General features: G+C 61.2%; 1 protein-coding gene across 1 annotated transcript; it reads left to right on the top strand.

The window, feature by feature from the left end:
* The first annotated feature begins 9183 nt into the window (after nucleotides 1–9183).
* Nucleotides 9184–31919, top strand: RTN4R (reticulon 4 receptor). Its single transcript, XM_045819840.1, has 2 exons — nucleotides 9184–9406; nucleotides 30241–31919. Exons 1-2 carry the CDS (start codon nucleotides 9385–9387, stop codon nucleotides 31656–31658), a joined length of 1440 nt encoding a protein of 479 aa, XP_045675796.1. The 5' UTR covers nucleotides 9184–9384; the 3' UTR covers nucleotides 31659–31919.
* Nucleotides 31920–62461: the final 30542 nt, after the last annotated feature.

The following is a 62461-nucleotide window of genomic DNA, read 5'->3' as shown; positions in this document are numbered from 1 at the left end:
CACAACCTGCTTCCTAGGGGCACACAGGAGGCGCTCCCTGACTTGCGAGGCAGAGTGGTTTTTGGAGGTGCCTCTCCCAGTTCTCACGCCTGTCATCTCTCAGTCCCCAGTACACCCCTCTCCTCCTCCCCCCGGCCCCTCACCCTCCCACCTCCACCTCAGCTTCGACTGAAAGGTGACCTTTTTCCCCAGAAAGCTCTGCCAGGACCAGACAAGCTGGTAGGTTCTGGGGCAGGGGAGACCCAAGGGCTCTGCTGTGGTGACAACGGCGCCTGTCTCGCTGCACTCCCAGACGCTCAGCATGAGGGGCTGCCCCCAGCTCAGGTCTGTCAGGCCCTGCTCAGGGTGGGGAGGTGAGGGGAGGGCAGGCAGAGGCAGGCAGGCGAGTTCCTGCACAGTGCTCCTAGCCGGCCTTGACCACCCCTGCCTGGACTCAGGGACGAGCCGTCAGGCTTCTTCCGGCAGGCAGCCCTCCTGGGTCACCCCCTCTTTTCCATCCCATTGGTGTCTCTGCATCGTCTCCCAGATGATGTCCCCAGGCAATCCCTGCAAACACAAGGACCCCTGACCTGCTCTGGGACCCCCTGGGACGTTGCTCCCTCCATGCCCCACCCTTCCTGCTCTCCCCATTTCTGCTAATTCTCCCTCCTGCGAAGTAGATGTCACCCCCGTTTCACCATCAGAGAAATTGAGGTTGGGAGAGGAGGAGGCACCCCAGGCACACGGGGCCAGTCCGTGGGAGGTCCAGGACTTACTGGCCACCTGTGACGCATCGGGACAGCTGGGGTGTGAAAAGCGAGGTGGGCGGGAGACCGGATCTGATGAGGAGGGCGGGGCTCTGGGTCAGGGCCTGCAGTGAGGGCTTCGGGCCAAGCAGAGCCACCAGGCACCTCTGTTGGATTTGGCTCTGCTCCCGAGAAGCAGGGCAAGAGAGTCATTAACCCGGGTCCCTGCCAGCGCAGCGCCAATGAAGATGCTCATGGGCAGGTGCTCACGGGCTCTTGTTGGCAGCCACTCGCAGGTGGGCAGCCAGGAGCACCTCTGCCCACTGCCTCATGGGGGGGTGTCAGCCAGGAAAGAACAGTGGCATTTGTTTTATTTTAGAAGAATGCTTTATTTATTTATATATATATATTTTTTTGGTTTAGACTGGCTCTCCGAGACTGTGATGTGGAATAAAGGGGCACAAGGAAGTGTCTCCCTCCCACCCATCTCCAGCCACCTGACATTCCCTGCCATACCTGCAGGTACCCCCAGCCCCCAGCCACGCCTGTCAGTGCCCCTCTCCCACCCCCAGCAGTTCCCGCGGCACCCGCCGCTGTCAGCAGCGTGAACCCTCCCTGTTCATAAACCCTGCCATCCCGCCAGCGGTGGGATGCTGCCTCTGCTGTAATTTAAACGTCCATCCTCCTCGTGTTGACTGAAGGTGAGCCTGTTTTGATGGGCTCATTTTATGTCTTGGCTCATCTTTCTCCTGGGTTGTTGGTCTTTCTCTTGCTAATTTGTAACAATTCATCTCTGTAACGAGAAACAGCCCTGTGCAAGAGGAACTGCCGATATTCCCACGGTTTGTCAGCTTTTTATTGGGCTCACCTCCCATGCAGCTGCCTTTTATTTTTATGAGGTTGCATGTATCCATCTTTTATTTAATGGCTTCTGGGTTTGGTATAATTCTTAGAAAAATTCAAGATTATTGATTTTTAAAAACTTTTTAAAGCTTTGGTTCATTTGGTACTTATTTCAGTGCAAAGGAGTCAGGCAGCGGTCCAGAAGTTTTCCCTAAATGTCTGCTTAGTAGTCCTAAGACTGTATTTATTGTACATTTTATTTTTTATTTTTTAATTCTATTTATTTATTTTTAGACAGAGGGGAAGAGAAGGAGAAAGAGAGGGAGAGAAACATCAATGTGTGGTTGCCTCTCACGTGGCCCCCACTGGGGACCTGGCCCACAACCCAGGCATGTGCCCTGACTGGGAATTGAACCAGCAACCCTTTGGTTCACAGCCCGTGCTCAATCCACTGAGCTACAACAGCCAGGTATTTATTGCACGTTTTAAATTATTTAGTGAGTAATTCCATTTCTTCCCGCTGGATTACACTGCCCCCTTCCCACATTTGCACCAGAGTCTCTTCCTGGACTTTCTCTTCCATCCTCTGACTACCCATGGGCAGGGTTAATCATTGCTGTTTTAGAATAGATTTTAGGATCCCACACAGCCAATCTCCCGTAGTACCCTTAGTTTAAAATTTTTCCTTGGTTTCTTTGCTTGCTTAGTCTTTCATGTGAACTTCAGAATTACTAAAGCTAGGTTTCTTAGTTTATCTGGAGAGCAAACAGAACTTCAGAACACGCACCTGGGTCCCAGGGCAGAACTCTCCTCATTGGTGGGTTCCTGGGTCTCACCCTCCAGCCTAGCCACGCCCTGAGGGTGGAGTACGCAGGCGTGGCGCTGTCCAGGGTGCTGCGTTGTGGTTCTGCCCCAGGCGGCATCACTTGCCTAGGGGAAGGAAGATGGTTGCTGCCAAGCTGAGAGGTTCTGAGAGCCCTAGTGTGGGCCTTTCTGCTCACACGCACCTGGGTGGAGCCCGTCTGGTGTTGTAGAATGGGCCAGGGAGGAACAGTAGCCAGAGCAGGTGGGCAGCACTGAGCACAAGAGTTCAGGAGAGGAGATGGGCCCAGGAGGAGCCGCTGTGGTCCCGTTGCTGACCACTCATTCCAGAGGAGGTTTGTAGGCAGGTGGGAGGCAAAAGCCAGTCAGCCTTCAAGCTGAACTTGTGCATGCTCAGCCCGGAGCCTGGAGCCTGGGCATCGATCAAAACCTCCCAGAAACCTGATCCTCGAGCCGGCCAGTCAAGAGCGGCAGCTGAGAGCCCGGAATCTGTGACACAGGCAGCCATGGCTCTGTGCCCAGGTCTTCCCTCGCTTCTTCTCCTCCACTCCCAGAACCCAAGCTCAGCCAGCCTAGTTGGGCCTCACCTGGGAGAAACCAGCCACTTGGTTGAAGGGCAGCTGTGGGCTGGGCTGGTTGAGTAAGGGCACCCAGCCGTGGGGTGGGCAGACCCCAGACTCCTGATAGGCTGGGAGAAGTGCCTTAGAGGCTGGCAGCAAACCTCAGCCAGCCTGGGCTGTCAGTAGGAATCCTGGCTAAAAATACCCCAGTCTCAGAGGCCCCCGAGCCCCCTCCTCACACCAGGAATGACAGATGTGCCCTTCAACCTGCATGCAAAAGGCTGGCAAAAGGGCCCACTGGACAGGTGAGGAAACTCAAGCCCTGAACCCATTGAGTCCCAGCCCAGGGCCCCAATCTCTGGGACCAGCCAAAGAATCTCCTGTCTCACCTCAAGGCCAGGTCTGGACCCTGCCCTTCTCCTTGCCCGACCCTGGGCAGGGGTCAGGGCAAGGCTCAGTCCAGGAGAAGCTCAGCATGGCATGAAGGCTCCGCCAGCCCCCACCCTGCATCCATCTCTGTCCTGTGGCTCTCAGGGTGCAGAGCCACTTGCTGGGGAGCAGAACGCAGAGGGCTTGAGCTGAGCCCATACAGAAAAATCTGGGACAGCAAGAGCATGCCAGGAGGGCTCTAATTGTCTGCCCCACTGGTACATTGGTCCCTGTGGACTTCTGGGTGACTGTGTGGCACAGACACACCCTTTGTTTTGGGCTCATTAGCTGAGTGACTCCAGACAAGGCCATCCTCCCTGAGGCTCACTTTCCCCACCTGCACCCCGCAGAGGGGAGGGAAGTGGAGTCTAGCTGAGAGGTACGAGGGCACCTGGAACCAGTCTCCCGGCATGTTGGCGAGTAACTAAATGACCAAACAAGAGCGCAGATGAAAGCATGGAGGGCACAAAGGCGAGGAGGGACTCCTCCACGGTGCTCTGTGGGTGGGGTCTCCGAGCCCCACAGCCCTGCTCTGCCATCAATGGGATGAGCCCTTGGCCTCTCTCTCAGTGAAATGAGCAAATCTGCAGGACTTGTGGGTCATGGCAGCTCAGCAAGGGGCTCAGGGGCTGAGGAGCCCTGGGGAAAGTGAGGCTGGGCACAGAATCTGAATTAGCCCAGCAAGAGCCCCCTCACTGCGGTTCCAGGAGAGGTATGCAGTTCGTGCCCCGCCCTCCACTCCTGTTCCCTCCAGCTGGCGGCTGTGGCCATGCCTAGGCCTGCATTCCCTGCTCCACTGGGCGCTTGCAGGTGCCCAGCTTTAACTGTCTGCTGGGCCCCTGGTGTGAACGGTGGCTCCCAATTTAGCCATCACTGTCAGGTGGGTGGCTCTGGAAGGACTGCATTTCTTATAGGGATGGGGGAGGGGAATGAATCAAGTGCTGATGCCTTGGATGCAGCCTGGGGACCCCGCTTTCCTGAACTCTGCCCCTGCACAAGACTTGGGGCCCTCAGGGACCAGAAACCTCTGACTTATCCTTGGCCTAGGCTGGTGCCCAGACAGAGGCTACCAGCCTGCTTGCACCCTTTGGGAGAAGACCTTGAGCCCATCTGCTGGTGACCACCAGGGAGACCTGGACACTCACTCCTCTCTCTGGGAGCAAGAAAAAGGGTCAGGTGCCTTAAGAGCCAGGGCCTTGACCTGGTCAAGTGGCTCACCATGCACATCAAAAGGTTGGGTGTTTGATCCTGGGTCAGGATACATACCTGGGTTGTGGGTTCGATCCCTGCTTGGGGCACATATGGGAGGCAACCAACCAATGTTTCTCTCTCTCTCTCTCAAATCAATAAATATATCCTCAGGTGAGAATTTTAAAAAAAATTTAAGAGACAGCTGCTGGCACTGCATGTCCACCCAGCCTGAGTCTCCTCATCCTGGAGACCGCCCGTGGGTGCTCCAAGCCCAGAGGGCAGGCATGGTAAGGGCCACCACTGTGCAATGCACATGCCCCATCAACAATCCCCAGCAGCGTCTCAGAGGCAGGAGGGACACGTGGCTAAGCCAGGAGCTCGCCCAACACAGCAGAATCTAGGATGCGCTCCTCCTTTGGGAGGAGGCCCCTGCTTGGTGTGGAGGTTGGAGGCAAATGGAGATGGACAGGCCCAGTGGGATTCTTGGGGACGCTGCCAGGGGTCGGGCTGTCAGCCCCTTCCTGCCCTGACCCTGAGTTGCTGCTGTGCTTGGCTTTGATGGCTAAGAAATGAGGAAGCAGATCATCTTTATGGCACTGAAGTTGGGCAGAAGGACCCTGGGGGTGCAAGGCTGATGACAGAAGGCCAAGACATCCCCTGCAGCCCCAAAGTTGGGGGGAGGGTGGGGTGGGGTGGGCCTTCTGCAGGAAGCAGTGGGTGTAAGCAAATAAAGTTCTGGGAGGGGCTGACAGGAGGTAGGTCTATCTGAGCACCTTGACCTCAATTTTCTCGTCTGTAAAATGGGTAGTGGTGTGGTGTCTGCACCACCGGACAGAATGGCACAATGCACCTAGCAGGCCTGGCACCGAGTCCTCTCAGGCCTCAGGCAGGCAGCCACCCTCCGTGGTGAGAGCAGATGGCAGCTGGTGCACCCCCAGCTCCCTGGCACTGGGACCGCATTCCCATCTGCCCACTCAGAGTGCTGGGGAGGATTACATTGGAGCAGCACCTGGGCAGCCTGCACAGGTTTGCTGTATGACCTTCGAGCTTCCTTCTGGGTCTCTCCTTGCACTGGCCTGGGGATGGCTCAGAAAGTGGGCATACACCCTGTCTCTCACCTCCCCACCCCTCCCTGGGAGGCCACTGGGAAACCGGATGGCCACAGGCACCCCACCAGGCTGCTGGAGAAAAGCCACCACAGTCCTGTCTCCCCGGGATGGAAACAAGGCGCCTGGAGCCCATGGAAGCAGTGACCTTCTAAGGAAGTCAAACTGTGTCCCTCAGAACTGGCCACAGAGAAGGATCCCTTTGCCCTAGCTGGATTCCATGAGTTTGACTGAAAACCTCAAGCTGTCCCTTTAGGGCCCTGCATGGTCCTCTCAGGGGATAGGGGAGGTGGACCAAAAAGGGACAGTGAGCAGCTGACCTCTCCCAGGGGGTATTAGTGTCTGTCTCATCCAAATGCTGCCCTGAGCTCAGAGAGACCAGGAGACTGGGTGTGCTCATGCAGCTGGGGGTGGGCCTTGAATGCCTGACATGCTGTCATGGAGGCTGGTCCCCAGGACCAGAGGGTGGGAGTGAGGCAGCGCCAGACCTCATTGGAGGGGTGTGACAGACTGGGCAAGCTTCTCAGAGGCTGTGTCCCAGGTGTAATGAGTCTGAGGGGACAATTCAGGCAGAAGCCCAGGCCAGGCAAGGGGTGGCAGGCCTTATCAGCCAGAGAGCAGAGCTGCCCGCAGTCTCCAGCCCATGCCCACTCCTGGTCTTCAGAGACCTGTGTCCAGAAAGCCTGGGGGACACAGATCATTGCAGCCCAAGTGTCCTGCCATGCCTGCCCCCATGCTGGGCCTCCCAGGGACTGACAGGTGTAGCTGGCATTACGGGGACAGAGCTCCACGAGGCTCTTCCCATGGTATTTCTGGCTCCTCCTGCAGGGTGGATCCCTAGGGCTGGCCGTGTCCCTCGCCCGAGGCTGCAGCCTCTGTGGAGCCATCCCCACCGGCTCCTCAGCCGCTGTCATATGCCGTCCCTCCCTCACGCTGTAGGCCTGGGGTGGTGATGGCTCTATAGCTGCCCACCCAGCAAGCACACTGTCCCTCATGCTGTCCTGCACCTGCCCACGCCCTGATGAATGTGCCTCACCAAACCGTCCCCACATCTCCAGCCCAAACAACGAGCTGTGTCCTGCTGATGGCAGACTGACCAGTCACCCAGCCCTGTTCAGCTCCCCGTCTGCCTGCCATGAAGCCCCTCAGGGCAGGCCCACACCCACCTACCCCAGCCAACACCTGGCAGTCAGCCAATAGGCTTCCAGTGAGGAGGGCGCTGGCCAAGGTGCTGACTACAGGGGCAAAGGATGCCCGTCCCATGGCCCACAGCGTCTGGCTTTCATACAAAGACCTGTGGCAGGTGGCAGGCCCAGGCCCCAGCCCAGAACAGCCAAGAACATCCGGGCTTGGCAGCTGGAGAGGGTCTTGGTGCCAGAAGCCTCCACACTGCAAGCAGCACTGGCTCCCCGTTGCCTTCCACGTGCACTTTTGCCCCAAAATGCCTGCTCCCAGCTGCCATGGGGGCTTTGAGCCTACAGGGAGGTGAGCACACAGTTTGCAACCATGGTGGGCCAGCCCTGGGTGCTGTATCATTTTAAGAACCCAGGAGCAGTCAGCAGGCAAATGTCCTCTCCAGGCCCCTCTGCAAGCATGGGCAGCCCTGAGACCTCGATCCACACTAGCCCTGACCTCAGACTGATGGCCAGTGCCACATGGCTTGTCATCTGAGCTGAGGTGGCCCTGCAAGAAGAACTCCTCCTGGTTTGGGAGCTCTTCTGGGGGAAGAGTGCTGGCATAGGGACAAGCACCGATCCCTTTATGGCTCCATGAGCCTCGGTCTCAGCTCCCCCAGCTGTCCGATGGGGGATGCATTTCCCATGTGGCTGTGGGGAGGATTCACTGGTGGCACTCAGCAACCAGCACCCACTGGAGAGGGGCCCAGGGGTTGACATCCTGCCCTTTTAGGGTGACAGGGGCAGGAATAGCCACACAGAAGCTTGGTGTATCTAGGCTCTATTTCACCTACTGTGTGTCTGGGAATTGAATGCACTCCACAGGACCCGGAAAACCAAGGCTGGGATGAGGAGCAATCGGGCAAAAGTGTGCTCAGGACCACAGTGCGGCAGCCGGAGGGGACTAGGCGGTATGGCTCCCACACTAGGGCCAGGATGCTAGCCCGGCAGACAGCTGTGGTTCCACCCCACGGGGCTGCCGGGGCCCTGTGCTTAGATGGGAGCACTGGGCTCACAGAGGGTGCCATGCTCCCTTCGAAGGGCTGGCAGGCCATGAGCTCTGTGCTCTGCTGACCTCTCCAGTGCCGCCGCCAAGGTCAGGAGGTTTGCTTTGATGAGGAGCAGAGTGTACTGGGCTTCCCAGTTACCAGGTCTCTCAGCTTCACGTCACCAGGTGACACACACTAAGGCTCCCACAGGGGCCACCAAGCCCTCAGCCAGGAGCGCCAGCCACGGGGAGGGGTCCAAGTTCTGCCCTGGACCTGGGTCCTGCAGACTGGAACTGACTGTGAACTAGCCAGCCAGCCCCCATTCACACCATCTTCTTACCTGCACAGTGGGCTCCGAGGTGCCTGGGCCCAGGCCCAGACCCAGCTGGTTGCCTCCCAGCACTCTTCCGTGGGCAGCTCAGCCTGCAGGCACACCAGCCAGGCAGCTCCAGGAAACACGCAGGAGCTTATCTGTGAGGCCAGGTAGAGGCAGGCTGGGCCGCCTGCCTGTGCCCTTGTTCATGGAGGAGGGGTGGGATCATTCCATTCCCTAGTCCTAGAGCCCTGGTTGGCTTTGTGGAGGGTGGGGGTACTAAGCAGTTGGGCTTGGAGCCCCCATTCCACAGGAGGGAACAGGTGGCAGGCTACCTTCAGGGGCAAAGGCAGGACTGTGCCTGTGTCCCTTCCCTGGGGTGGTGCAGAAAGGGCCACGAGGACGGGTAAGGGGTTTCAGAAGTCTCTGGAGATTCGAGCCTGTTTTCAAACTGAAAATCAAACAACCCTCCTCCAGCAAGGGGTCGCTGGGCATGGGGGCTATAGAATTTACGAGACGAGGAAGGGAGTGGGCCAGGCAGAGGCGCCCCAACCCCCATCTTCAGGCCTCCAGACAAAGCTCCAATGAGTAGCTGGCTACTTTGGGCACCTGCACACCCCGCTAGCTCGGGCCGCCACGCCCTCCGGCCCGCGCTCCCAGCCTCTCCGTCCCAGGCCGCCATGCCCGCGGCCGCCTGCAGGGGCCGCCGACTCTTCAGAAATGCGCCGCCTTTGTCTGGGGCCGCGCGGCGCCCGTGCACCGGGAGTGCTGAGCGCCTCCTGCGGCTCGGCCTGCGCCCCCCCGGCTTCCAGCCACCAACCCCACCGCCCCGCGCCGCCCGCCCCACAGCCCAGCGCTGCCCGCGCCCCTGCCCACCCGGGGCCCGCGCCCAGGTGAGTGCCCCGCCCGCCGTGAGGCTCCGCCCCGGCCCGCCCCCGCCCCGCCCTGGCCGGGCCAGCGTGGGTACCGGGCGGGTTCCTCGCGCGTCAGACCACATGATCCCATAAAATATTCATCCGCTCCCGACCCACGTCGCCGCCGCCCTCGCCCTCCGCGCCGCGGCCCCGCCAGTTCATCCGACTGGCGGAGCGGAGCGCGCCCAGCCTCGTCCCGCGGCCGGGCCGGGGCCGGGCCGGAGCGGCGGCGCCTGGATGCGGACCCGGCCGCGGGAAGACGGGCGCCGGCCCCGAAGCGACTTTCGATCCCCGACGCGCCCTGCCCGACCCCGACGATGAAGAAGGCGTCCAGCGGAGGTGAGTGCTGCGCCGTGCCCTAGCGGGCCGCTGGGTGGGGCGCTGGGGTGGGGGAGACTCTCGGAGCTGCAGGGCGGGTCCCGCCTGCCCAGGCAGGCGGCAGGGTCACAGGCAGCGGTGAGGGCCACCGCAGTGCCGCGCCGACTGGGGCCGCGGGTGCCCGGCCCCGGGAGGGCGGAGCCCGCGGCTGCAGGAAAAGTTGCCGCTTCCCGGGAAAGTTGGCGGCGGCGGCGGAGCGGGAAGCAGCAGATCGGGATGGCCCCAGACACCGGGCCTGAGCTGGGGTGGGGGCTGCCGACTGGAAGGGCGCGGTCTAGCCTGGAAGCACCCCGGCCGCGAAGGGGTTAATGAGCAGATTTGCACAAACGTGGGTACCGAGCAGGGGTGGAGGCATTGGCCTCCTCCGCGGTTGCCCCGCGGACTCAGCTCAGGACCTCTCCTGTCTCTGGGGTCAGGCTGCAGCGGGCTGAATGGGGGCGTTGGCAACAGCAGAGGGTGTGGGGTGCGGGGTTAGCCTGCGCTGCCCCTTCAGGGGGCCCGCGATGAGAGGAGGCAGCCCAGCACCTAGCATCCGCAGCCTACGGGGCCCCTGCGGGGCTCTGCTGAGAGGCTCACCTGGCAGCCCCCATGGGGCTCCTCCCTCTACCTGGTATGAGGTCCAGAGAGTGGGGGCGGGGGGCCCAACTGCTGCCCTGCCCTGGTTCCCCATGGGCTGCCCTGCTCATGTCCACAATGCCGCAGGCTGCACACACGTTTCCTTGCACGTGCACGAGTCTACAAGGGCTGTACACTTGCACACCCTGTATGCACATGCATGCCAGGCTGCCCCAGTGTGCCATGCATGCTGTGGGTGCACACCCGCATACTCACCCCCCCTTATGCCCCTGGCCATACACATGTACACAGCACGCTTGTGATCGCCATGGTTGGCACATGCTGGGGCCCCTGAGCAGGACCCGCTCCCATGCCTACACGCACATGTGTTGAGGGGGAGGCAATGGGCAGCTGGAGCTCACATACTGAGGAGGTGAGAAACCCGCTACAAGATCCTGGACCCACCTCTGTCCGCCAGCCCCTGTGTCTGGGGAGTCTCCCCTTCACAGCCCCTCAGGCCTCTGTGTGCGAGAGAGAGTGTGTGTGTGTGTGTGTGTAACTCAGCATGCATCTGAACATGTGTGCCTGCATGCATGACCGTGTGTGCCTGTGGACACAACAGCATGTGTCTCATGGCCTCTGGGTGTAGGTGCCCCCGCATGCCCAGGTGGGCTGCGGCCAGGGTCTGCCCAAATCTGTAACAGAGGCCTGGGAATGTGTTGGGGGCCGGCTCAGCACACAGCCCAGGCTGCGGAGTGAATGGCCCCCAGGCACTCCCTTCCCTCCACCATGCTGGGGCAGTGGTGGCCAGTGGGCACTGGGACGCCCCTGAACAGGGAAGGTCCATTTCAAACCTGGAGGTCAGCACAGGGACAAAGTGGCCAGACTCCTTGGTTGCTCAGCAGTGACTGCCGCTCAGCCCAGCAGGGCGCAGGTGTGTGCCCAGCCCTCGGCTGACCCAGGGCGACCTTAGGAGGCTTTGGACCCAGTGCCTCGGTATCTCCATGCTGAGGGCTCCATGGTGCGTCACCTGCCCCAGGAGCTGTGTGGGGCTCTGAGATAAGGGTGTTGGGGACTCGCTCTGGTGGTGGTAAGGAGGACCCCGGCCAGGGCTCAGGGAGGCAGAGGCACACCGCCTGCTCCCTGGCCACCATCAGTGTCCTTGTCTGTAGAATGGGGACAAGCCAGCCATTCTTAAAAGGTGTGTGAGGGTGGGTCCCCTGATAGGGCAGGCAGCGAGGCTAGCCATTGTCCTTTGTCTAAGTCTGTCCTTCCCGCTGTAAATCAGGCGCCCTCCCCACTGCCCCCTCCAGTCATAGTGGGGAAGAAGCAAGCGCCCACTCAAGGACCAGGACAGGTGGTGGTCCCCGGCTCCAGGGTGCGGATTGGCGGGAGGCCAATGGCCTGGATTTGGGTCTTGGCAGTGCCACCCATGGGGGGGTATGACCTTGGTGGGACAGTTCATCACTCTGTGCTTCAGTCTCCTCACGTGTGACATGGGTCAGTAATTAGGATCACCTCAGGAGTTGTTGGGGGTACTTCAAGGCAGAGGCCCCCACTGAGTTCTGGCCCCAGGGCTTCTACCTTCAAAATGCCCAGAAGGACCGCTGTCCCACCCCCGTCAGCCATTCCCACGGAGGGAAGTCCTCCTTGCACTGCCAGCCAGACCCCTCCCTCCTACCCATTGGCAGATGGGAAATAAAGGCCCCTAGAGGTCACAGAGAAGCTGGAGGGGGGGGCACAGGGAGGGGAGCAGGGAGGGAGAGGGAACTATTGAGGTGGGCGGTGGCCACCCCCGCATGTATTTCCCAAGCTAGGGCAGCAGCTCTGCTCTGCCCCTCACCAGCAGGGAGCCTGCAGGACCCAGGGCCTCGCTTCTCTCTGTGTGCAGCTTCGTGGTCAGCTGGGGCCCTGCAGTCGGGTCGGCCTCTCCCTGTGGTCCTGGGTGACGGGGAAGGGAGAGGGCCAGGGGTGGCGGCGCAGGCTGGCCTGGCGGATCTCAACAAGCAAGAGGGCGAGTGGGACGTGCTGAGCCTGTGGAAGGCCTGCAGCCCGAGGAGGCTGAGCCCTCCCCGGCCCTCTGACTCCCCCCAACCCTCTCTTTGCTGCCTCCTGGCCCACAGACGTCAGGGGCCCCGCCTTGCTCCCTGCCCCAGCCTTGAATTCATGGCTCTGTAGCATAGACATTTCTGGCAGCTGGTACAGTGCCAGGAGGGTCCTGGCTGGTGGGGGCAGAACCTCAACCCCAGGGATGAGGTTCCTGCCCTCCTGGGCCTGTGGCCAGGAAGACTCCTTGGAGCCTCAGTCTGTGAACCTGGAAAGGGGTTGGGAGAATGGAGCCCAAGGGGGGAGTTCCACGGTGAAAGAGTGAGTGTGGTGAGGGAGTGAGTGTGTCAGTGAGTGTGGGAAGGCTGAGGGTCCTTGGCTGTGCCTGACCCATGTCATCTATGCTGCCTGACCCCCGGGCGGGTGGGCCCTGGCTGAAGACCCCCACCCCCCACCCAAGGCAGGGCTGCCTGACCCTCTGTGGCCACCCAGCACCTCAGCCTCAAGGTCTGCAGGAGCCTGCCTGGCCGCCCCACCCCAGCTGTACCCAGATGTGTCCTCTCAGGGCCCAGCCTCTGTGTCCTCTGCACCCCTCGGCGTCCCCTGCCCTGTGGCCTGGCTGCTTCTGCGCCCTCGAGCGACCCAACCCCAGACACCCATCCATTCTCTCATTTACTTGTTCATCCATTCATTCATTTATTTTTTCTTGGACTGTGTGACCCTACTCTGAGCCAGGCAGTGAAAGGGGTGTGACCTTTGGCCCCCTGCGTTTATAGGACTAAACCCTGTAAAGGGCAGATGGCCCAGAGCTGCAAGTGGAGCCTCGCCAGAGGACAGGCACACTGTCCACACCCCCTGCATCTCGCTGCACCGTCACTGGAGTGCGTGGGCCCACCAAGTCCCACCATACGGGTGTTCTGTGCGGCAGTTTCTTCTTTTGTCGCTGTATTTTAAACACTTTGCACATCGGGAACTATTCCTGTGCATCATGGGTTCAGTGGTGCGTGCAGAGCCCCTTCCCGAGGATGCGCCATTGTTCCTCCGACTCTGCCCCGGCCTCTCCCGCCGTCCAGGGTTGTGGGGTTGGGCGTGGGGAGACCCGCTCTGCACATGGAGACCCCACAATGTCCCCCGGAGGTGTGGTCACATCCCCCTCTCCTGATCCTGACCCCTCCCAACCTTTTGAGGGTGGGCTCTGCGTTTCTCGCTGGTAGTGAATGAATATGCGTCCCTATTGATCAGGATATTCCAGCTCTGGCACCTCCAGCCACTCCTCTCCTGCCCCCTTCGCACAGCCCCTGCCTCCCCCCTGCAGCTGTCCAACTGCCTGATCTCCATGCAGCCGCAGCCTTGCTCCAGAGGGGGAGGAGGGAGGAGGAGCCATCAGGCACCTCCCACAGCCTTGCGCCCCTACCACCACACGCAGGACAGGGCAGCCAGCCCTGGGAGGTGTGGCCGAAAGGCAGGGCACTGGGCAGACCTGCCAGAGGGGCCACGGGGAGATGCTGCCTGGGCAGAGACCAGGTGGGCCTGGCAGGTGGAGCTGGGCCAATGGTGACTCGGGGAGCCTGGGTGGAGGCGCTGGGATGTCAGGAGCTGACCCGGCTTGGTTCAAGCAGCCCACTCGGCACCCTGGGGTGCTGCTCCACTCTGCTGTCGGCACCAAGCTGCTCCTAACTGGCCGTCACACATCACGCTCCGTGGAATCGAAGTTCCACGGAAAGTTGGTGGGAAGTGAACAAGGGTTTCATAGTCAAGCAGATTTGGGACCAGCCGGGTTAAGCGGTGCTGACAGAGCTCCTTTTGCTACAGGGCATCGGGTTTGCGAGTGGGGTGGGAAGGGGCCCTTGCTGACCCCTCTGCAATACCCCCCAGGGCCTGGCCTGCCCTGGAGTTATTTTGGGAAACAGTGACCGATGTCCTTCTGGGGGACTGTGAAGGGACTTTTGGGCCCCCAGCAAGGGCACTGGGAATGGGTGGGCCACCTTGCCCACACCCTGTAGCCATGCTACCTGGTGGGTGGAGAGACCATGCTTCTCCTGGCAGCGTGAGGCAATGTGCAAATTTAACCTTTGGGTTTATGACTCTATTTCTTTGCAGCAAATGTCACGGGAAATGTCAGGCTGAGGCTGAAGCCGGTAAGGGGCCCGTGGAGGAAGCGGGCGGAGTGCTGAGGGGCTCAGGCCAAGGCGGGGCTCTGGGACCCTCACCTCCTCCCAGGAGCCCTCTTGGATTGCGATCGAGTGCCTAGGCCCACCACCGTGTCCTCAGTCTGTCCCAGCCAAACACTGTGACATTGTTGAGATGTTGCCTTTATTTACCTGCTGCCAGGGCCCAGATGGGGCAGGCTCGGGGACCTGCCAGCAGTCTCCCCTCCAAGTCTAGGCAGCCGCTGGATCGGCCTGTGCCGTGCCAGCTTGCTGTGTGACCTTGGGTAGCACTCGCTCTTCCTGGTCACCGGAGGCCTCATTTGTTATGTTGCTGTTGACCGACTCGGTGCCTTCGTGGGTAGGAAAATGCGCCAAGTCAGAGGCATTCGGGGTACTGGGCTCTGGGGACGGTGGGGGCCGGCTGTGTACAGGGCCAGTGGGGGTGGGGGCTGGGCATATGGCACCCTGTGGTGCCTCCAGGCACACAGTAGGCCCATCCAGCCCAAGGAGAGGCGGCACAAGGAGCCAGGGCTGTGTGGAGACTTCCACCCACGGTTCTCTTTGCACCAGCCTCACACTGCCACGGGAGGGGCGGCCCATTTCCTACCCTGTCCTTGGGCACAGTGGGGTCTGGGCAGCAGGAGGGTGGGCCATCTACCTCTTGGGTGTGGCCTGCAGCCCAGAACCACCTCCTATCCCCAAAGATGTGGCTAGAAGCAGAATTCTAGAGAAGGGCCAAACCTGGCCAACCACCAGGACACTCGGGGTGTCCCGTCAGAGCAACCTCAGGAGAGCTGTGGGGCCCGAGGTCACACAGTAAGCGCTGCGCTCAGCTCTCCCACCTGCTTCCACAGAGCAGCCCAGCCAGGGCCCCGGGAATGGCCCTTGTGCCCACCCACTGTTTCCAGAGCCCCGCCAACGCCCTTCCCCCGTGCTCGCCTCTATCCAAGTCCCCCCACGCCCTGGTGAGGTCTCCCTGCTCTCCCAGCACCCACTCAGCCCCAGCCCTTGCTCCACCCAGCTGCCAGGGCCTCCTGAGGGGTGAGGCCCTGCAAGACCGTGGCCAGTGAGCCTGGTGGGGACCAGGAAGGCAGGTCTCCTTGGGAACCAAGGCCAAGACCCTCAGGCCAACGGAACAGCAGCAGGACTGTCACTGTCCCCTGGTGCAGTGAGCATCCGCTACCCCGGCACATGGGTGGCCTTCCCCACAGGACAGAGACTGAAGGAGGGGCTGAGAAGGGCCATGGGACGTGGTTCCTGAGTGTGGCCTGGCAGGTGACCCCCATCGTTGTCATCTCCCGGGAGGACCCTTTCCACCCTTGGTGGGATTAGCCAGGGTGCACACTCAGGGTGAGGTTGGGTGGAGCCCTAGGCAGGTCCCAGAAGGTCACTGCTTTCTCCCTCCATTCTCTCGTCAAATGCTTTCCAGCATTATGTTCAGGCCAGCCCCATGTTGCACAGCGGAGTCTCCTAGATTCTTGAGACACCTTCCACCCAAGAGGCCTCCAGGACCCAGGAAGATACTCTAAAGCCCATGAGGTCCCCAGAAGAGAGAAGTACTGTGTGGGTGCCAGCAGGGTGGTGAGGACCCTGAGGCCACTCCCCTCCCCCAAGGCCACACTGGCCCTCGGTCATAGGGGCTGGAGCTGCTGTCTGAGTGGAGGGGTCCTGGAGGGTGAAGAAGCTCGGAGAGTCCAGGACAGCCCGCTGTGTGGGGCTGGGCCCGGGGTTGGCCCTGTGCAGGGGGACGAGGGAGATGGGAGGCAGGTGAGGGGCTTGTGGAGGCTGAAAGGGTAGCAGAGAGAGGGGGTGGGCACCTTGGACCAGATGGCTGCCCTATGGAGGCTGCTGCCGCCGGCCCGGCCCAGCAGAGAGGCAGCAGGGGGCCTGCCCACCGTGCTGCCGGCTCCGGGCTGTGGGGCCCGTGGGCCCTGCACCGCAGCCATGTCCAGGCTGTCTTTCATCTCCCTGCCTCGGCCCCAATTTATGTCAGGCAGAGGTTGACACGGGGACAGGTGTGACAAGTGTTTGGCTTCCTGTTTGAAAATTGGCAAAAGAAAAACTCTCCCCATAAAGATATTCTATCTGCACGCCTCCTGGCTGCCACTGAGAGCACCCATCATGCCGGAGACAGACGGCGGCCCTAATGGGCTCCGTCCTTCACCGGCTGCCTGGGCCAGCCTCGGCCTGGCCCCTGGGCCGGCCTGAGGTGGGTGGCGGCCTGTGTGTACCTATGGAGCCCTCCCTGCACTGTGGCTGCCTGCCCCGCCGCCCCCCCCAACTCCAGTCTGAGAGAGGCTGAATCCTCCTCAGTGAGCCGGGCCAGGGGAGGGGGCAGTGTGCCCCTCAGGCAGGCATGGGAATTAGGGAGGGAGGGGCTGCAGACCTTGTGTAGCCGCAGCCCAGGCAGCCAGCAGTGGGCTCACTACACTCAAGTTGCCCTGAGGCCCAGGCAGGGTCAAGACCCACACACCGCCCCCCCCCCCCGGCCTGTCACTCATACGACACCCCTCAGGCCTCACTGATGTCCTTCACTGGCCCGTGGGGGGCCCATGAGCCCATGAGCCCAGCCAAGCTCCACCTGCTCTGCCTGTGGCCCGGCCCCTCCACAGCCCCTTCGGGGCTGAGCCCAGAGCTCGGGCCAGTCTGAGGATGGACACCTCGGGCAGGGCTGTGGTATGGGAGGAGAGCAGGTTGGGAAGGGTCCCGCCTCGGAGGGGTGGTGTGGTGGGGATCTGGGGAGGAGAGCCCTCCCAAGGGGGTGTCTCTGGGAATAGGGTGGGCATTCCCAATGGGGCTCCCTGAGCAAAGGCGAGGCCCAGCGCTCCCACCGGGGGCAGGGCCTGAGGTGAGGCCAGGTCACCAGCATGCCCATTCTAGCTGTGACTTGACCTCACCTCTGTCAGGTGGGACCATGGTCCCTGCTGGGGGCGACGTGAGGCGCTCCTCAGATGCTCCCCCAGGGTGGGCGGGCTGGGCATTTCCTGTGCACCTGCTGTGCGCCCCGCCCACGTGAGCTGAGTGGTCTCTCTGCCCTATGTGCGGCGGGCCTCTGGTCTGCAGCTGAGGAGCCTGTTCCAAGAGGTTGGGAGACCTGCCTGATTCCTCAGCAAGGCAGAGCCCTGGGCAGGGACCGCATGGCCTGGGGCCACCGGAAGGGGGCCCTGCTGCCTGAGCAGAGCCCCACCCACCTTTCCAGGGCAGGGCTGCCTGTCCAGTGTTGTCCACGAGACCAAACAGAACAGACCAAAAGCACTTCTGATTTTACCAGTTTGTGTGCCTTGTCCTGAGAGAAAACCTGGAAAAACACCGGAGTTTTAAGAAAGGAGTTGTGTCGAACAGCAGGCTGTCGTAACAAAAGGCCACAGACTGAACGGTTTATTTTCTGCCCCGTTTTTTTTGCACGTATGTGTCCCCTTGACTGGGCGGCTTAAACAATGGGAGGCACCTCCTCGCGGTTCCGGAGGCTGGAGTCTGAGATGAGGGTGCTGCAGAGGCGGGTTCCGGTGAGGGCTCTCTCACTGGCCGGGTCCTCACGTGGACAGAGCGAAAGCCAGGTCTCGCCGTGGGGCCATACCTCAGGACTTCGTTAAACCCAAGCACCTGACTGGCACCCCATGGGCTCTCCTGGGCCCGGACAGCAGTGGACATCGTCCAGCAATGCTGTCCACCACAGGCGTGAGAAGGCTGCCTGGTGCCCCAGAGGTGGGCGTTTCCTGCATTTGAGTGGCAGACGTTTATGGAATACCCCCTGTGGGCTGGCCCCCTGCTGCAGTCCTGCCCCCTTGGGGCCCACAGCCTAGGGCCACAACAGCTCTTGCACCTGCGAAGTGGATCGTGGAGGTGTGGAGTGAAGTGGGCTCCCTGGCAGTGGACAGAAACAGGGGTGTCAGGAAGCCTGGGGGGTTCACCAAAGTGCTCCCACCCCTGGTGAGGTTCTGAGACCCAAGCTCCCATTTCACAGATGACAAACCCAGGCCTAAGAGGCCAGGGTCACTGGTGGTGTCTGAGCTTAACTGGGCAAAGCGGCTGGGCTGGGCTGGGCTGGGCATGACCCAGCCTTGTGGGCCTGCTACAGCCCTGGTGGGGGTGGGCAGCTGGGGAGGAGCAGAGGGGTGGGCCAGTGGACGGGGCCTGGCTTCCTGTGAGCCCTGCAGGAGAAGGAGGCAGCTGGCCACCTGCAGGGCTTTGCGTATTCCTTAAGGGGAAGAGGGGAAGAGGGGCCCATGGGCCCTGGGCCAAGGGCACAGCTCTGAGCAGGCTGGGACTGCGGGGGGTCCTGGGAGGGGGACCAGGTCTGTCTGGCCTGGGCCTGACCTCATACTGGGGATTCTCCAGTGTCGGGCTAGAGGAGGAAGGAAGGGGGATGGGGACAGGGTGTTGTGAAATCACTGGGAAAATCTTGAGGAAAAAGGCAAATGCCTTTTCAGGCTTAATAAGTCAAGCCATGGTCAGCCTGGGCAGGGAGGTGGGAGGAGCCCGCTGGGTGGTCTGTGAGGTGAAAAATCCAGTGGCTTTGGTGCTCGGGCTCCACGGGGGACTGAGTAGAAGGGCCTGCAGATGGCCGAGCCGTGGCTGCCCACCCCTGCGTGGTCCCCCACAAGGCCTGGGGCTTCAGTTGAGGGGCTTTGGGGGCCCTCCCTCCGGCCTGATCCTTGGCCCCAGGAGCATCTACGCCCTGGGTCTGGGGGGTAGGGGGAGGGCTGGACGTTTCCTGGAGCTTACCTCAGGTGTGTGTGAGGGGAGACCATGCTGGGTTACCCGCACTGACCGCTTCCCCATCCCCGGGGCAAATGCTGAGAAAATGAGGCCATCCTCCTGGCCCTGCCCCCAGGGCAGCCGACCCCCTCCTGCTGCTGGAGCGCCAAGCACAGCGGCCTCAGGAAGTAGCCGAAATACACTGACCTGTTTTCCAGGAGGCAGCGGCGCCTCCCTCTCCCACCCTGGATGGTGAGAAGCCGCCAACGGTTTCCATCCCAAATTGATTTCAAATAAGGAAGAGTAATCACACACAATCATATAGGAATAATTTATCACTTGTTAATAAAAGAGCAATTACTTATTCACGTCGCCCCTGCCTGCGTGCCGTGGGTTCAGTTGCAGAGACGTGACTAGGGCTCTCACAGAAGCCAAAGGAAGCTCGTCTGTGCTCAGCCAAGGCCAGGGCGAACCCTCCCTGGGGCCACAAGTGCAGGAGGCCCCCGCTGGGCTTATCCACCAGATCCCTTGCTCCTGAGGGACCTCAGTGGGGGGCTGGGGGCTCGGACCCAGGGGGCGGGAGCAGGGCGGAGGTGAGGAGGGGTCGGCAGAAGTGTCTGCCTGGTGGCAGCAGAACTGTGGGTGGCCTGAGCACACAGATGGATTTTCAGGCCGGAAGCTGTCCCTTCAAGTGTTTGGGTTTCAGAGGCTTCTGGAACCGGGAGCCTGGAACATCCCTGGGGACTGGGGGCGTCCTGAGCCACCTGTGGCTGAGCAGGGGCCGAGGAGCCTGGTCCCTGCCCCGGACCCCAGGCCGAGCTCTGCTGGCCCTCCCGCAGCCCCACCCTCTCCAGCACCACGAAGACACCTGCTTCTGACCCATGTTCCTCCCCGCCTTCCAGCACGTACACTTTATTGTCTTCTTTTTATCTCTCTCTCTCTCTGAGATGCCAATGCCAACATGCAGGCTTTTTAGGAAGATAACACGCTGGTCCACCGTATCTTGCTCAGAGTTAACACCTGCACGCAGCCCCGGAGGCCAGCCTGGAGAACCGGTCTGCAGTGCTGGGCTGCAGCCACCAGTGCCTTGTTCCTCGTGTTTCCACGTGCTCGGCTTCACATCTCCACGGCTCCAATCCTAGTCCCTCTTCTTCAGCGCCTCCCCCAGCGTCGCGCCACCGTCAGTTCCATTCACAACCAGTGTTGACCAGCTCGGGCCACATAAATAAATTCTCTCTGCCGCCCGGCCACAGAGGGATACCTTAGTGACCTCACCACTCTTGTGTGGCCTTTTGTTTTTCCTGGAGTTTACAGTAGACTTGGTCATTTTTTTCTCTTGTCCCGTCAGCCACCCTTATGTGCGCACTCTTCTCCACGTCAGGCATTCTACCGGTTTTCTTCACCTGGGCCAGGGAGCAACGGCCCCCTGACAGCCGCCCAGGACTTCCCTTCATCCCCCAGTGTTCTCGGACCCTGCGTTTTCCTCCTTCAGGGATTACGTTCTGTTTTATCTGAAACACATCCCCAACAAACTCCTTAAGGCAGACACAGTGAAGAATCATTCCCAGTCCTCGAATGTTAGCAAATCCATTCAAGTTGCATTAGCCTGGTCTGGAACTACGTGCTGGAAATGGGCTCCACTCACAGCTGTGAAGCCACAGCGACGAACAACTGGCTCTTGGTACGCCGTGGCGATGTCTGCCGCCACGTGGCTTTTTCTCCGGCTGCTTCTCGTGACCCTGGAGACCAGAAATCACATGGCAACTTTCATTGGTTGTGCTAGGCTCCTGCCTGGTGGAGGGCCAGGTCTTCTGCTCTGGGAGATTTTCTGGTATTATTTCCTTGACAATTTTTTTCTCCTCTATTTTCTGTTTTCCCTCTCTGAAACTCCCAGTAAGACAGATGCTGGATCTATCTATTTGTCTTCTGGAGATCATCATTTTCCCTCTCTTCCTGTTTTTGTTTTTCTTTTCCCGACTTCCTTGACCTTGCTTTCCAACACTTCTATTGATTTTTTTTTAATTTTAGCAATTCTATTTTTAACTTCCAGGCACTCTTCTTGTTTTCCGATGGCTCCTTGGTCACAGCACCCTGTTCTTGTTTCAAATCCTCCTCCATCCCTGCAAGGACACTGATTAGACTTCCCCCACTCGCATCTGGTCCCCGCACTATCTCTACTTGCTCTACCGCCATTTCCCCTCTCGAGTCCCTGAGTGCCCTTCCCAGACGCCTGGTTTTCTGGTCGCACCTGGGAGGGAAGCACTAAAAGGGACGGGATGCTCCGCTGAGGGTCGGGCTTGTGGACGCAGGATTGGGGCGACCAGGCGAGAGCCGCCATAGGGAGACCTCTCCTCTGGGTGTCCCTTTGGGGCACAGCCCGACACCCTGCTCCTTGCCCCGTGCAGCACAAACACCTTCGCCATCACCGTGGGTCCCAGGGATGCACACGTCTCCCACGCAGCTGGAGGGTGGGCGGGGAAGCGGACCAGCGAGCATGCGGTGCCGTCCGAGCAGCAACGTGACTCAGTGCTGAGTGCGGACAGGGCTGTCTCCTGAGGCCAGGCGGCTGCCCGGGGCTGCGGGCCTGTCTGTGAGCCTGAGAGTCTGCGCTCTGCGGTGAGGCTGTGCTCGGTGGGGGTGGGGTGGGGGTGGGGTGGGGGTGGTGGCAGGAGCGGAGAGAGGCTCTCGGCATGCTTGTAGCGCAGCCTGGCCGAGGTGCCTCCTCCCACCCAGACACAGCCTCTCCTGGGCCAGTGAAGCAGGGCTGTCAGGCCCGGCTGCAGCAGCCTTGGACTGAGGGAAGCGGACCATCAGCGTGGCTCTGGGGTGCCATCTCCAGCCCTGGGTGGGTCTCACTCCCCTGGGCTCCTCACCTGAGACAGGGCTGACCAGACCAGACTAGCAGAGGCCCCACACCAGCCTCTGGGGAGGTAGAACTGGGCTGGGGCCCCAGGTGCGGGTGCTTAGTGGGATCCAGGCTGGAGGCACCATGGGGACCCAGGGAGGCAGATGTTGACCCGCCATCATCCTCGTGTCACTGGCAGGAAACAGACCCGGAGCAGGCCTGCAGCTTTCCCAGCCGCTCAGGGAAGGAGTGCAGAACTCACATCTGAGCCCAAAGCTGCTGGACCCCTGGGCCCGCCTCAGCAGCCTGGGGACAGAAGGTGGGGGCTGAGGACAAGGTGCTGTGGGGGTCAGGGAGCCCAGAGCCCGCTGGCCCGCTGCAGGGTGGGGGCCAGTTGCCCCTTCCTGCTGCATGGGTCCCTGGGACTCAGGGCCTGGTCTGGTCTCCTGGGACAGTGGGGTGGGTTGGGACCCTGTCCTTGGCTTCTCAGGTGCCCTGTGGTCACCTAACGTCTCTCAGCCTTGTGGCCCTGCCTGAGGAGTGGGGTTGACAGCCACCCCTCCCTGAGCTGTGGGATGTGGTGAAACCTCCAGGAAGGGGGGAAGTCTGCACCTGGGGCCATTCCCAGCGAGGCCCAGGCTCCCCTTTCTCCCCTCTTTCCTGCCCCGCCCTGGGGGCAGTGCTGGGTGAGGCCGAGGCCGGGATGTGCGGTAGGCTGACAGGAGGCAGGCTCCTCTAAGAAGCCCCTGGGCAGCATCAAGGTGCTGGCTTTAGAAGGGGGCATCCCCGAGCCCCTTCCCTGCTCAGCCATGTCTGGTGGCCTCCCAGCACCGGCCCACGGCTCGCTCGCCTCTGGGGACCCCTGCCCTCGTGTGAGGTCAGTTGCCTTCCAGGCGGGCCCCAGGTCACCCCAGGTGCCCGTGGCCTGTGATCCCAGGGCCTTGCACGTGGCTGATGTGATGATGACAAGGTCACTTGCCACTCAAGACCCTGGCCGTGGGTCCACAGGTGACTCAGGGGCCTTATTCCACGGGGGTCCCACCCTCCCGTGCCTCCCTTCTTCCCTGGGCTTTGTCGCCCCATCTTTGTACTTACACGGGAAGATCCCATCAACCTGGAAGTGCATCAGGACCAGCCACTTCCCCTCCTCCCAGCCCAAGTGTGCAGGGCGATGCTAGTTAGTCAGCGAGCCCCCTCAGGGCAGCTGGCTGCAGGGCCTCCCAGAGGAGGGCGCATTACCTTGGGTGTGGCTGGATCAGAGTTGAGAGGCTGTGGCCCCAGGGCCCCCCTGCCCACCCAGAACTTCCTCCCTGTAGACACGCCTCCCTGAAGGCCCCCCTCCTCCTCCTCTTCCCAAGCAGGGACTGTGGGGGCCTGTGCCTCCTCCTTGTGCCCAGAGACACCTGCTCCTCACAGCCAGTTTCGTCCCGGGCTTTAAGTTGTCCTCTTCTGTGAGTGTCTGATTGCCAGTCTCCTGACAGCCTCCTTAGCAAAATTGTTTTTCTCTTGACCCGCATGCTGTTCCAGGTCCACTTTCTCTCCTCACTCCCTCTGGCCCCTTGCGAGGCTGCCAGGCGCTGTCTCTTCCAGCTGTATGGCCTCAGCAGCACCTTCGTCACGTGGGGGTTTGACGGACCTCCGTGAGGCCGGGGGGAGGGTGGAGGCAGCAACATCCACAGGCAGCAGGTGCTCAGATGCTCCCGTCACAAGCCAGGTCGGCACACTATTTTTCCAAATGGCCAAATACTGAACAATTTCAGCGCTGTGGGCCCCATGCTGTGTCAGGCCGCCGCACTCCGCCACCCAGGCAGTGACTGGAGAAGCTGGTTTGCTGGATGCCCATGGAACAGGGAGGCCCCAGGGCCCATAGGCTCTGACAAGGGTTTCGGTTTGGCCACCTGAACGTGGCACCCTGGCCCGGGCTGGTGGTGACTCCAATAGGAGACTCTCAGGCTGAGGAGGGTCACTCGCTGTCTCTCGAAACCTCGTCCCCTGAAAAGCACCAGACCCCACAAGGCCTCTCCACAGTCTCTGCAGGCACCCGTCCCGTGCTCCCGCCGCCGCTCAGCTCCACATCTCCCGAGCCCCCTGCAGATGCTCAACCCCTCACAGAAGCCCAAGCCTCCCTAGTCCAGGGTTTGCGGGAGCTGGGCTGCTCTGGGACAGCTTGAGCAGGTCGCAGCCCGCCCACTCCCTGCACACGGGGGGCTGGTCCCGCAGGGCAGATAGACGCGGGCCTCCCAAGGTGTGCACTTGCCTTTTCAGGACAGGTGCATCTGGCTCGCACTGAGGCCGTCTGCCTGCCTGTCGGCAATGCTCGACAAGTGCTGAGAGCACATGGGGATCTGCCCCCGTGCGTCCTCCACCAGCCTCGGCTCCTGGGAGGGGCTCCCCCGTTTGTCCAGCCTCACCCCGGCAACTCCTCTGCTGTTTGATGACTCACCCCTGTGCCCTGACCACCCCCCCACACACCCCACAGCTGAAGGCCCAGGAGTATACTCCTACAACCTGCACCCCCAGTGTGCGTTCCTATAGCGTGCACCCCAAGTACGCATTCCTACTGTGTGCACCCTGATTGTGCGCTCCTGCACTTTGCCCCATCAGCAGCTGGTGCTCAAAAGAATGGTCAGCTTCGCATAAGTGGCAGGAGCAGGGGCCTGGGAAGAGGAGGGCTGTATGGGGAGGGAGGCAGGCCCAGCACTGCCGGGCGCTCAGCCCTGGACGGACGGGAGCAGGTGGTTGGTGGGAAGGAGTTAGGCTGGGCAGATGGGAGTGGGGGCAGGAGTGCCCCTTTCCTGAGCCCCTCCCGCAGGCTGGGGCACGTCAGCCACCGGCCGGTTCCTCATTAGTGTTCTCTGGGAACTCATGCCTGTGATAGCCTTTGGAATCAATCAGCCAAGGGACTGGGCTGAACGGGCTGTGGAGACAGAAGTCTCCAGGTAATTAGGCAGCAGGTGTTTGTTGGTGGCCTAGTGGAAGGGCAGGGAGGCTGGCCAACCCCCTCGGGCTGGAAGGATCTTCAGCTGGACAGAGCCTGCAGGTGCTGGCATTCAGCCCCTGGCACGGGGGTCCCTGGGGTGGGGGCCAAAGGAGGTGGACATGTGGAGGCATGTGGGCTGGACAGGGCGAGGCTCCAGAGTTCCAGGCCAGGAGTCCAGCTTTTCCAAGGCTCCAGGCCAAGGGTCCTGATCACCAGCCCACCGGCCTGGACCCTGACCCTGGCGGGGGCTCCAGGACTCCTCCCCAGGTGTACCCTGACACCCAGAGCCGGCTCAGTGTTCTGGGGCACCTCAAATTCCCCAGGTGGCACATGCCAGCCACACGGCAGGGTGAGCACCTGTGGTCATTCTCCTCCCGGATCACAGCCGTCACAAGCCAAGGCCTGTGTCCTGGTCTCAGGCCTATGGTGCCCAGCGTGTCACCTGACGCAGTTTGCTGAGCAAGCGAGGGCTGGGTGAGAGTGAGGCCCTAGGCACAGGGGCTGCCTCTGGCCTCCAGCTCCTAGGGGGGCCAGCCCCTCTCCTGCAGGCCTGTTTCCTTGACCTGAAAGGGACCAGGGCTGCCCTCCCAGGTGCTGTATGGGCTGGAAATTTTGAGAGGGAACGGAGCCTGGGTTTGGGGGGCTGGCGATGGGTGAGTGGGGGAGGGGGAAGCCCTGACCCTTCACTGCCCAGCCAGGCCTTTTATCGATCTGGCAGCATGACCGTGGGGACCCTACTAGCCCTGGGCTGTGAGCAAGCGGCTTTCCCCCTCTGAAACTCATTTCCTCGGCTGTGAGATGGGTACATAAGCTGAGCCTCTAGGAGAGTTAGCAGGCAGGGGCCCGGCCTGGGCCTGGCCTGCTGGCCCAGGGTCCACCTGTGTGTATTCAGGAGGCTGGTCCTGCCCGCTCTGCCCAGGTCTCGGCATCACATCGGCAGGCCCTGCCCGAGCGGGCCTCGGTTTCCTCCGCTTCGCACCACTTGGCCTGGGTCCAGCACCCTCCCACCAGGGCGATGACTTGGTCCATTTTTGGATCTGGCCCACGCCTGCAGCCACTGCTATGAGAAGATTGTTAGGGCACTGGGGGGACAGCAGGGTGTTGGCCACACCCCTGCAAGAGTGGGCTGCCCCCACCTGGAGCCAGGGAGGGGGCCTGGGAAATGCAGTGAACGTGCACACCACCCCAGGACAAACGGACGGTGACAGTGAGTGTGAGAAGCGAGTGAAGACCAAGAGGGGACAGACAGAAGGCGGGGGATGGGTGGTGAGCCCGTGGTAGGTGGAGGGCTGGCGGGGAAGGGGAGAGCGGGCACAGCACTGCCTGACCCTCCCAGGCAGGTGGACACCGCTGGCTCCACCCCCGCCTGGAGCTATTTCTGGCCTCGGTGTGCTGAGCTCTGGCCTCTGGCTCTCCGTTGTAACTGCGGTCTGTGCCGTGCCCCTGCGAGGGATGTTCTCGGTGTTCGAGAGGATTCCGAGTTGACCGCTGTCGTGGCTACGCTATAGCTGCCCAGCCCTCTACAGCCCACTGACCCCAGTCTCCTGGGGCTGGGGGGTGGCAGGCAGCAGCTCAGAGCCTTCCTAGAAATGTCCCCTCCCAGCCACCAATGGCACAGGAGGGAGCCCTTTGGCCCAGCACCTGTCCACGTCCTCCCAGCCTGGGTCCCTTCCTGCGGAGGTCACATGGTGGCTACTCCTCAGGCTTGGGCAGGAGGCGGTGTGGCTCTTCCCATCTCCCACCTTTCCTCCTGGACCCGCTCCCATGGGGGCAGATCAGGGCCTCACCACTCGCTGTCTCGGTTTCCAAATCTGTAAAATGGGCTCATGGTACTGGGAAGAAAATTGATTCTTATGCAGCTGAGACTCACACCTTTTATACCAGTGGGCATTTCTGCCACCTGATTGCCGAGTGGGAGCACCAAAGCCCCAGGGCGCTGAACCAGTGTTTGCCTTAGGGATGGCGGCAGAGGGCCTGGTGTGGGTGTGTGTGTAGCTCAGGGGGCCTGGCGACCTGGTGTGGGGCCACGACAGTGACAAGGGCCTTGGGGGCATGTTGCGCCCTGGTTTCCTGTGCACACTGTGGTTTCCATGTGTGTGCACCGTGGTTTCCATGTGTGCGAGCCAGAGCCACAGCAGGGCTGTCTTCTCGCCACACGTGCCTGCAGGCAAGCTGGCACTAGTGGTCGCTGAGGACCGGGGCCCAGAGAGGCTGGGCCCAGCTGGGAGATGCGGCTGGGGCAGGCGGGCAGTCAGGCTGCAGCCCGTGGGCAGGCGGGCTGGGGTGCAGCCTGCAGCCTCTAATGAGCAGAGGGAGCCTTAAGGGTGTAGACCTAGAAGCCAGAGAGGCCTGGCTCCGGGGGCTGCAGAGGCCAGGGAGATGGGGGACAGAGTGAAGGGAGAGGCAGAGGGGACAGGTGGGTGGGAGAACGGGATGGGACGGTGAGGAGACGGGACAGGAAGGTGTTTCAGGGCTGGGAGGGGCTGCAGTCCACAGTGGGTGTTGCACAGATCAGGTGGGCGACTGGGCCCGCCCAAGGGGCGGGGTTGGGGGACAGCCTCCCATTGCCTGGCTTGGTCTCTGGTGTCCCCAGGGCCCCTGCGGTGAGTGTGAACCCACACTGCAAAGTTGGGTTTGAATATCTCATATAAAGATGCCCCCTTCTGCTTGCTCAGCAGAGGGGTTGCCATGGAGACCAGCGGGCTGGCCCCAAGCAGGGCGGGACTAGAGCCAATTATTGCGGCTGTGCGAGGCGAGAGCCCACCGCCTGCTCCTGCCCCGGCAGCAGGGCCCTGTGCCCAAGGGCCGTGCCTCTGAAGTTGGTTTCCGAAAAGCAGTTGGCTCAGCGGGAATGGAGCCACGTCTTTGTGCCTGATGCCCGCTTCCCAGCAGGGCTGAGCCGCTCAGCCCCTCTGCCAGCCGCCCCCGCCCTCGGTGGTTCGGCCAAGGCCCAGAACCTTCCTTGGGGCATTCTTAGAGTGGGGGTGGCCCCAGGTGCACCATCTCCCGAGGACCCAGGCTGGGGCGGGCCAGCCATCAGAGCAGCCGGCCCCCATTCCGGTGAAGTCAGCTGAACATGACACCAGCCTAGCTCAGACTGTAGAGCAGGCCTGGGCGCCACGGAGCACTGCGCAACAGCAGTGTCTCTGGGCCAGCGAGGCGGCAGCACGGATACAGTGGTGGCTGGTGACACAGCCGGTCGGGGGTGTGGCCTGGGCTGTGGCATGGTGCAGCTGTGGCATGGCAGAGCCGTGACAGGACCCGCCCTTGGTTCTGCTGAGGTGGGATCAGAGCCTGGCCCGGTGAGTACCTGCGGCCCCGCCCCACCCCACCCTGGGTCTCAAGGACAGGAAGTGCTGTTTTCCTAGCACAGTGACATCCTGTGACAGCAGGTGAGATGCTGGTGGGAGCTGGCTGGCATAATGAGGCCTGACTTCCCGAGGAGGCCCCACGAGGAGGGAGCCGGGGAGGACGTCAGCAGTATAAATAGAACAACTGCCGGAGCGGTGCCCCTTGCCGCCTCCCACTCGAGGCCAGCCAGGAGGGGTGCCCAGAGCTTGGGGGATCCTGGGCCGCGCCTGTCTCTCTGGATCCCCACCCTGGGGCTGCCACATCCCCAGCAGGTGACAGAGGACAGAGGAGGTCCCCAGACTGGGGAGGGGGCAGCTGGGACCTGGGGATCAGAGTTTGGGTGTGCACGCCCCTTGAGATTGCCGCACATGCCAGCTTGCTGGGGCCCTGAGCTTAGGGCGAGCTTCTGGACCAGCCCAGGTGGAGAGGGCCCCGCAGGGGCCCGGAACCCCAAGGTCACAGTTCTGGGTGGAGGAAGTTAGCTCATAGCCCTCTTCTCCCTCCCCGCCCATCCCCAGTGCTTAGCCAGCTCCTGTATGCAGAATCCTGCTCTTAGCTAGCTGCCAAGGAAGGTGTTTGCTATCAGTGCAGGTGTTAGCTGATAACTCAAATGTTAGCTGATAAGCCATAACCCTCCCAGGGGGATTCGCATTTTAATAGACTCACTCCTAAAGGCAGAAAGAACCTTCCGCTTTCAAAGACGGCAGCTCTACCGGTGGGCTGATAGGCACTGAGCTCAGCATCGCGTGGCCCTCCTGCTGAGACCAGGGCTGGATGCACCGCCTCGGAGGGGGTCTGCCGCCTGGTATAGGCCACTGGTGAGGCCCCGAGTGTCTGGCCCCTCAGTGGAGGAGGAAGAATGAGGGTGTAGCCCCTTGGGGCTGGGGCGGAACCCCCGAGAATGGGTCTGATGGGAGGGTTGGAGGCAGCTGGGATTGTGTGAAGGTGGTTGGGCTGGTAAGAAGTTAGCTCCTCGCCTGGGGAAGCGATCAGGCAGCAAATGGGGCTGTGGGGAGGAGGCTGCAGTAGGTGCTTCGGGCCAAGGCAGGAAGCCCTCCAAGAGGCTGTGGTGTGTGCAGAGGAGGGAACGGCCTGCCCCGGGGGTGGGGGACTCACCCTTCTGAGCCTCGGACCCACCTGCCCTCCGACATCCAGCCTCCTGATCCTGTGACAGCGCGTTGCTCGGGGCCAGCTGGTGGGACCCCAGGCCCCAGCAGGAGAGCCACTGGAGGTGGTGGCCCCCGGCTCCACCAAAGTACCTGCAATTTCCTTGTTAAAGCCCAGCTCCCATGGTGCTGAGGCCTCCTCAGAATCAGGGCCGCCCTGGGGCCTCAGCATGTCCTGGAGCCAGGGCAGTGCACAGGGTCTGAGCCACAGCTCCCCTACCCCCTTGGAGCCAGAGGAGGCCCAGCAGCTGACCCACCTGGCAGGCCTGGGCAAGAACCTCCACTTGGGGCGCTTCTGGAGGAGCTCTGCCAGGCTGGCCCTGGAGTGTCTGCCAAGAGCCTCTCCCCCAGCCTGGCTTGTGGGCTGGTGGGGCTGGGGATAGCCCAGGGACAGTGCCGGGCCAACAGGAACTGAGCTCGCGTGGGTCCCAAGAAGGTGTCCACAGGTGCGAGTGTTCACCCCGGGAGGCCCCCGAGGGTCCTGGCTAACTTGAGTGGCAGGGCTGCAAGCGCCAGCTGGTGTGTTGGAGCTCTGGGCAGGACGGCGTGGGCCTCTGCAGGCAGGGCTTCCTGGCGTGGAGCAGCCCGGCCTCTGGACAGGGCCCAGGGTGGGCGGTCCTGGTGGCTCAGAGCCCTCAGCCTCAGCCTCAGCGCAGTCAGAAGGGGCTCTGCCAAGCCAAGCAGGGTCCCGAAGGGGAGTCATCGATGCACCTCTGGCCAGAGCTGTTGTCTGGAGGGCTGTCATTGGATGGCCCAAGTTCCGGGGCTCATTTCTGGTCGAGGTTGGAATACCAGCCCCCAGCACCAAGGCCCCGTCCGATTCCAAGGGAGCGTGTGATTCCCCAGCAGGTTTTGGGGCAGCAGCTTCCACGTGGCAAGGAGAGCAGGGATCACAGCACCTGAGTTTCCATACAGGACAGCCTATCCTGGGGCGGGCTGGTTCCCACACAACCCCCAGCCTCACGGGCCCCCTGCCAGCTAACTGCCCTCTCCTCTACCCACAGGGAGCCGGCTACTGGCCTGGGTGCTGTGGCTGCAGGTGTGGCGGGTGGCAGCTCTGTGCCCGGGAGCTTGCGTGTGCTACGACCAGCCCAAGGTGACCACAAGCTGCCCACAGCAGGGCCTCCTGGCTGTGCCCGCTGACATCCCAGCGGCCAGCCAGCGCATCTTCCTGCACGGCAACCGCATCGCGCACGTGCCAGCAGCTGGCTTCCGTGCCTGCCGCAACCTCACCATCCTGTGGCTGCACTCGAACGCACTGGCCCGCATCGACGCCGCTGCCTTCGCGGGCCTGGCCCTGCTGGAGCAGCTGGACCTCAGCGACAACGCGCAGCTGCGGGCCGTGGACCCCGCCACCTTCCACGGCCTGGGCCGCCTGCACACCCTGCACCTGGACCGCTGCGGCCTGCAGGAGCTGGGTCCCGGCCTGTTCCGCGGCCTGGCTGCCCTGCAGTACCTCTACCTGCAGGACAACGGGCTGCAGGCGCTGCCGGATGACGCCTTCCGAGACCTGGGCAACCTCACACACCTCTTCCTGCACGGCAACCGCATTCCCAGCGTGCCCGAGCGCGCTCTCCGAGGCCTGCACAGCCTCGACCGCCTGCTGCTGCACCAGAACCGTGTGGCCCGCGTGCACCCGCACGCTTTCCGCGACCTTGGCCGCCTCATGACACTCTACCTGTTCGCCAACAACCTCACGGCACTGCCCGCAGAGGCCCTGGCGCCTCTGCGTTCCCTGCAGTACCTGCGGCTCAACGACAACCCCTGGGTGTGCGACTGCCGGGCCCGCCCACTCTGGGCCTGGCTGCAGCAGTTCCGCGGCTCCTCCTCTGAGCTGCCCTGCAGCCTGCCCCGGCGCCTGGCTGGTCAAGACCTCAAGCGCCTGGCGGCCACCGACCTAGAAGGCTGCACCGCGGCTGCTGGGCCTTCCCGTCCCTTCTGGACTGGCGGGCCTGCCGATGAGCAGCTGCTGGGGCTTCCGAAGTGCTGCCAGCCGGAGGCTGCAGACAAAGCCTCAGTGCTGGAGGCCGGCGGTCCGGCCTCGGCCGGCAATGCGCTGAAAGGACGAGCACCACCCGGCGACAGCCCTCCAGGCAATGGCTCTGGCCCAAGGCACATCAACGACTCCCCCTTTGGGGCTCTGCCTGGTTCAGCTGAGCCCCCACTAACCGCCCTTCGTCCCCAGGGCTCTGAGCCACCAGGACCCCCCACCGTGGGGCCTCGCCGGAGGCCAGGCTGTTCCCGGAAGAACCGCACTCGCAGCCAGTGCCGGCTGGGCCAGGCGGGCGGTGCGGGCGGTGCTGGCAGTGCAGGCGGTGGTGCTGGAGACGCAGAGGGCTCAGGAGCCCTTCCTGGCCTCGCCTGCGGCCTCACGCCCCTTGGTCTTGCACTGGTGCTGTGGACCGTGCTGGGGCCCTGCTAACCAGCCCCCGATGGCCAGCAAAGCCTTTCTCAGTGGCTGGGTGTGTGTACATACGGGGTCCCCTCCACACTGCGACTGGCACCGGGGCGCAGGTGCCGTCCCTGAAGGACGCCTTCCACCCCTCACCCCATCTCCACTCCATCATGTTTACAGGGAGCAGTGGCCGTGTTTGTTCCAGAACACCGCCTCCCGCCCGGACTGCGGGGTATAGAAATATGCATTTTATTTTACTGGTGTAAAAATACTGGGCAATGTGGAATAAAGAGCTCTTTTCTAAGCTGTGGCCTCTCCAGCTGTGGGTGCTATGGGCAGTGAGAGGGGAGGTGGGCCCTGGAGGTATGGCCCTGCCCCACTCACAGCCCCACAGGGGACCCGAGACCAAAAGGAGGGCCCATCCCTGCAAGTGGCACCATCAGGGCTGTGGGTAGCTCGGGCTGTCTCAGCCCAGCAGCGCCCCTGCCCACCCCGCAGCCACACTGGGCTGATACCAGCATCCAGGGAGGAGAGTGTGTCCAGCACAGACCACACACCAGCCAGGGGAGCTAGATGTGGCTTTCTTGGTGGGGACAGTTGCTGTGGTGCCATGTGAGGTCCCTGGAGGTCCCAGTGCGCCACCCCAGCCAGCCTTGCCCAAGTGGCCCCCCAGCTCCCATGTGGCTTGGAGTGTTCCCAGAAGGCTCTTGTGCAGATGGGCCGAAGGACTGGGGTGTGAGGCCAGCTCTCTCACTTCAGGGGCCCGGCAGGGGCTGTGTGCACCCCCACACCCCTGCTCATGGTCACACGCCATACCTGTCATCACACCTGCTCAGGCGTGTGCCCGGGGCACCTGCACTTATACCAAGGCACACCCCAGACACAGGCCCACATGGGTCTGCATGACCCTGTCCACACGTGTGCATGCATAACACACAGGCAAGGCAGGGCCTGCACGTGGACACACACGCACACGCATCACAGGCAGAAACATGCACACACACGCTTCCCCCAGGCCTGGGTGGGGAGGACTCAGACAGCAAAGGGAAGGAGGACACGTGGAGGAGGCTTCCCTACCCTCCTCGGGCAGGGGCCCCGGGGAGAGGGAGAGGGAGGAAAACTCGGACTGGGGAGGGAGGAAGGGGGCGTTGCTGGTGGAGCCAGATGGCTATGAGGGCCGCTGGGGCTGCAGAAGCCCACAGGAGGGAGGGAGGACAGGGGAGGACGTGCTCAGCACCCAGGCCCCTTCTCCTCCGTCCCTCGGTGGGGCGCAGACCCTCCCTCCGCTGCCTGGGGCAGTATCAGGGCACTGTCGGGGAGGCGCCCCTACCTTTCCCATCTGGCCTTCACCCCTCCTCATCCGGGTCCTCCCACACACCCCATCTCTTCTTCCAGACCCTTGGGCCCAGGCCCCCTGGAGCTGCCCACCTCTGTGTGGTGCCAGCGGTCTGCCCCTCTGCAGTGGGTACGAGCGCGTCCTACCTCCAAGACCCAGCACCTTGCCCCTGAGCTCAGAAGGGGCAGCTCAGGCGAGCCCTACACAGGCTCTCACCCCAACCCCTCTAAGCCCCGGAAACCCAAGTGTCCCCCTTGAAAGCCTCCTAGGAGGCAGCTCTGTGGACTCTGGTGTCAAGGTGTTGGGCCACCATGGGCCTGGGCATTGGTGGGCAGAGCAAGAGCATGGGCAGGAGTTTCTTTGTCCATTTTTCTCTGAGCAGCCGCACTGCTGGGTGTGAGGAGTGGCAGGGCCCCAGGCGGAGACTGTGGGGCTCTGGCTGGGCATGGCAGCCCCTGGTCTCCCACTGTCTTCCTGGCAGCCGGGAAACTGCAAACGCCCATTCGCAAAAGGCTCTGAGGCCCACCTGAGCTCCTCAGCTTTCGTGCTTCCCAAGGTGGAAGTTCACTACCTCCGTTGAGCCCGCTCCTCACCGACACTTGTGTGCACTCAGGACAGTTTTCAGTCTGACGATGCCTGTCACCAGCAGGTAGAATCCCTGGAGGCTGCAGGGCCCACACTGAGCTACAACATGGCCCTTGGGTGCATCCTCCCCTCCCCCAGGAGGGAGAAACTGAGGCCGTGGTGGAGAATGGGAACCGACCAGTTATGCCGAAGGTGAAGCAGGTGAGTCCAGGTGGACCTGGGGCGTGTGCGCAGGGTCCCTAAGGCTTTGGGGACTGTGTCCCGAGCGGACAAGGGTGGGATCTGATTTCCTGAGAAGCTCCCTCTGGCTGCTTTGCCTGCAGTGGGGGCAGAGGGTGCGCAGTCTGGCCAGAGTGGGGTGGGGGGTCAGGAGGGACATGGCCAGGTTTGAGTTAGACCCAGCGGCGGGCAGGCTTCCTGGTGTCTGCATCCGGCACGGGGTGCCCCCATCCCTGGGGTGGGGACGCCGGGAGAAGCAGCCTCCCGAGTTGTCGAGGCCCAGGAGACATCTGGGCGGGGGTGTTGCGTGGGCTCTGCGGGCTGAGCTCAGGAGAGGGGGCCCGGGCTGGAGGACAATTTGGGAGTCATGAGCATTTGGGTGATATTTACAGCCTAGGAAGAGATGAGATCACCCGCCAGCCCGTGCTGGCGAGCGGCCGCGAGGGGTGGGCGTGCTGGGCCCGAGGCAGCAGGCTCAGCTCCTACCTGTTCCCGCCCCGACACCTACCCCTGGCTGGCCCCGCTGGTTCCTCCAGATCTGGTGGAGGTGTTGGGCCACCAACACCTGATGGACCTGGGCTGGAGGCTGGGCTGGCGAATGGGCGGGCGGCTGACGTTCAGCCTCTGCCTCCCAGACCCCGAGACCCGCGCTACCCGGGTGGAAGCTAATTAAAGCCAGGAGAATCGGTGTTGAGCACGTCAGCCTCCCCCGACACCAGCTACTGGTTTACCGCGGATGCTGCTGGCCCCAGGCCAAGGATGCCAGGCCAGCCACAGGACAGCTTGTGGACAGAACCCTTCACAGCGCAAAGGCCCGTCCTCGTGTCCCAGGCCCTGGCCTGGTGGCGGCTGCTGAACACAGCCGGTGGAGGGTGACGTCTCGAGCCAGGGCCCATACTTGGGTGAATGGGGTAAACGAGTGGCCGTGTCAGGGCACTGGGCCCGGGGCTGGGCTGCTCCCGGGGCCACTTCTCTGCAAGCCCTCTGAGGTTTGCGGGGCCCCAGGGCCACCCTGCGCTGCCCCCCATCTGCCCAGGGATGGCAGGCTTGGCCTAGGCCATCCTATGGGCGTACCTACCCCATTTACCTGGCTGCTGGGGCTTTGCACAGTAATTGAAATAATTAGTCTTTAATCCTTATACCGGTGTGAAATACTGCAAGCAGTAAAATGCTCAGCAGCCGATGGCACACGGATGTCCGGTGAGACTGAGAACAAGCAGGAAACCCGTTGAGGGAAATAAGTGTGTATTTGTTGGATGAGCTGGGGCCGCAGGCAGCCAGGCCGAGGCCTCTGTCACAGCCGGGGCATCTGCCCTGGCCACCAGCCCTGTGCCCGCTCTCAGCCACCCTGGCGTGGGGTGAGCGCCTCCTTCACCGAGTCTCATTCATGTCCTCGCAGGAAGAAGCTGCTGACAGTGTGCAGGCGAGGACCCTGAGCCCCAAGGTGTGAAGGGACATATCTGGGCAGGACTGGACCTGCCTGAGGCCACACTTGTTCAGACACACCAGCACGTGGCTCCCTCGCCCTGCCCCCGTGTCCTCGTCCCAGCTCCGGGATGTCACGTGACCCTGGACATCCATCTCTCTCCAGGTGCCAGTCAGCCTGGGAGTGCCCAGGCCCAGGGATGCCACTCATGCAGCGCGTGGATGCGCTCAGAGCCGTGTGACATGTGGCCACACCGGCACGACTTGTGTTAGTACATCCCAGCCCCTCCAGAGGCCTTGCTCTGGGTCCTGCCTCTCCCATTCCCTCTGTTTTCCCTCCCTGCGCTGGCCTGAGGCTTCCCTAGAGCCCGGTGACAGGCCTGGCTCCCTGCCCCTCACAGCCCAGGGCCGTGGCAGGGTCTCCACTTGAAGCCTGGGCAGCCCCAGGGAAGAGTGTAGGGGCCACTGCCCACCAGCATCCTGGCTTCGGCCCTCTCTGTGTAGTCAGGCTGGGATCCTGGGGAGACCCAGGGCCCTGCTCCCTCCCTCCCGCTACTGCCTACTGAGCTCCCAGACCTAGAAAGCCTCTGGGTTCTCAGGACCCTCCACTTCCACACCCAGCTCTGACATGACACCCTTGTCCAGAAAACCCTCCCTGACGCCCCCAGGCTGGTCCCCACCCAGCTGGGCAGTCAGCTGAGTGATACAAGTCACTCAGGGCTTGGGAAGTCTGGAGCCAGGCTGCGGCTGGGGCACATCGCCACATCTCAGTGGCCCTCAGTTTTCCTGCCTGTCCGAAGGAATGAGTGAACCCTCGTGGAAGGGGTCCCTGCAGCCCCCAAAGCCACTGTGAGGGGGCCAGCTGGGGGTCAGCTCAGGAGGAGCTCAGAGACTCTGAGACAGCCAAGCTCCCGGGAGAGAGGCTGGGCGGGACCTCCTGCTGCACCATCTCAAGGCCCTTCTTCCCTCCAGTCAACCCGCACCAATCACATGAGTCTGTTCGGCCCTCAGACCTAGGCACCAAGCACACACCTGGAATCCCAGGCCCAGCAGGTAGAGGGAGCCCCAAGGCCATGCAGCTTGTAGTGGGACCAGGCTGGGCCTATGAGCACACCCCACCCAGGGGCCACTGGAGCTCACCTCTGAAGTCTCTCTCCCTAAGCATTTCACACAGCATTTCATTCCTGCAGCCCATCGCACAGTGGGGCTGGCGGGGCCCTGCTGACTAAGGGGGAGGATGGGCCTCCATGGCCACTGGCAGGGACTCCCAGCTCCAGGGGTGTCCCGTCCTCTTTGCTGGGGCTTGTACGCTTTGAGCTTTGCAGCTGGGCTTGGTGGGGGAGTCTTCACTCTCTGCACCGAGTCAGGGCGAGAGGGGTTCTGCTCACTCTGGCATCCACCAGCCCGCCATGCACTTATTAGCGTGCTAGGTAAAACTAACGGGCCTCCTTCCTGGGCACTGGCAGAGGTGCTGCTGGGGTTTCGGGCATCACCCCCGGGCCACTGGGCAAGAAAGGGGCCTGCCTGGGACTGAGTGCGGGGAGGCCTGTTATGCAGCCTGGCATGTTGAGTCTGCCCGCGTGCATGCATGAGGGCGGAGCACCCTGGCCACGCTTCCCCCAGACGAAGCGGGCAGGCCTCGCAGGACCCCTTCCCCGGCCTGCTGCTCTGCTGGGAGGGCTAGTTACGCCCACTGCCGACAAACACTGGGAGCAGGAGGCCCCCGACCTGTCCTCACACAGGCTGTGTAGAGATTTATGGGCACTACAGGGACATCCATCTCAGGGTGGCTAAGGCGGGGTTGTGGTGGGTGGGGGGGGGGGGTTGCAGTTCCCTCCCAAGGAGCACAGCAGCCTCATTTTGATGCAGCGAAGAGGGAATGCGAGCGAGCGAGGCTCCAAGGGACGCACATCAGGGAGGGAGGAAAATCAATGTGAGCAATTAGGGGTGACAAAGACCTCGCAGGGAAAACACCCCGACACTCACAGCCCGGCAAGGCCAACCTGGGAGCCGGCCATGGGGGCCGGGCAGCCTGCTGCCACACAGTCATTTTGGGAAAAGGATGGGGCAGAGAGTGCACGGAAGCAGAGGTGTGGGGGTGGGGGGGGGTTGGGGCCGGGGGTGCCGTAGCCTCCGGAGTTCGGGGCTTCTGGGAGGCAGTCACAGAATCAAGTGGACAGGGACAGTCTCTGGGCCTTGGGAGCTTGGGGGCCCAGCCAACGGACCACAGGGCCCCTGAGAACCAACAGGAGAGGTGGGAGAGCACCTCAAGATTGAGCCCTCCCTTTGCCAACCAAGAGCAGCTGCCTACCTCGAAGTCCCCACCCCCCAGGCCTCCCCCCTCACCCCTGGGTCCTTCTCCTCTCTCCCCCTCTGCCCCCGGAGCTCCAGTCAGAATCTGCATGCAGTCCACACATCCTCTCTGACTATCCGTCCATCCCCCTCCACTCGGTCCGCCCAGTAATGCTTCCCATGCTCTTCACCTCGCAGATCCTGGAGGAGGGGGATAGCGGCTTTCCCACCCCAGGTCAGTCTGGCCCAGGACATGCCCCCTCCTAGCCAGGGATGACCTCACGGCCTGCAGAGTAATGAACTGGTCACGAGGCTGAGCCAAGCCCGACTTGGTGTGAATAGAAGGCAGTGGCGCTGTTGCCAGAATTCCTCCCATGCCCAGGGAAGCCTGTGGCCCCCACCCAGCTAGGTCTGGTCTGTTCAGGGGCCCAGGTGGGGGATGTAGACAGCGTCAGCCCTGCCCCCTGTACGGACCCTGGTCTGCCAGGAACAGACGTGCCCAAATAGTGAGGACACTCCCCCTCGAACCCTCTCCCCGCGTGCAGGTTAACTGGCGCACGAAGACTTGCAATTTTCCCACCCCATTAGGCTTGTTCTGTAAAAATCAACCCCAATTAACACAATGAAACAGAAGCATCCAGCGCTGCACTCCGGAGAAAAGATGTGAGCCACGTGTGGTGAAGGGAGGGGGCGCCCACATCCACCGTCCGCACAACGGTGTCCTTTCTGCTGGAGCCTCAGGGTCCTGCCAGCTGCCGTGGGCGTTCCAGGCAGCAAGCAGTGTCTGGCACCAGCATTCTCCACTTTGATGCATCCTATAGCGGTCCTAAGACCTGGGTCTGGGGCCACCACCTCCTGGAAGCTGGCCCTGACTGTACCCATTCAGCCCTGGAGTCTGAGCCCCTACCCAGAGTTCCTCCTCCCCGGCTGGCAGAGTCCTCAACCTCCCCAAATGCGGCCCAGGGTGACAGTGACAGTCATCTGCTGGCCACTCCCCAGAAAGGCTCCCACGGTCCAGAGAGGGGATGTGGGGGAGACCATGACACCTAGAAAAGTGTTCACTGTTCTGGGGTCTTGGAACCAGCCCAAGCCAGAGCCGACAGCCAGGACAGATGGCATAGTCAAGGGGGTCCCCTGGCTCTGCCAGCCCCGAGGCTGCTGCTTCTCCTGGAGCCCCACACTGAGACCGCAGGACACAATCTCCACCATCTGAGTCGGCGGGTCTGCCCCCTGCAGCCCCTGGGGCTGGGCCTCAGCGTCACCGTAGGTACAAGGAGAGGTTGGGGGGTTGCAGGGACAGGAAAGCAGCCCCTCATCTTCCCCTGAAACACTCCTGAAAGCTGGGGAGCCGAGGAGCAGTGGGTCCTCCAGCTAAGGGGCTAAAACATGCTCAGCCCCTTGGACAGCCAGTCTGCGGCATCTGTCCACTGTGCATGTCCCCACTGCTCTGTCCCGGAGGGCCCTGTGGAAGAGGGACTCTCCCCTCTCACTCCCCCTGGCTGAGCAGAATCAGCAGCAAGGCCATCCTAGCAGAAGAAACTGCCCGTGCAGGCTCCTGAGACGGGAGAGCATAAGGCCAATGACTTACCCTGAGCTTGGGGAGCCATGGGGGAGGGAGGAGCAGGGTGGAGACCTCACCCTGGTTTCCATGGACTCACCTGTCAACCTCACCTGCTGCCCATGAGGGGTGGTGGCAAGTCTCCATAGAGAACCCAGTGAGGGGTGCCAGGCAGGAGCAGGGCAAGGCCAAGGGCGGGGGGAGGTGACCAGATACCTATGGAAGGGCCAGGCTGCAGGGCTGGCCCCACCTGCCCCCCGGACCCTCTTCCTGGGTGGCTGCCGCCACAGCACCCAGAGCCTCCTTCGCTCCCAGCTGTCCTCCGGCTCCGCTGGCTACACATCGAGCAGATAGACGCTTAGTGATGCAGGACTGGGCTTGCAAAGTCTGTGCAAAGCAGGGCTAAAAGCGGACATGCGCACATGGAGGTGGGCTAGGGGACCTGAAACCCAAGCCTCAGGGCAGAAGGACACCAGGGTCTGGCCTGGGTAGGGGTGTGTCTGGAAAAGGGGGCTCAGAGGACCCTAGGCCTGTCACCCTGGTCCCTGTCCCACTCAGGGCCCGAGGATAGTGTTGTGGACAGGCTGGGAGCCCAAATTGAGAGACAGTGCCCCGCACCAACTGGTCCCAGCGTCTTTAGTAGGCAAAGCCCAAGACATGTGACACCCCCACCCTTCCCTAAACCCTGGAGGGAAGCGGGGAAGGGGGACCTGCCTAACCCCTTCCCCACAGGATTATGGCTCTGGGGGCCTACATACCCCTCCTGCCCCAGTCAGGAGCCACCCTGCTGTGACTCTGAGGGTGGGTGGTCCTCAGGCCTGATGATAGCAGCCCGTCTCCTCCTCCTGGGTCCCCCGTCAAAATGTGGGGGCTGGCAGAATGGGCCCAGCAGGGGACAGGGAGCTGAGCACCCTCAGCAGGAGCTGAGCTGGGCACATAGATGGGGCTGTCTATGGGTGGCAAGTGGGGAAGGCACTGCATCAGGGGTGGGTGTCTCCATGGGTCAGATCACGGCCACGTGGCTGGGGTCAGGAGTGAGGACCCTCCACTGGGCCCTCTGCAAGGTGAGGCAGGTGTTGCCACTTTAGTGGTCCACAAACCCTGGGGAGCTCCTGCTGGACTCTTCTAGGGGGGGAGCCTGGGGAGGGGGCCTGGGTCTATGGAGGAGGAATGCAGGGAGAGGGAGAGGGGCTGGCCGGGGACCCCACTGAGCTACTGAGGTCTGGGGTCTCGGCAACCTTCCCTTCTCCCTGTTCCCAACACACCCTTTTCCCAGTGCTGACCACTCCACACTGCCAAGGGCGAGCCTGCCCTTGGTGCCCGAGAGGGAGGCCTGAGGCCTGGGCCCGGGCACAGTCACGGCTGGAGGCTGTGGTCAGCTGCTCATTGAGCCAGGAAATCCCCTAATTACGGCTGTGTCGCTGAGCCTGGCTGGTGCGCTGGCTGCCTGCCGCCTGGAAGGGGAGCTGACCCAGAGCAGCAGGAAGCAAAACAAGAAGGCACTTAGCACCCGAGAGAGGTCTGCGCCCATGAGGCACCTTCCCAGAGACCTGCTAGCCTGGCTGAGTGGGTGGGAGGGGTCCCCAGTGCCCACAGCGGATCCTTGTGCTCACTCCTGTACCCTGCCTGAGTGTGCCGCACCCAGCCTCTACCTCCCCTACGTACCAGGCGGGAATCTACATACCCAAGTTCTGCATCCAGATTGCAACCAGATGCACCAGGTTCGGGGTCTGGCAAGTGGGGCACCGAGTGGGCACCTGGAGAGCAAGGCTCTCTTCAGCACCCAGCATTGGTGCTGTCCCCGCTGGTGCTGAGATTGGCGGGCTGCCCGAGTGGGCGGGGCCAGAGGGCTCCCCTGTACTCCGCCTGGCCTGCGCCACCTCCTTTTCCCTCCTAATCGGGCTTCTCCCTGACAGAGTGCCACACGGGACTCCGTGCCAGTTCTGTTAACATCGGCACCATCTTTGCTCGCTGGAGCCTGGCAGAATGGAGAGGCTGGTGCAGCCAAAATAGCTCTAGGTCCCCAGGGAGCTATGCAGCAGAAGTGCAGGAAGAGGCGGAGACCCTGGGTGTGACAGGGACAACCTGGGGCTGCTGAGGCTGCCTGGACCTGCCCTGACCAGGTCAGAGCTTGGTCCGGGGCCAGAATCCATTGAGACTCAGGGAGGCCCCAAGCCCAGCTCAGGGCAGATCGGCACTGGGCCAAGCCGAGGGCACCATTAGTATTTGGCACAGGACCCAGCCTGAGCAGCAGGACATGAGGGCACCCGGGATTAACTGTCATCTCACCTCCTCTGCGGGAGCTGGGATGACACCTGCGTGGGACTCCAGAGCCCTTCCCCCTCCACAAGCCCCTTTCTGCCACCAGCCTGACCCCAGAGTTCCCCGGTTCTTGTTGGAAAGGCAGGGGCCAGGCTCCTCTCTGGAGAGTGGGTCAGCCAGTCTGAGGCCTCTAGGGCTGAGCAAGTGTCCTGGGTGACTTCTGCAGTGAGGCACATTTGAGACACAGACCTCAAAATGCTGCTCCCCACATGGAAAGGATTACACAAGCACAGCAAAGGACAAACATCGTGACTTTGTAACAGGGAAACTACAGATGAAGGTTCCAGAGGGAACGTGAAGGGCCAGTGAGACTGAGCTTGAGCTGGCCTCCCACTGCCGGGGGCCCCTGGGGTCACCTCTCTCCCCGGGCCTCAGTTTCCTCTTCTGTGAAATGGGGTAACGGTGAGACTCATAGCAACACCCTCAGGGAAGGCCCCAGGCCCACCGCCCTCAACCCAGCCCTGCGTGCTTTCCAAGGAAAGCTCACCACGGGCTGCACCCAGCAGGGACCAAGTACACGTTCCGGAACCTCATGCACACGTGGACTCTCACACACACACGTGTGCACAGAGGGAGACCCAAACCAGGGGCCCACACAGCATCGAGCATGTCAGCTCTCAGGGCTGTGATTTTGGCAATTTGTTCGCTTCCGGGGTTCGTGTGTCTGTGGTTGTCCGCCCCCACACTGTGACCCCCCCCACCTAAGACCCCCTCCTGTCACCACAAAGCCCACAGCAAAGAGCCGGCAGCAGATGCACGGGTGAACTCCAGCTGCTGGGACCCCGGCTCCTGGCGCAGGGACCAAGCTGCCTGGATAAGTTTCTCCCGAGCAGCTGGCCTCGGGAGGCCGTGCTCAGGCCCCCAGCAGGCCGTCACTGGTGCTCAGCACAGGGATGCACAGGTGTGGGGGCCCACCTTGCAGCCCCATCCAGGCTGATCCAAGAAGGTGGCCCTCAGGCCGGCGGGGAGGGGATCCACAGCACTGACCTCCTCCCCTGGCGCTGCCTGATGCCCTAGGGGTGGGGCCTCCGCACCTAGTTCAGGACAGGAGGGTGGCCTGGAGGGTCCTGTTGCCTGAAGGCCCCAGAAGCCGGGGGCCCAAAGCCCCACCCCCACACTGCAAACTCATACACTCTTCACTGCTGTGTGGCACATTCACAGTTCACGCAACGTTAAAATTAGAACTGCTGTTGAAAGTCCAGCACACTCAGCCCCTAAGGGCAGTCTTTCGTGAGCCGTGGGACAGGGCAGGAGGGGCTGGCCTCTACTGGGGCAGGTGCCCAGCTGCGAGCATGCACACCTGGTGGAGTCCTCACCTGGGGCTTCCTGAGAGGCCAGAGGTGGGCATGAGGACAGGTGGCCCCACTGCTCGTTGAGGAAGAGACAGGGGACGAAGCACCCAACCCAGTGCTGCTATGATTACATGGAACTGCAGACGTACCTGGGTCCTGTGAGGCCATCCAGTGACGTGGCCAGGGAGACAAAGGCCCAGCTGCAGTCACCGGGAACGCCCCCAGGTGCTGGCAGGAATGGTCACAGAGGACACTACGTACCCCTTCCAGCCCCAGTGGGGCAGCCGTGCGTGCTCTCAGGCCCTGCATGTCTGCAGACACAGCCCAGGAGCTGCCCACCCCGCACCCCTGCCTGTGCACTCTCTCCAGGCACAGCCCCTTCCTGAGCCGGTGCTCACAGCCCACCTCCACTTCCTGACTGCACTCCGTGCCCCCAGCAGTCCTCCCGGCCCCTCCAGTTTGCCGTGGGTGCTCCATATGGGCCCCCAGGGGGCTGCCGGTCCCGTTATCGCTGCACTCTCCCAGAACGGAGGCCTTGGTGAGCACTGTGATGGTAGCAGAGGGGACATGGACCTGGCAGGCAGGTCAGAGATGGACCTCGGGGTCATGGAAGTGGCCAGAAGGACGTGGCCCAGCACTCGATGGCACCCTCTGCTCATCCTGACCCCAGGCCCAGCAGGGCCCTTCCTCACTCGGAGCCGAGAGGAACACAGCAGAACTGCCACCCAGGGAGGGGCTCAGACACGCTGACTGTAAGCAGCTATTAGCTTCTTGGAGAGCAAAATAAATTGTTTTAATAGCAGAGCACTTATTCTTCTCCATGCTGCTGGGGGCTCAGCTCCTGGTCGCCCCATGCCCCTCCCTGGCCCTCATCTGGACCCGACAACAAGGCAGCCCAGTCGGCCGGGAACCTGAGTCTCCCTGTCTGGGGAGTAGTGGATGGGTCCTGCCCCAGCTGGGCGGGGTCCCTGAGCCCCTCATGGGACCTGAACTGGGCCTGGAGTCTCACTACCGCTCTTCCAGCAACAGCAGGGCTCCCAGCTGCACTTCCCACACTCCTCCCACAACATCAGTGGTCCGTCCACCTTCACCCCACCCACTGACGTTGTGCTGGGGGACCGGGGACACAGGGCTCGCAGAGGCCTGGGCGTGCCCATCCTCTGGAACCACCCCTCACAGGGCTCTCGCAGAGAACCCCTGGCAGCTCTGAGGAGCCTGTGGGTGGGGGTGGGGCCTCAGGGTCCCCTCCCAGGGGCCTGGCTATTGATGCCAGGTGGCCAATGACCCCTCTCTGTGTCCACTGCCTCCACACTGTCCCCTACATGAGGTCACATGTGCACTGAGCTCAGCAATTGTGTTGTCACTATAGCTTCAGAAAGGGCCTTGAGGTGTTGCCCTGGGGGATGGGCAGAGGGTCCTAGCTCAGGACAGGGTCTGGGCAGGAGACCTGCTCCTATCACGGGGCAGGGCCTGGCGCCCCCTCCACATGAGGAGCCCCAAACCACAGGCAGGAAGGGGGCCTCAGTTCTGAGCAGCTCAGGCCCACTCGGCCCTCCCTCCACCAAAACAGAAAAGCATCCTCTGGCCTGCCATCAGCTCAACTCCTGCATCGGCTGCCCAGCGGCCTCCTCCTCGAAGACAGGAAATCCATACTGGGCTGAGCAATGACGCTTCCAACGAGGTCAGATCTGTTGGGGGTCGGCGGGGAGAGGCAGGTAGGCGATTGGGCCAGGCTGCCTCGCCTCACCTGGTCACAGGCTGAGATCAGGCTGAGGCATCCAGGCCAGCTCCCCCACCTGCATTCTGTAAGAGAGCAGGCCGGTCCAGGCCCAAGCCCCACAGGGCTCGGGCGGCCGTCGGGAGCACCCAGCACAGGAATCCTCGTGCCAGATCCTTGAATGCAGGCAGCTGGGTCACAGGAACCATGTCACTGTCCGCCCCAGCAGAGGGGGCAGCCAGGATGGGGATAGTTTGTCGACCAGGACAAATCCCATGTGGGCCCCTCACCACAGCCACCTTTCCCCCTGCCACCTGCCACAGGGGCTGGCAGAGCCTCAAGGCCCTGGTGGGTTCCCCTCCATGATTGCTGGAGGGCACAGTTCATCTCCTCCTGCCTTACCCAGAGCTGCCAGGGCAACTCAGAGAGGATCCTCTGGGCCCCTCAGACCCCTTAGCTGGCAAGGTGACTATGGGATCGGTACCCTCTGTCACCCAGGAAACCTGCCCACCAAGTGTAAGCCCAGATGACTTGGCCATAGGGGGACTCAGGGATGTTTGTGAAGACTGACTGACTGAATGAATGAATGAATGAACAAGAGAACAAATGCCTGGTGTCCCCACAGAGCTACAGTGGCCCCAGTAGATGGCAGAAGCCAAGAGCTTCAGGTCCCAAGGGTGAGGGGTTCTTTGGAGGTTCCTGTCAGTGCCCTCTGGCAGCCAATCCCCTGATGCACGCAGTGGGGAGGTGGAGGCTGAGGGTGGAAGCTCCTATTGCTACCCCCCAAGGCCAGCCCTTCTGGCAGCCAGGGAGCCAGTTCTGGTCAGTAGGCTGTGGGCCAGAGTAGGGCAGGGCAGGCCTGGGCTTGGTGGGAGTCCTGCAGGATCCCCTTCTCCCTCTGCTCTGAATCCAGTGATGCCCAGATGGTGGCTGCCCCTCAGCCTGGGTTGTTGAATGACTTAGAATAGGGCTTCCTGCCAACTCAAGGCAATGTTTAATGTGAGCAGAAAACCCTCTACTATTGCTTTAATATTGGGGGATGTTTGTTACAGCAGCATAATCCACCCATCCTGACTGATACAGGAGACAGCCTAGGTTGTCTTCACTGGACGAAGAAACTGGGTCAGACACTTTCTCCCTGGGCCTGACTATGAATCCACCATTCACTCCACCAGGCCAGGCTGTCCCCTTCCTCCTCCTCCAGGTCCGGAGTCCTAAAGCAGCTGGTGCCTGGTGCACAGGAGAATCACCAGAAAAAGGGCGACAAGCAGGGTCTGAAGCTGCCCAGAGGAGGCACGGGTGGCCCCTCCTGGCCAGATGTCTGAGCTGGCAGGCCAGCCAGTCTCTGAAGACTTGAACCCTGTGAAGGAGAGCCCAAGAGAGGGAACCCAGTTGGAGCAGGTCCGCAGGATAGGCATGTAGCCACTGTCCCCTTGGCCTTGAGGAGTGAGCAGCAAGCAGCTCAGCAGGACAGGGAAGCACCAGGGGCTTCGGGCCACAGCCAAGTTGCTCCCTCTGTCAGGCGCCTTGGCCTGGAGGGGCAGACCCTCCAACACAGCCGCCCAGCTGTGCACTAGACTGAGCCTCTTTATCAGGATGAACCTCCCAGCCTTCATCCCTATTCCCCTCCTCCTGGAGGGGCTCTGCCATCCGGCCACCCCTCCTCTGGATCAGACTCCGGCTCGCTGGGCCCGACTGCGACCCCACCATTCACCCCTCCAGGCCAGGCTGTCCCCTCTGTCCTCCTCTGGGTCCTGAGGCCTAAAGCCGCCTGTACCTGGCACACAGGACAGTCGACACAGTGTTTTTCTTCTGCTGCCCACACCCCCCTTGGCTTGTAACTTAAATAAGCGTTTCACTTGATCCCTAAGAAAACACCAAATAATGGGATGTGAGGATGGACTCACAGAGCCAAGGAGTCAACACTTGCTGGTCCTCAGTCTGGAAGACCACAGAGCTGAGTGGTCCGGCCCCTCGCTCGGGGCCCCAGGCTCTGTGTGTGCGGGAGGGTGGGCCTCGCAGGTGGCGTGCAGTGGGGAATAAATGCTCACTAAACAGCCACGAGTCATGGCCATGGCTGCCCCCATTTTACACAAGGGAACACTGAGGCTCAGAGCCACCTGGCCTGGCCCCTCGGGGTCTGTCACATCCCAGGGGCCCACTGCCGCTGCCGCAGGACCAGACTACCCAGGAGTCCCTGGGGGCGGAGGAGGCCCTGCAGCCTGCAAAGGCTTGCTTCATTAGCAAGAGGTGAATAATTAATGCTACAGCGCCTTAGAAACTGTTTTTATTTTTTATTTTAAACGTTTTTTTCTATGTATAGAAACGGCACTTTTGTTAGGCACCAAATTTATTTTTTAATAAACACAGCAGTTATTTGTTCAATCTCTAGTGCTCCCTGGGGTGGGCTGGCACAGGGGCGACGAGGACTTGCTCAGGCACCACCACCATCAGCCCCCTGACGTGCCAGCCCAGCCGCCCGAGCTCACGCAGGGGCACGGGGCAGAGGGAGGGGCCACGGGGAGGCCTGGCAAGCAGCTCCTGCTGAAGCCTCGGTGCAGAGTTCCCGAGAGCCAGCCTGGTTCCTCTCATCTCCCCCACTGCAGGCCCAGTACGGGGGAATGGGTAGGCAGTGCCAGCTCTGAGATGGGGTGGGGAGGAGCTCAGGGTGAGGTGGGCCCCGGGCGAAGGCTGAGGGGTCCCCCTGTCAGTGACAGTGTGTCATGGGGAGGGCCTGTGGGGTCACCCATCCCGGAAGGGCGGGCTGAACCAGCGGGGGAGTGTGAGGCCACTGTCCTCGGACAAGCGCCCCACTTCACACCACCCACGAGACCCACCCTCCCACACACGCTGGGCCTGGGACCCGAGCGCGGGGCTGGACCTCTCAGCTCTGTGATGCTCCAGGCTGAGGTTTGGCTGCGTTGACTTCTTGCCTCTGGGAGTCCACCCTCAAATCCCATGATTTGGTGCTTTCTCAGAAATGAAGTCAAACATTTGTTTTCAATCACAAGCCAAGGGCAGTGTGGACAGCAGAAGAAGCACAATATGTCAGCTTTCCAAACGCACCTTCTCAGACTGGAGGAATGGGGCTGGCCGAGTCTCAGGGCCCCTGAGACCGGTGGCCAGTCGGCAGCCAGGGTCCAGGCCGTGGACATCCTGGCCCCACACTGAATTCTGCTCCCCAGCTGTGCCGTCTTGGCTAAGACATGATGCTAAACAAAAGAATTAGGATGTAGACATTTTCTTCTGGCGGAGTCGTCATTAATTTTTAAAGCGTACAATATTGTCCTCAACAAAACACATAAAAAATGAGTTGTCTGTTCCTAATAAATATTTTCTAGATTAAGTATTTGTAATGCTATCAATTATTTATCTTTATATAGAGAGAATGCATAATTTGTTATAAAACGTAGAAAGGATTTTAATTTTTCTGCACAATATATGAAATTGAGTTTTTGACTAATACATGAATAAATTGACTCTAATCCCTTCCTGTCATAGTGTATGGTATTGTTTTAGGTATAAATCTCTTGTTTCATAGATGTTTTCAAAAAATTAATCTTCAATATTTAGGGATCGCCATAAATCTCAGGAATGGCATTTCACTGAGCGGGTTCTGATGCGTAAGGCCTGTCGTTTTCACACGTCCCCCTGGACTCATCACCATATGCGCCAGAATCACACCAGGGCACCATAAACACTTACACATGTTCATAATTTACAAAATAGATGCTGCGTTTTCTGTGGAACCAGGCCCAGGGCAGCAGGAGGCGCGGCACCCGGCCCTGTTCTGCTGGCCCCCATGGGCCCCACATGGGGGTCAGGGCGCCTGGCCTGGTCACTGAAGGGCAACAGTGAGGGACGGTGCATTCCAGCTGGAGAAGCATGTGTGGGACCCCTTGGTGGCCCAGAAACTAGGGAGAAAGGAAGAGGAGGTCACAGCACTTGGAAATCAGAGTCCTGAGAGATGGCAGTGAGGGCCAATGAGAGGATGACAAACGGGAGAGGGAGGGACCAGCACTCACAACTGGTAACTCCACAAACCTCCTAAGCACGGGGCTCGAAGCTACCCTGGGAAGTTGACTGAGTTCAGTATCTGTGTACCCATCGCCCATGCTATAGTGGACACTGGGGACAGGTGCATAAGAGGAACCCTGTCTCCCCATCAGGGTGTGATATCTGGTGGTGACTACCCCAGACTACCCCAGGGTTCTTCTTATGCACCTGTCTCAACCAAGCCCAGAGGGCTTCCTGGAGGAGGTGGTACCATGTGGGCAAGAACACCCAGTTGTGCAGGGGCAGCCATCTTGCTGTGTGACTCCAGCAAGTCTACTCCCACTCTGAAACTTGGTTTTTCCACCTGGAATCACAGAACCTGGGTTTCAGTCCCCTTGAGGCCATGTATAGACCACAGGTCTAGACTGGCAACTCATATCACAGAGCTCAGCTCCTCTGAGAAGGCGGGCTGATGGCTCTGCATTGGACAATGCTGTTGGGATGGCTGATGCCCCGGGCTCGGCCAACCACAGCACCTCCTCCTGCTGGCCACATCACCGTGATTGGGTAAAGGGAGAGTCATGTGACCTGGGCTATACCTATCAAGATGCTTCTCTGGAATTTTTCAAACTAAGCAAGAGATGCATCTCCTTTCTCCCTAGAAGGAGGTCTGGAGGTATAAGTTTAGCACTTGCTGGGGCCACGGGTCAAGCTTAGGAACTAGCCAGTTGGGAAGGCTGGCCATAGAGGGAAATAGCAAGAGACCTGGGAAAACACCAGTGTCCCAGAACCCTGTGGTCCCAAGTCCATCCTAGGAGCCTAAGAAGTCCCTACCTACACTATCCTGAGATACTTCCCTGAGTCCTGGGGTTCACATCAGAACCTGGGTGCTCTCAGGCCCACTACAGTGCATGGTCATGGAGTTGATGCTGATGGTCTGACGACTCAGGGCATTAGCATTGGTAGCTAGATGTTAATAAAGGAAGGGAGCAAAGGAAATCAGATATTATTAAGCATAATCAACTAGGGAGCCTAAGTCTGCTTAACCAGAAAGTTACAGCCTCATACCCTCCCCAGGGAAGCACTGGTCCATCCTTGCAGATTACTGGGGGGAGGGATAGAGCAGTAAGGGGGGGGGAGCACATGTGCAATAGGGGCCAAGACAGTGATCACAGAGGCCTGCCAGTCTAACCTGGAGAAAAGCATTGTATTGCATAAATGAGGCAGATACCGGCCTGCAGTATCTGCGGCCGCTGCGAATGCTCAAGATACAAGAGAAATACACACAGACTACCAAGTCCTGTGGAGGAATAGGGATGGCACAGCCTCTCTCTCAAGGGAAGAGCACCCCATCATCTTGCCTGAACAGGCTTTTTATTAGGTAGTTTTGGGTAGGAACATGGATACAGCTTATTAACCATTGTCTAGCAGTGAGGATCAAACAGATAGATAATGTTCAAAGGGCTCACACTGAGTTGGGGTCTTATCACCTAAAAAACTACAGAACTTAAGAGGCTAAATTCATTTCCTGCCCAGGTCTTCATAATCTAAGAGCATCCTCAGCAAGCAGGTTTCACAGGATTTTATATGTTCCTTTTTCAGGTCTGATCATCCCAGGAAGTCCGCTGTCCTCAGTGTGGACTGCACCACCCCTTGTTATTGTCACAGGCTTGAGTCAGGCAGAGGAGACAAAGGCAGCCAGGAGATTTGGATGTCTCACAGGCAGAACGAGGACTCAGGCTTTGTCAAAGCTGAGGGGCAGGGGTTGAGCACCCCCTCTTTTCCACAGCCCCCTGAGTCTTTCCCTGAGGGCCTTCCCACGTGATCGTGCCAGTCTTAGATACATCCTCCTCTGAGGCATATTACCCATCATTGGCTAACTGACCAAGCATTGGGGGCCAGGCAAGGAGCAGGCAGCGCTCCTGCCAGGGAGATAAGCTTGTCTCCTTAGTGTCTCCTGGTCCGGAGGTCTCCCACTCAGCCTTAGCCATGGGGGGTTAGAGATCCTGAAACCAGGCAGGGCGGCTCCCAACAGATAAGGGGACACAGAACCCTGAAAAATCTAGGAAATGGATTGGTGAGAGGGCAGGCCTAGCGCAAGTCCTCGAAAGCTTGGGAAGTTGATTGGTTATTTTGAAAAAGCGCCTATCCTTCCTGTCCTTCCCAAGCCCAAGACAATATAACCCCAGCAAGCAAGGTTTTCTCTCTCTCTGTCCCCCCCACCCCTCTCCCCCTCTCCCAGTAACATGCACTCCCCTCATTCATTTGCACCTCTCCGTAGCAGCCACGTGGCCCATAGCCATGTGGACTTCAAGCAGGCTCCAGGCTGAGAGTCTGTGTACTGAATACAGCAGCGCCAGCCGGCCAGAGCACAGCCGGAAAAGGGACCTAGCCTTACTACGGCACCAAATCTCTGGACTCTGGCCCTATTTCTGGGCTTGATGAAGGCAAGGGTGGACTTTTTCCACGATGGGACAGATGGAGATAAGACATTGGGACCCCACAGACACACATTTGATTTTGTACCTGGCATCACAAATAAAATCTTAGCACAGCACAATTTCCCATGTGTGGGTGGTCCGGAATACTGTCCTTGCAACCCCACAAGAACCCCGCTTCCATCAGCAGCAAGGGGATGGGGTGGAGGGGTACAGAGCCCAGGGGTTCCCTCTCAATCCTGATGCCCACTGAGCGGTCTCGTCCATGGTTTGCACGTTAGGAAGCAGCAAGAATTGGAGAACCAGAGATTCAGGTGTGTTTTTGAAAACTGAGACTCGAGCCCTCAGAATTAAGAGCAGAACATCCATCCTCCTTAACATCCACGGATGCAGAACACAGAAAACCTAAATGCCAGGCAGCGAAAGCATAAAACAGGCTCGTCACAAAAGGGCAGACGCTGTAGGATTCTGCTTCAGTGAGGTGCTGGAGGGGTCAGATTCACAGAGACTGAGCACGGAACGGCGTTGGCAGGCGCTGGGGGAGGGGAGCGTGGAGCTGCTGTTTAGTGGGGACAGAGTTTCAGTTTGGGGAGATGAGAAAGTTCTGGAGGTGGAGGGTGGGGATGGTTGTAAAACAATGTGAATGTACTTAATGCCACTGAACTGTGCACTTTAAATGGTTAAAATGGTAAATTTTACATTACATATATGTTACCACAATTGAAAAATATTCCCCTCCAAAAAACCCCCCACCATTATAAGGCAATATGCCATTCATTAAAATAAATGTAAAGGGGTCTCTGGGTTTACTACACAGGATCACTTGCTGAGTGAGTGAGCTGAATATACATTCTTTAACTCGATAAATGATTGTTTTAGCGGAAAAAAATAAGGGGGAGGAGGAGAAGAGGAAGGAAAGGAAAGGAAAGGAAAGGAAAGGAAAGGAAAGGAAAGGAAAGGAAAGGAAAGGAAAGGAAAGGAAAGGAGAAGAGCATACAACAGGATCCATAAAAAAGCTGGGTGAGCCCTGGCCATGTGGCTCAGTTGGTTGCAGCATCGTCCCATGCACCAAAAGATTGCAGGTTCAATCCCCAGTCAGGGCACATACGTAGTTTGCTGCGGGCTCCATCTCTGGTCCAGAAGCACACAGGAGGCACCTGATCAATGTTTCTCTCTCACATCGATGTTTCTCCCCCCACCCCTCCTCTCTCTCTAAAATCAATAAGCATAGGCTCAGGTGAAGATTGAAAGTAATAATAATTTTAAAACAGGACGATAAAAGCGAGACCTGGCACCCGGGTGATGCCCAGTGTGTGCATCATCCTTCTGGGAGGCAGATGCCCTCAGACGGGGAGGAGCAACGCCCTGCCACCCACAAAGCCTTGGACTCAGCGAGGAGGGAGCTCCACGCAGCGGTATCGAGAGGGAGGCAGGGAGAGCGAGCTCTGGACTCCAGCCTGGGGAGCCTCCCAGGGCCTCGTGGGTGCAGGCCTCCAGGACACAGCAGCCGATGGGACAGATGGGGCATTTTCAGAGGGATGCAGACAGGTAGCAAGAAGCAGAAAATGCTCCATGTCAAGGGCATCTCCTACAGAGAAGAGGGTTCCTCCTCAAACTTTGGAAATTTCCCTCAACAAAAACTGTAATGAAAAGCCACAGGAACCAGAAACCACGCGAAGACTAGCCGGGCAGCCTGGAGGGACCAGCCCTGCTTCTCCTGGGCTCTTGTCCACTCTCGCTCAGGCGGGTCGCTGGGCCTCTCGGGACGGGCCTAGATGGTTCAGTGGGGTGGGCGGTGGCGCTGGGCGCTGGGCTTCCCTGGCAGATGGGGCTGGGGGTGCTCAGCTCCCTAAGCCCCCTCCCCTGAGCCTTTGCGGCAGGAGCTGAGTTCCCCACCCCTTCACTCTCTCTGTTCAGCTGCTTTGATGTCTTGAGTCTTTGCTGACCCTGGAGGGACTACTCCCCACCAGGATTGGCCCATTCCCGAGGCAGCAAACAGCTCATCCACCCAGGAGCGCACTTTTCTCATGCGCACCAGCCAATCCTCAGCCTCCCCAACCAGCTCCTTACGGGGCTCTCACACTCAGAGCCACTGCCCACCTGCCCTAACTCCCCCGGGGACCCGAAACCAGACAGCCAGGAAAGCCCCATACCCCGGGGTCCTAAAATTATTCACACTAGCCAATCCTGAGCCTGCTAACCCTGCCTTGCCTGTTCCTTCCGGGCAAATCACCCAAAAGGCTGCAGAACCCACAGTTCCCCTCCCCCACAGCCTTCAGACCTACCCAGGTCCTTCCCCAGGTCCCACTCCTCCACTTCACAGCTGTGAGTGTCCAACCATCTTCTCAATGACAATTGTCTCCTGATCTGTTGGCTTTGCCAGACCTGAATAATAATAAAACCTCCACTTAAAACAGGCAGCCCAGGACAAACAAGGGCGGGGCAGGCAGGGTGCATTGAGACCCATCCCTTTGGGTTGGCTCCCCCTTCACCCTCCCCCTTGGGCTGCTGGGGCATCCCAGGGACTGGCAGCCTCCCAGAATGGCACAGACGCCAGTGGCCATTGGGGTGCTGGGAGGGCACCCAAAACTGCTGGGTGGGGGGCATGTGTGTCAAGGGGGTGGGGAGCCCTGGATCCCGGGACACTGAGACTGTGGCCTCCCCCTGGGCAGGATGCCAGTCACACTGGGAGCACCCTGCAGGTCCATCAGGTTCGGTCCTCCCACCCTGTGCCCTGGCGTACCTGTACAGCACTGCACGGCGCGGTGCGGATGGCATCTCTGCGACCAGGAATGTGGAAGGCTGAGGAGAGTGGTTGGTAGCAAAAGTGCACAGCCTTGATTTCCCTGGGGCAGGGACTTCATCCTGGGCTCGAGAGGGGCGAGAATTCGTCTCAGGGACAAGGACAGGCAGGATGGAGCAGAAACAAACAGTGCAGTGGGCACGTATCGACCAGAAAGTCACTTCATCAGAGAAGCTGAAGACTAACGAGAGGCTCAGAGACATACAACCTGGGTGCTCTGGGGGTGCCAGTGCATCCTGCCCCCGGGAGGCAGGGTGGGATTCTGGGCTGTGCCTCCACTCTGTCCTGTGGCTAACCACCAGGATGTGTCCACTGGCTCCAGGCAAGGAGAGGGTTGACTGAGATACGGAAGGCCCAGGGTGGCCAAGGGCCCTGGACTGGCCAGCCGGGCCCTGTGGCTCCCATCTGTCTGCAGGGCATAATGGGCACTCAGGATTGCTGGGCTTCGGCTGATCCCAGGGGCCCTCCTGTCAGGAGACAGTCAGCCAGAACTGTAATTACCTGTGCAGCACCTGTGCGCTCTGACAGGCACACAGGCGTCCACACAGGTGGACTGAGGGCTGAAGGGGCGGGGTGGGTCCCAGGTCCTTGCGAGTCCATGACAGCCATGGGACTGAGTCTGGGGCGGCTGGGTGCAGACCCTGCCTTGTCCATGGAGCAGCCACGCTGCCTGGGGATGCCCCACCTGGGGCCACACTGCCCTCCCAGACTCAGTTTCCTCCCAGCACCTGTTGCCCCTGGGCTGAGCTCCGGTAACCCGCCGGGGTCCCATGCATACGATTGTTGGACTTCCTGTCATTAAACCCACCTGCAGGTACCAGCCTCCTCATAGGGAAGGGAGCCTGCCCTGGGCCACGGGCCATGAACCTCACCAGGGCTTCTGGCATTCACTGGGGGATTAAGCTGGGGTCCCTGCTAAGGAACCACAGCAACTCTTGGTGCCTTCGCCAAGGCCTCCAATGCCCAAGCCTCAGCTTCCCCTCATTAAATGGGGCATACTCTCCATGTGGCAGAGGAGGCCCCACCCCTCCACCCTCTCCAGGCCTCTAGCCTCGGTCTCCCCTCATGTTGCCCTCCCTAGCAGCCAAGTGGGTCACGTGGACATCCAGGGCCTTCTGTCCTCCCAGCTGGGGGCCCTTTCCTGGGAGCTCCCTCCCTCGGGCATAGGAGGTGCCTGTCCTTCCCGAAGGGACAGAATCCAAAACCCAACTAGTTCCCAAGTCACAGCTACCTCTGCCTGTGCCTGACGCCCGCAGCTGGGGCTTGGGGGCACCGGATGTGGGGGACCCTGCCTGGCCTCTGTGTCCCTGCAGTCCAGGCTGGGCGCACGTGCCTTGGCCTTTGCCCGTTCAGGCATCTGTTCCCATGATGCTCAGAATATATGACAGTGACATAAGGACACTGGGCAGAGCCCCTCCAGGGGCTGGTCCTCAGGGCAGCCACCAGGGTTCAGACATCTATGCACACACATGCATGTTCGCATGACACACACATGCTTGCATGCATGCAACATGCACACACAGAGCTGGGGCTGGTGGCGTGATGGCCAAATGGGAAATGTTGGCAGGCTGGGGCCCAGGGAAGTCAGGCCTGGTCACAGGCTGCAGCTGGGGCCTGCGCCCCCTGCACTCAAGGGGGTTCCCTTTGGAGGCAGCGAGCCCATGGGGCCAGGATTTGAAGTCTAAGTCAGGGATTCGAATCTCATCTCAGTTGCTGGGATGGTTGGTCAGGTCCTTCCACTCAGCCCAGCTGGGTGCTCACAGGACAAGGTGCGGGAGGTGCAGAGGGTGCCGGCAGGGTGTCGCGTGCAGTGCTGTGGGTCACGGGGCTCGTGCTGGCACCGGACGCACGAGCTCAGGAGGAGCTGAGTGCGCGCGCAGGCCTGGCCTGTGCTGGAGTGGCCATGCCCAGCCGTGCCAAGGGTTTGAGGCCCTTGAGTGGAGATCGGGGCCTCCCAGCTGAACAAGGTTGGGAGGTCCCAGAGGACACCATGTTTCCCCCACCCCTGGAAACAGAGACAGAGTCTGCCAGTGATGCTTGGAAACAGAACCAAGTCAGGTAAAGGCCCTGGCAGCAGAGCCAGCATGAGCCACCTCAGTCACCTCTCGAAGCAGCTGTGGGATGGGCTGCCCCAGCTTCAAGACTGAAAGGAGCAGCTCCAGGATCCCAACACACCTAGGCTGACGCCCACTCGGCCCAGGGCCTCCAGACACCCCTCCTACACCTGGCCTACAGACCCGCCCTGGCCCCAGCACTGCCAGGTCTCTGGGCGTGGTGCTGCCTTCAGCTGTGGACACCAGCGAGCCCCCACAGCCCAGCCGGCCCCAGGCGCCCTTCCTCGAGGCTCCTGCCCGCCAGTGTCAGTCACTCCACACTGCCCCGGGCTAGAGTCGGCTCTCTGAGTGGCAGCAATTAGGGCCGCAGCTGGCAGAGCAGCCGCTCCCTCCAAAGCATGTGACGTGGCAGCAGCTCCCCGGGGGCCACTGCGCTCCGGCTGTGGCTGAGGCGTTTGGAATATGTTGCTTGCTGCTATAAAAATGGAAACATCCCCAACGTGAGACGCAAGCTGGCAAGGAGAACGCCACTGTGAGATTTCGCACCCTGAGGCGGGCGGGCAGGCGGCTGGCAGGGGGGGTGGGGAGAAGGAGGGGGGCACTGGGCAAGAAGGGCTGCACAGGGGACCTGGGGGTGCGGGAGCAAGGCGCACACCCACCAGCCAGACAGGTCCGCTGGGCACCCAAGTCAGGCCCTCCCCGCCTTGACCGCTCGTTCTCCAAAAACACCAACCGAGCCAGCGCCACAGTTACTGACAGCCGCTGGAGCCTCTGGGATTGCTATGAGGGAGGTGGGCATGGAGGTGCCGTCCAGGGGGGGGTCGCCAATTCAGAGATGGTGGCTTCCCGGGGTCCAGAGGCATGGGGTCAACCAGGTGACTACAGTTCTGCTGCCCAATGGGGTGAGGTCAGTGATGGTGAGTCCATGTGGTGAGGCTCGTCCCCTTAATGGCACCAGGACCACTGTCGGAGGCTTCAGAACCAAACCTGCAAGCCAAGCATACTGGACCTTGGCCCATGTCGCCGCCAGGCTGCCGTGGGGCCCCGATGACCCGCCCGGCTGCACTGCCCCACCCCAAGGGCCAAGCCTCTCGCTTTCTTCTCCCAGACCTTCCTCCCCAGCCCCTCCCGCCACACTGCTCAGCTGCAGGCTCAGCACCTCGGTCTCAAACCTTCCTCGCGCTAACTAAAGCAGCGCCTGCAAACACCCACCAGTTCCAGGAGCCTGCTTATGCGTGTGAAACACCCCCATCCGGCCGGCTGTTCTCACCCCCAGATCCGCTGAGAACACAGTGCAGTGCCCACTGCTCCAGGATGGTGGCCAGCGGCCAGCAGAGACCAGGATCCACAGGGGCAGGTCCTGGGCTGTGCCCCCTCGGTGGCCTGGTGGGAGACGGAGCCTCCATGGGACTGTTGGGAGTGGGGCACTAAGGCAGCCCCCTCTGAGGAGGTTGTAGGAACACCCACAACAAGGCCACGCTGCTGACACTTGCCGGGCAGGCTGCTGATCACCACGAGGCCGGGAGGAGGGCCGGGGGTGCGTCCTCCAGTCCCAGAGCCTGTACCCAGCTCCCAGGCTGATAGTGACTGCCCATCCACACTTTCCGGCCAAGGGCTCCCCTCTGAGTGATCCTGGCCTCCTGGGCACGTCATGCGATGCCCAAACCAAGCATTTCAGCCGTAAGCCTGCCTGGGGGCCGAGCCACGCCTTTGGGCCTGCCCTGCTGTCCAAGTCATCACTGGAAGCAAAGTCACATGGATGTAAAGCCTGGACCACGCACACGTACACATCTGTACACTCACTCACACATGCACACTCACAGGCTTGTCGCAAGAAAAACACTCATGTGTACATATAGTCACTCGTGCACATTCACAACACACTTCCACACCCACAGGCTCACTCACATACATGCACGTGCATCACACATGCACTTAGAGGTTTGCTCACCCACACATTCTTACACACCCAAACATGCACACTTGCACACAGGCACACTGGCATACTCACACATGTAGGCACCCTTGCACACTCGCAGGTGCACACTCATGATTCACATGCACACACACACAAGCACATTTTGTCTTCCGGTTCTCACCCAGACCCTGTGCACAGACAGGCCCCTCGCTGACACTCAGAACTGTGTCAGCTGCGCCCCCCCATGTGTCAGGGAGGAACCGTGGGCTCACCAGCTGCTCCAGACCTTCCCCCTGCACCCCCGTGGCACCATGTCCGCCCTCATCACCCAGAGGAGCTCTGAGCCAACCATGAGTGGACGTGGGTAGTGACTCCAGAGGGCTGGCAGCCGGCCAGCATGTCTGCCCAGCTGCCCACCTGCTCAGTGGCCATGGAGACTGGGCGCCACGGGGCTGGGCACTCTGGAGCTGTCCCTGGAGCTGGGGCCCCAGGCAGGCAGGTGATGGGGAATAGACAGGCAAGGACTTGGGCTCAGCCCTATAGGATGGGGGTGCAGAAATAAGACAGTAAAGGTGAGGACAAAGACCTCTTCTCCCATGAAACTCCTCCCTGAGATTTCTAAAGGCCTGGAAAATGTGTGGTCCAGAGGGACCTGGTGACAAGTGCTGGCCTGGCCTGGGCAACAGAGGCCAGGGGGAGGAGACACTGAGCAGGGGTCCTGTGCCAAGACAGGGCAGGGGTCAAGGTCGATCTCTGGGGCCCAGACCCTGGAAGCCAGACAGAGGGGAATCATCAGGTGACAGGGTGGAGTAGGAGCCACCCACAGACTTGTGTCCCCTTCTGGGGTGGCACAGTAGGGCTCTAGGGGACACTGGGGCTGCCCAGCCAGGGACAGAGCCAGCACCGGCAGGTCTGGGGAGCCTGGAGAGCCCAGGCTGGGGGATCAGAGTCTGAGTTTGGGGAGCAGCTAGTTAAAGTGGGGCAGCCAAGGAGACTGCAGGCCATGCTCTCGCTGGGGCAGTGTGAGAGCTGTTGGCCTGCACGGCCCTCTGTGCCTCCAGCCGCCGGTCTGATGTGACTTTGAGGGTGATGGCAGCTCTGAGACCCTCAGGGCCAGATGCTGGCATGGAGGGATGGCCTGGCAGGCCAGCTCCCCTGAGGCATGAGGCCACAACCTTGACCAAGGACGGAGACACAGCCAGGAGGACTCTCTCCTCAGCCAGGCGCAGCCCAGCCCCTCCACGCACCAGGCAGGGGCTGAATGGCCATTGAGCCTGCAAAGCAGCAGGGGGTGGGGCAGTGGCACTCAGGACAAGGCCAAGCAGAGGAGGAAAGGGAGGCTGGGGGACATGCCGGTGGCTGGCCATCTTAGTCCGGGGTCCACCAAAGCAGCCAGGCACGGAGGGGGGCTCTCAGGAGGGAAGGGAGGGAGGCGGCACCAGGGAGGGAAGCTGAGCGGAGATGAGCATTCAGTGCGTCCAAGGCCGGCCTGACCCTTGGGAGCCCAGCGTGTGAGCAGCATCCAGAGTGGTCTGCCTGGCTCTGGGGCGGAAGCCGACTCTTGTTCCCCACACCAGTCCGATGCCGACTGCAGGTCAGCCTGAGGCAGCCCCTGCCCAGGCCTGAGCCCGCCCCAAGCCCGCTTGGCCCCTGTCTGTACCTGAATGCCCCCCCCCCCAGCTTCGGTTCCAAGACAACAGTCATGTTCATCAAGTTCGCAGCAGGTTGCTCAGCATCCAGGCCTCCCACAGCTGCCCACCTACAGCTTCAGGCCTTTCCCGGTGCTCTGGGCTCCTCCCACAAGGCCCTGGGCACCCCCAGTTCGTGGGGCCTAGTTGGAACTCGGGTGTCGGTGGGGGCTGCCCCACCCCGAGGTGGAGGCCCAGACTTACTGCACAGCCTGGATGGACAGGACCTTCCACTGCCCCAAGTTCTAGCTCTAAAAAAGGAAGATTTGGGGTCCCAGGACAGCACCCCAGGACTACCCACCCCTGTGCTCACAGAGCAGAGCTGGCCCAGCTCTCAAGGGCTGGACAGGGCAGATGGGGATTCTGGCTGTCGTGGCAGGCCGCCTGCATCACCTTGGGGAGCCCAGGACTCCAAGAGGGAGCTGAGGGAGCTGGTGGGGACACAACACAGCTCTCCCCACTGTGGGCAGAGGCGGGCTGTGCTGCAGGGACAGAAGGAAGCGAGGCTGGGTGACGTGACAGCCGGTGGTGGTCCTCACCATGGTGGGGAACAGCCTGGGGGTCCAGGGCTGGTCTTTCCTTCTGACCGTCACATGATACCCAGGCCATCTGGTGGAGAGGAGGGACTCTGAGCTGAGGAAGGGGCCTGAGCAGAAGTCACCACGTGGAGGGACGGTGCAGTCAGGTCTGGGGCTGGGTCTAGCCCCTCCCCCATTGCCCGCTGTGATTCAGACACCCAGGCTCAGAGACCAGAGCTGCAGAGCTGCAGGGGATGGGTGTTCACGTGTGAAGATGTGGCCAGCCCGGTGGGGCCTTGGCTCTCACCTGGCTGGCGTCAGGGGCACCCAGTCTCCTGCCTGTCCAGGTGGGCAGTGGGCTGCTCAGTCCTGCTGTCCTCACTCAGCTCCTGGAGGCCACCCAGGTAGCCTGGCCCTCGGCATGCCCTCAGAGCTTCTCCTTCAGTCTGTGGGGCCCCCGGAGGCCACAGTCCAATCAGGTCACCCCAGCTGACATCTGGGAGTGGCTGCCAGGGACCACCAGGCAGGCGGCACACAGGAGCTCCGTCTCCCTGGGTGAGGGTGTGAGCCTGGGTGTTTCACTGGGGGATGGGGGGAGGACTTTGCAGTCTGTCTGCACCCCCAAGCCAACCCTGCTGAGGTTGCCAAGTGCAGGAGGAAACCGAGGCTCAGGCGCACACCTGACAACAACCAACAACACACAGGACTTCCTGGAGAGGGTGGCTCTGGGCCCAGAAATCTCAACCATCGCTCAGGCGCTTGCTCACTGCCACCAGGGTCTTATGTGTGCCCTTTGGGGGGACTGGGGGGAAGCTGTATGGGTTGGGAGTGTCCCGTAATGAATTCAACTTCAGAGGCCCCAAGGCTGAGCCCCATTCAGGCCCCCGAGCACTTGTCTGCCACTCTGGGACCCTCTGGGCCCTCCCAGCCTCCCAGGGTCAGGCTGGCATGGGGCTGTGGCACCAAGACCAGGCCCAGCACTGGGTCACCTGCCCTTCCTCAGCCAGTGCCTGCCAATACCACCTCCCACCCCTGCCAGGCCCAAGGCAGGCACAGCGGGCACTATACTCCGGTGGCTCAGGGTCACAGACCAGGCATCAGGCAGCCCAGAGCCATCTGCCATGCCCACCGAGTTCCCAGCCTACCTTCCAGGCTCTAGCAACCAGAACAAGGGGGCGTCCACCCTGCCTGACTCAGCCCACGCCTGGCCCCACGGCAGGCGAGTGGGACCTTAAGACCCAAGGCACAGGAGAACCGCCACAGATGGATGTGGACATGTCGGGGTCCCACACACACCAGGTCTGGATGTCCCAGATGCTCCGTGCATACTGGGGGTGCTCACTGCCACCCCTTCAGCAAGGGATTGTCAAATGCATGAATGAATGAATGAGTGAATGAGTGATGAGTCACACGCAACCTTGCTTCCCAGGGCCACCCCTGCGGGGGGTTACGGTAATCACCCGACTGAGAGCAGCAGTTAAGTGCCCAGGGAGACAAACCAATTCTCCCGGTTCCACTTTAATCCATCAGTTGCGTCTCTGATTAAATCCCCAGTGCCCAGGGTCGCCGTGGAGCCAACAGTGCCCAGCGGAGATTAGCTACCGGGGCAGGACTGCCTGGGTGGCAGGGGTGGCCTAGGTCCTCAGCTCCTGCCCCAGACCTGCAGGCCAGGCTTGCAGCAAGACTACCCCAAAGCCCAAATCCTGCCTGCCAGGGGCCACTCACTCTCTCTAAGGTGTGAGTGACTAGCCTCGGCCTTGCACAGGTGGGCCTGGAGAGAAAGGGCTTGAGACACAAGTGAACACAGCTCGTCTGCTCACACTGTATCCAGGCTGCCACTCAGGGAGGCCTGCAGAGCTCCGGGCCAGATGGCCACTGAGACGGGACGGGGCTGTGCCTCCTGCGTCTGACCAGGAACAAGACTCCAGGCCCCACAGGCCCAATCCGGACTCCCCACTGCAGCGGTCCCGGCCTGGATGTGCTCTGAGCCCCAGCGGGTGTGAGGGGCTCACACGCGGCCTGGCAGAGACACCACGCCTCCCAGGCCCCCTCCACTCCACCCTGGGCCTTGAAGCTAAAAAAGGATCCAGGGGTCTCAGGCAAAGATTCCAAGGGGCAGATCTGAGGGACTGGATATGGGAGAGGGAAGTCCCAGAGCAGAAGGGAGAGGAGGAGCTTGGATCAGATGCTGAGCTCCTGCTGTGTACCTCGGGCATCAGGGCCTGTCCTGCTGCGGGGGAAGGACCCTCACAAACAGTGGCATTGTCCCAGCCCCCATCCAGCCACCAGATCCTGCTGAGATGTCCCATGCAGGCCTGGATGCTGGGTAGGCTGGACTCACTCAGCTTCCCTGAAGGGTCCAGGCAGAGCCCCTCACCCCTCCCCTGCTCGGTCTCTGGTGCACCAGGCATGGATGTCCTCAGCTGATCTGAGCCCCATACCCCCCAGCACACTCCACGGCTGGTGGTGGCCGCCCTGGGTGCAGAGTTCAGGCCCCAGCTCTGGCCCCACCTGCAGAACCTCAGCTCCCTCACTGTGACCAGGTGACATTGTCAGGCCCAGATTAAGCAGGCTGATTTGGCTGCCGCCGTGGGCACCTCAGAGGAGCAAGCCGTGCAAAAGGGCGAGTGGATTAGACAGCGGTCAATATTTGTGGAATTGAATTGAAT

Source organism: Phyllostomus hastatus, unplaced genomic scaffold, assembly GCF_019186645.2.
Source record: "Phyllostomus hastatus isolate PE091 unplaced genomic scaffold, TTU_PhHast_1.1 phas_scaffold_387, whole genome shotgun sequence".
Taxonomy (NCBI): domain Eukaryota; kingdom Metazoa; phylum Chordata; class Mammalia; order Chiroptera; family Phyllostomidae; genus Phyllostomus; species Phyllostomus hastatus.
Note: the sequence above shows the minus strand (reverse complement) of the source record. Positions and strands in the feature narration are given on the sequence as shown.

Excerpts from the sequence above, each read along its gene's own strand:
- RTN4R (XM_045819840.1), top strand. The coding sequence starts at position 9,385 with ATGAAGAAGGCGTCCAGCGGAG. Across the intron at positions 9,407-30,240 it reads GAAGAAGGCGTCCAGCGGAG|GGAGCCGGCTACTGGCCTGG; the intron begins GTGAGTGCTGCG and ends CTCTACCCACAG.